Below are 71,795 nucleotides of genomic sequence, written 5' to 3'. Positions count from 1 at the left end.
CACTTACATAGCAGGCCTGACTGCTATCCTTTGAAAGGCCTGCTTACAAGATGGCCCCTGGCTGGCATCCAGGAACTTGGATTTTGGGAGGGTTCCCACCATTCCCAGAACTGATAAGAATGTGCCTAAACTGTACAAACAATATGGCTTGTGCTGACACCTGCTTTCCTTCCAGCAGTCCAGAATTTTGGTACGTGCTAGGCAGAGGGTGCCTACGTGACCAGCCGCCAATAAAAACCCTCAGTGCTGAGTCTCCTCTGAGCTTTCCAGGAAGACAGTATTTCATGTGCATTGTCACAGCTTGTTGCTGGAGGAGTTAAGTGTGTCCTCTGGTGCCAATGGAGAAAACCTTGGGCTGCACCGGGTTTCTCTGGGCTTCGTCCCATGTGCCTCTTCTCTTTGCTGACTTCATCTCATGTCCTTTTTCTCTAATAAATCACAACCATGAGTACATACAACTATATGACGGGATCTGTGAGTCTTTTTTTTTTTTTTTAAGATTTTTTTTTTTATTGGGGAAAGGGAACAGGACTTTATTTGGGAACAGTGTGTAATTTCAGGAGTTTTTCCAAGTCAAGTTGTTGTCCTTTTAATCTTAGTTGTGGAGGGTGCCGTTCAGCTTCAAGTTGTCCTTTCAGTCTTAGTTGTGGAGGGCGCAGCTCAGCTCCAGGTCCAGTTGTCGTTGCTAGTTGCAGGGGGCGCTGCCCACCATCCCTTGTGGGAGTCGAGGAATCGAACTGGCAGCCTTGTGGTTGAGAACCCACTGGCCCATGTGGAAATTGAACCGGCAGCCTTTGGCATTAGGAGCATGGAGCTCCAATAGCCTGAGCCACTGGGCCAGCCCCGGGATCTGTGAGTCTTAGTGAATCATGTAACCTGGGGTGGTCTTGGAGAACCCCGACAACCCCTTATTTGGGACTGGTATCTCACAATAGTTAAAATCACCAAAAACCTACTCTTAGTTGTAATTTATAAACATATTTCATTAAAATGGTTTCCCATTCCCATGTAAGAAGGTCAGTTAAGAAAGGAAAACTCTTTAAGCTTGGTTAAGGCCTTGCTGTTTTTGACAACTGATATTAATCTCTGAGTTATAGAAATCAGAAGTTTTTCTGATCACTGTTATATAGAATTTGGACTTAGATGGCACACCGTACCATGAAATAACTGAAGCAAATATGACTTCTGTCTTGGTCTTAAACATCAATTAAAATGATTTACAAAAACCATAATAAGCTGTATTCTAAAAGCAGGCCTTTTTCAGGACTATGTCTGAAAAAACTGGTATGTACGTATCTTTAACTCTTTTGAAACTGGAGATGTGCTTCCCAGTGAATGACTCAGAAGGGAGGAGTTTAGGGTGATCTGATGGACAGAGAGTTATGGGACGCGTCTACCTCTGTAAGTTGATGCAAATAATAATATAGAAAGAGAACTGTGTTATGCTCTTATACCTGTTAGTTATAATTCTGATCTTATGATGATTTTTACTTGGAAAGCATATTCTTAATAATTGACATGCGTTATCAGTCCTGTATGAATTGTAGTGGCAAATTCAGACTCAGTGTCACTTCCATCTGGGATTATTAGAAGTAATAGTTCCACTCCTCACTGGTAAGAGTACAATAGGAATTTGTACCTACAACTAAATAAAGCAAATTTTAGGAGGTCTGTTACCAGCCGCTTTTCTATTCAACAGAAAGGATTGTTCACCATGGAGAAGTTTATTTCTCCATGCCGGGATAAAGCAACAATGGCATCCCCAGGCTCTTCACTGGGCTCAGTGGTCACCAAACCCTTCAGACATGAACATGGCCACATGAACGTACCCTTCCTCAAGAAGAAAGGAGGACAATAATATTGGATTTAGGTGGTTCATGCTCCTCGGGAAAGGGCACTCTACAGACTGGACAACTTGAGAAACAGGAAGTACTTTTAATTAAAATGCAGAGACTCAGAAACTGATGTCAGGGGTACAGGTTAGTCATAATGGCCTGTTTGGAGGTGGGAGCTTGCTGGGCAACAAAAGTATCAGAAATCCTTGTTCCAAGGCTTCCTGTGATGTTTGGGATCAGTTCAGGAGCCCTGGGAAGAAGAAGAAGAAGAATTAAAAACAACCCAAGCTCAGAGGCTACATTTCCTTTCCCTCTAGAGTCCTAGGAGGAGAAAAAAATATAGAGAGAGGCTGAGTGTGGGCCTGGTGAAACATGGAAGAGAGTTTCCTTCAGCAATGGGGCAAAGTCACGTTCACTGCTTATACCCACCAATCTATGAAAATGGGACCAAGAGTTGGGGGCAACTGGCTCAACTTGAAAAAGAGAGACAGCCACTGAGAGTTTCTCTTTATCCTCAGGGCATTTCCTATGACATATCGTGAGCATAGAGTACTCATTAGGTGTTCCCAAACTCATGTTGCCGTGAAATGAATTGCACCACAAGAAGGAAGAAGGGAGCAGAAATACCACCTACTGGTTGAGGTCCTGGTCTGCCTGAAATGAAAGTAAAAGGGACGACGAACTCAGTAATCGAGAGAGTAAAGAGCAACAACATCTTAGAAAATTATACAAACATTTGTATCCCATCCCCATGTCACTGGGAATTAAAGCAGGGCCTAATCCGTAGATGTAAGCCTACCCCAGGCTTTAAAGCACACCCTGCAGAACAGGGTAACTATTCAGCAGTCTCAGGTGTGTTACTGGGCCAAGAGCTCAGTGTAGGCAGCTTGCTCCCTATAGGGCTGTCACTGCCTTATCAGAGTCTGATGTCAGTGGCCTCGTTTTCTCTGCCATTTTGCTTTTCTGTCTCATCATCATCACTAAAGAATGGGAGAATGAGATAGTGGAAAGGCAATATCAACCACTTTCCAGGAATTTCTTACCTTGTCAGCCTTTGAAATGGAGAATGAAGCTCAGCATGAGGGCAGTGAGCCCCAGCACCAAGCCCCCAAGTCCAGTCAGCATCTTGCTCCAGGCAGAAGCTGACTGTGCCTCTGGGAAGAACAGATCTTGGGTCAGTCTTACCTCCTGCACTGCAACCCCCTGGCCCTGTCTGACATTCAGAGCCTGAGCTAGTATACTGTGGAGAAAAAGGGAGAGGATAGAGCCAGACTTGGAACCACTATGGAGAAGGAGCAGATGTGGAAAGCACCCCAAAACTCTGGGTTTCAGACTAGTGACGTTCACAGGAGGCAAATACTAATTCTAGGTGAACCCATTTAAGAGTGTTTCTTCTAGGTGAAGTCCAAGCTTAATGAATGGAAGGGAGACTGAAGGGAGAGGCCAGGTCCCATGTCTGAGGGCTGATTGCTTTTCTGGGGTTTTCTGACAAGGAGAGATTCTTTAGGACCACTCAGGGCAGGGATAAATGTCCGCTAGAATCACCAGACCTCCACTGCCCCCATTCCAGACCACACTTAAGGGGTTGATGGGGACACATGGGGGTAATGTGACTCCAATGTGTAGTGAGCAGACCCCAGAGTATCATCGGGGAGTAACTCACTCCACTCTACAGTGACAGGACTGTCCAAGCTGGGTGCTCCACGTGGCAGGTGTAGACACCTCCCCGCTGGGGGGTCATTTCCAGCATCACCAGAATCTGGAAGGTCCAGTCTCCATTATGAATTGGGTTGGTGAACACAACCCCAGCTGTTTCCTCCTGTCCATTCAGGAACCAGCGGACTTGAATGTCACACGGATAGAAATCTGTCACGTGGCAGACAAGCAGGTTGGGGTGCTGCAGGGCTCCCTTCTTGTCACGTTCCGTTTTGGCTGGACTAGGAATGGAAAATGAATCTTGTTATGACAACTGAGACAGCTAACGTAGTGCAGTTAGCGATTTTCTTGACACATTGACTTCTAAATGTTAAAGATGGATATATCATCTATTAAGCTGTTTGGAGGCAGAAGATGAGGAACAGAGTAGGAAAAACAGAATAAAACATTCAATGTTCCAAGAATGACCTTGTCATACACAATAAAGAAAGAGTAGAGAAGAAAAGGAGACAGTCAGAGGTGGCACTCTGTAACACTTGTGCCAGGCATGTAAAGCTAGTGACTAATGTTCTTGGGACAGAAATGTTGAACCAGCTATGAAACTACCTAAATTTACATTTCCCTGTCTTCTTCAAAAGGATGCATAATTCTTCCCAATATTATCTTGAAGTCAGAGTATATTTAGTCGCCAGTATTGCTTTGATCTATCAGTCTGATGTCCTCATTAAAAAAAAAAAAATGAAGAACTGAAGTACCTTGATTCGTTCTTCATTTAACCTGTATGGCTCCTGGCCATCTCTACCAAAAATTTTGTAGCAAGATCCACAAACCCAATATTCTTAGCTCTTTAGTATTGGTTTAGCAGGGAGTCTGGCACCGTCCCATGTGATCTGGCCATTGAAGCCCTTTGGATTCCAGCCACCCAGCCTGGGGCACACTGGGGCTTGGAGATAGGAAAGAGACCCCTCCCCTCCTCTGCTGCCCAGCCAACCCCTTCCAAGGTCTTCTCTTTCCCACCCAGCCCCTCCCCTCTGCGCTTCAGCGTGAAACCTTTGTCCAGCTCGTAGTTGTGTCTGCACACCGTGTCCACCGCGCTCTTTCTCAGCTCCAGGAACTCCCTCTGGATATTCCAATTCTTGGCAGTTATGCGCCCGAGCTTGGTCACAGCCACAAACACCCTCACGACGCTGTCAAACTGGATGTACACTTCTCTGTTGTAAATCTATTGCTCCAAGAAGCGGTGCGTCCCATTGAACTCAAAGCAGTCGCTCCTCCTCTGGTACAAGTAAAACTCTGGAGAGGGAAAGGCCAGGGCAGGGCAGAGCTGGGAGAGGCCCCAATGCCCATAGGACGCTCTGCCCTCTTCCCTGTGTAAGCCCTTCACTGGGAAGTTGAGTGGCTGCATCCAGGGCCATGTATTTCCTGTCTTTTGCCTCTTTTCTCCTGGGTCGCCATCTTCCTTCCAGCACAGTGTCCAGTTACAGAGCTCAGAGGGGTCACTCTGCCCTCTGTCCAGCGGCACTGACCCAGGGCCTCGAGCATGGCCAAAATAAAGACTTTGTGTTCACCACGTTCTCAGTATTTTCTCTATCTCTATCTCTTCACCTCACCTCCACTCTCAATAAACCAACAAATCAATACCATATTTATTACTGTTGATGTAAAGGTATTTTGCTAACTACCCCTACACCTGTCACCATCCAGGATTAAATTATAAAATGTACATTTTCTTATCCTCAATCATGTGGTCTTGGATAAATCACAGAACCTCTCTGACCCAAAGTTTTCTTACCCAATAAATGGGGGATTTAACCGAATAATAAAGAGCCGCACCTTAGAGAACCTAAGGTCTAAGAGGCAGACAGCAGGTGAACACAGCATGGACGTGGTGACAGGAGGGGTCTCAGAGGGATGGAAGCAGGGGTGCAGGAGCGCAGGGAGAGCGTCTTAAATTTGCTTAGAGTTGGAGGCAGAGGGAGATAGAGGGCTTCCGGGCTTCCGAGGGAGTTGGCATTCCACCTGGGGTCTAAAGAGGAGCAGAATCTCACCAGAGAGGAGAGAGCAGTATGCCAGAAATGCCCAGAGACCAGAAGGGGCAGCAGGAGAGTGAGAAGTGTGTGGCTGAGGTGACAGGAACCAAGGATGGCAGGCAGTGGTGACTGCTCGCTGTCTGTACCGAGAACTGAGGAGTTTGCGGATGTTTCCTGCAGGGAACAGATAAGCTGGGGCGTGATTTCATCTGGTCTGCTGTTCATCAGGAAGGCCATCCTGGAGGGAGCATGGGGAATGGATTGGATGTGTTTCCAATAACAGGAAAGAAGTGATGAGGGCATAGACCAGAATTAAGAATATGAGAGAGTGTGGGGACAGAGCCCCGGAGAGTAGTTTACAGGCTCTCGGCCTCACGTGGAAGGGTGCTGGCTCGGGTGGTGAATGGCCGTGGGCTGTGGCTGATTGGCCATCGGCTGTGGCCAGTTAGCCAATTGGCCGCTGGTATAACTGCTGCGACTACGGAGGATTGCCGAGGAGCCGAGCAGAGCCGAAGAGAGCGGAAGAGGAGAGCCGAGAGAGAGGAACAGAGGAGAGAGTGGAGAAGAGTCGTCGGTCGGTCGGTTGGCGGAAAAGCGGACGGCAGGTCGGCGTCCGGTGGGCCCAGCCTCCAGTGAGACCGTGGTGGTATGGCTCCCCTACCTATGGCTCCGTGGGTGTTCCTTCTTGGCCTCACCGTATCCTGCGTTCTTATGCGGGGAGCGGGACCAGAGACCCCACAGGCCGCCCCGCACGACAAATGGCGCAGCGAGCAGGGTCTCCCGCACGACAGAGAGATTATGAAGCAAAGACTATAGGATATAGGGCGAGGAAGGACTGCCTCTTTCCTTCCATAGCACCGAGGGGCAGTAAGTGTAATGTTTAAGATCATGGACTGTGGGGAGAGAGGCCCTCGCTCCTCTTCTGTCTCAATGACTTATTGACTGTGTGACCTCAGTGAGACATAGTGTCCTCAGTACTAAAACGTGGACACTGAGGTTTCCCTGACAATGTTGTGTGGCTTAACTGAGACCAGGAAGGTGAATACAACACGGCCTACAACAAACTAAATCTTCTGTTTACAATGACTGTGATCGCATACAGGCTTTTCTTCATGAAACTGGAGTGAGAACACAGAGTGACAAGACTCTTTCCACACGACATTCTTGCCTGGCTACTACTCGTCTCTCTGCTTTCTTCACATTCAAGCTCCTTAAGAGTATTAATCATCTGCCAGGTCCACTTCTTCCCGAACTTTCCCTCCTCAAACTCACACAACTGAGAGTGTGCACTCCCCACTCCTCACTCTTCCAAAACTGCCCTGACGAAGGCACGTGTCAAGGGCATCTCATGATCTGCCCATGTGTCCCTCACATGTTGGTGTGTCCTCATGCGTGTTCCTGACACACCTGCACATTCTCACCTGGGGCTATTTCACTCACATCGTTCCTTAAATATCAACCATAATAAGAAGCTCATATGGGTAAACTTCCACCCTTGTTCTCTTTTCTGAGTTCTACATGTGTCTATCCACATGGCCACTGGACGTGACCTGCTGGATGTCCCACAGGAGCGTGGGCTTCTCCCTCACAGCTGCTTTTCCTCCCAAGTTCTTGGTGAATGGTATCACTGTTCGCCCATCCTCTAGCTAAGAATTGCCAGTCACCCGGACCTCATTCTCTTCCTCACTCACTACTTCTGATCAGATACGAAGACTGTGATTTTGCCTTGTGTCCCCCCATCCACTGTAATAGTTAACACCGATTGCCGTCATTCCTAACGTCGATTAATTCAGTGGTCACTTAACCCTTCTCCCTGGCTCAGCTCTTCCTCCTCCGGTTCATCCTCTGTCTAAGCCTGAAACACTTAAGGTCACACATTGCCTCAGTGTGACCCTAACATGGTGAGCAAGGCTTTTTATGATCCGATCCCTGCTTATCTAACCAGTGTCCTCTCCTGCCCCCAGACTCTTTTATTCAGTCATTCTTATGGGTTTATCTTTGTGATATATTTGCCTTTTTGCACTGCATATTTCACATTGCATAATATTTGCATATTATCCCAATAAAAATAAACAAACATGCAAAACATATAATATTTTCTGGTCCTAATGCCCAAACTAAAAATGCCTAATTCCAACTTATCCTTCAAGACCGAGCTGGTGTCAACTTTTCTGCGAGATTTTTTCCAGTTTTCTGCTTCTACTCCCCTCCACTTTAACTCATGTTATGTGTTGTAAATGTTCTCTGTGTATAAGTCAACATCGTGATTCTGACACTGTTTACAGACTGAACTCATAATCCTTATTCTCCCCTTGAAGTTGTTCTCTTCCAACGATCCCTGGCTGAGTGAACACCACCATCCATTTTCAGCAAGCTGGAAATGCAGTAGTTAACTTTAACCCTTTTTCCTTTTCCCACTCCAACCAGGTCCTGGGAGTTTATATCCCATGTTTCCCCTACTATACGACCTCTTAGAAAGCCTGCATAATACAATCAGTGAAGTATTGGCACAAAACATCAAGAGTGAGGCAGAACAGAATGGGAGCTCAGTGTTTATGAACATGTGAGATTGAAAACACAACCAAAGGAGCCCCTGAGCATATGGGGGGAGAAAAGTTATTTGGTAGATGGGGTTGGGAAAACTGGTTTATTATATGGAGGGGAAAAAAATCTAGATCTGTACTTAACATAAAAACTTGGACCCTAGATGGATTAAAGACCTAAATAAGAACAATAAACTATAAGGTAAATATAAGAATGTACGGGAGGCTATAATTATGAACATGGAGATGAGGAAGTATTTCTTAAGCAAATATAAAAACACAAGGCAAAAAATAATCAAATGGATTACATTAAAATTTAATACTTCTGTTAAGCAAAGGGTATCACTAATAACTTAATAGACAAGGAATAAAAAGAGACTCGCAATGTCTAAAACTGAGATAGGATTAATATCCAAAATATATAAGCAACTCTTAAATAAAAAAGCAAAATAAAGGACTGCAATAGAAAAGTGAGTAAAACTGGAATGGGAATCAATAGGATAGGAAACTTGCAAGGCTAACTATAATTCACCAGTGGAAAGAAAATTGCAAATTAAAAGAAAAGAGAGAGAGAGACTGAGATCGATTAGACTTTGAAAAATTAGAGCTGGATAACTCCAGGCCCTGGTGGACGGGGCATGGAGAAACCTTCATAGATTGCCAGTGGACTGTAGACCACCACAGATGATCAGAATAGCACTCAGGATACTTGGTTAAAATGCTGTATGGCCCAGCATTTCCATAATTTGTTATACATCAAAAATGTTCACACTTGGGGCGGCCAGATGGCTCAGTTGGTTAGAGCATGAGCTCTGAACAACAGGGTTGCCGGTTCGATTCCCACATGGGCCAGTGAGCTGCGCCCTCCACAACTAGATTGAAGACAAAGAGCTGCTGCTGAGCTTCAGAAGGGGCGGCCGGATGGATGGCTCAGTTGGTTGGAGAGCGAGCTCTCAACAACAAGGGTGTGGGTTCAATTCCCACATGGGATGGTGGGCTGAGCCCCCTGCAACTAAAGATTGAAGATGGCAACTGGACTTGGAGCTGAGCTGTATCCTCTGCAACTAGATTGAAGGACAATGACTTGGAGCTGGTGGGCCCTGGAGAAACACAGTGTTCCCCACAATAAAAAAAAAAGAAAAAAGAAATGTTCACATTGGTCCATAAAAGGACATTATTTGTGAAACTGAAGATTGGCAGTGATCAGTCGGTTTGCTCAGCCCTGGGACAGTAAATACCTAAACTATTGTCAACACGCACTATGGAAGGTTATGCAGCCATTAGTTGAAACCGTATAGCTGTACTCTTCACTACTTAGTCAGATCTTAAAACCATTATGCTGTGTGAAAAAACAAAACAGTATACTTTATAACGTTATGTAGGAACATTAAAAACACAGGCACAGGGCCGGCCCGGTGGCTCAGGTGGTTAGAGCTCCGTGCTCCTAACTCCGAAGGCTGCCGGTTCAATTCCCACATGGGCCAGTGGGCTCTCAACCACAAGGTTGCCAGTTCAATTCCTGGACTCCCGCAAGGGCATGGCACCTTGAGCTGAGCTGCCGCTGAGCTCCCGGATGGCTCAGTTGGTTGGAGAGCGTCCTCTCAACCACAAGGTTGCCGGTTCGACTCCCATAAGGGATGGTGGGCTGTGCCCCCTGCAACTAGCAACGGCAACTGGACCTGGAGCTGAGCTGCGCCCTCCACAACTAAGACTGAAAGAACAACAACGTGAAGCTGAACAGAACCCTCCACAACTAAGATTGAAAGAACAACAACTTGACTTGGAGAAAAAAAAGTCCTGGAAGTGCACACTGTCCCCCAATAAAGTCCTGTAAAAAATAAAAAATAAAATGAAAGACTAAAAAAAAAACACACAAAAAAAATCCACAGGCACATAAAAATACATATTTTGAAAGAACACATACAAACAAAGACTATGTAGGAAACCCATTGGAATGGGTGGGTGCTTTCTCTATCTGTGTGTCTTTAAATCTAATCACAATGGTCACACTGAGGACATAGACAATGTGATTTTTTTCATGTCTGTTCTTGTTCTCTACACTTGAACATTTTAAGGCAAGTTGTTCTCTTATTCATATTTCTATACATCACCTAACCTAAGCCTTAGTAAATATTTATGAATCAAACAAAGAGTAAGCAGATAATTGATTTTATTTTTTAAAAGATGTTTCCAGCTTTTCTCTTGGCAATCAAAAATTGTATATGTTTAAGGTGTGCAACTTGATGACCTGATATACGTGTACAATGTAAAACACTGTACCACAATATTTCACCACAACCAAGCCAATCAACATATCCATCACCTCATACAGTTTCCAGTTTCCTTTTTGTCTCTTTTTTTTTTTTTGTATTGAGACTACCCAAGGTCCACTTTCTTAGATTTCAAGTACACAATAAAATATTGTCATCTATAGTCACATTGCTGTATGCAGTACTCCAGAACTTATTCAGCCTGCATAACAGAAAGTTTGTACTCCTTAACCAATATCTCCCCATTTCCACCTCCCGCCAGCCCCTGGTGATTACCAGTCTACTCTCTGTTTCTGTGAGTTTGACTAGTTTAGATTTCAAAAGTATGTGAGATCATTCAGTACTTGTCTTTCTACATCTGGTTTATTTCCCTGAGCATAATGTCCTACATGTTTATTCATGTTGTCGCAAATGGCAGAATATCCTTCTTTTTAAAGGCTGAATAATATTCCATTGTGTATATAGACCACATTTTCTTTATTCATTCATCAGTCTATGGACATTTAGGTTGTGTATATATTGGCTGTGTGAATAATGATGCAGTGAGCATGGAAGTGCAGATATCTTTTCAAGATCCAGAGTTCATTTCCCTTGGCTAAGTACCCAGAAGTGAAATTGCTGTATTATAGGGTAACTCTATTTTTCATTTTTTGAGGAATCTGAATATTTTTTCCATAATAGCTGTCCCAATTTACATTCCTACCAACAGTGTACAAGGGTTCCCTTTTCTCCACATTGTCACCAACATTTGTTATCGCCCATCTGTTGATAATAGCCACTCTAACAGGCGTGAGGTGATATCTCATTGTGGCTTTGATTTTCATTTCCATGGTGATAAGTAAAGTTGAACACCTTTTCAAATACCTGTTGTATTTCTTATTTAGAAAATATCTATTCAAGGCTATTATCAACAAGGAAAGCAATAACAAGTGTTGGTGCAATTGTGAAGAAAAAGGAACCCTCATGCACTGCTTGGTATAACCATTATGTAAAACAGTGTCAAAAAATTAAGAATAGAATTACCATATGACCCAGCAATCCCTCTTTTGAGTATCTACCAAAAAATCTGAAAACATTTATCTGTAAAGATATATGTACCTCTATGTTCATTGTAGCATTATTCATGGTGGTCAAGACATGGACAATCTAAGTATCCTTCGATAGATGATTGGATAAGGAAGATGTGATATATAATGGAATAATACTCAGCTATAAGAAAACATCAAATACTGCCATTTGCAACAACATGGATGGATCTTGAGATTTTCATGCTAAGTGAAACAAGTCAAAATGGGAGAAGTCAAGAATCATACAATTTTACTCAAATGAGGGATATAAAACTGAAAGTAACAAATGAACAAGACAAACAAACAACAAAATCTCATAAACACAGACAACAATTTAATGGTTACCATTAAGGGGAGGGATAGCAGAGAGGTAGAAGAGGGTAAAAGGAGTCAGTCAAATTTTCCCAACATCACTTATTGAAGAGACTATCTTTTCCCCATTGTATGTTCTTAGCACTCTTGTTGAGTATCAGTTGACTGTGAATGTGTGGATTTATTTCTGGGTTCTCTCTCTCTCTCTTTTTTTCTTGCCTAATTGCTTTGGCTAGAACTTCCATAACTATGTTGAAAAGAAAAGGCACGAGTGAGCATCCTTGCCTTGTACCAAATCTTAGATGGAAAGCTTTCAGTTTTTCCCCTTTGATTAAGTAAGCTGTGGGCTTTTCATATATGACCTTTATTTTGCTGAAGTAAGTTCCCTCTATACCTATTTCATTGAAAATTTTAATCATGGATGGATACTGAACTTTGTCAAATGCTTTTTCTGTGTCTATTGAGATGATCACATGGTTTTTTTCTTTCATTTTGTTTTATCACATTGATTGTTTTCCCTACCATCCTTGCATCCCAAGGATAAATTCCACTTGGTCACGGTGTATGATCCTCTTAATATGCTTTTAAATTTGGTTTGCTTTTCTTTTGTTTTTGAGGATTTTGAATTTATTTTCACCATGGATAGTGGCCTGTAGTTTTCTTTTCTTGTGTTGTCTTTGTCTGGTTTTGTTATCAGGGTAATGGTGGCCAGAGAGAATTGATTAGAAATGACTGGCTGTCTGGAATCTAATTGGGAGTTGTTTGTTGAAGGAGTCTATAAATTGTAGCATCTCAATATGACTTGTAAAATGCATCATAAGTGGAAACTCCAGACTGAATTTATCACGCAACTTCTCAGACCCCAGAAATAAGGGCAGAAGGAATTGGAAGAGTGTGTCAACCTGAGGCTCACCATGTCAGCTGTCAGCTCAGGGTTGAGCTCAGGAAACCCAGGCCCCAGATGAAGCTCTTCTGCCTGCCTTTCCTGCTGCTTAGAAGCCTCCCCGACTGGATGTCCAGGAACCTTCAAAGTCCAGTAGTAGGAAGAGGAGGGTGTGAGGGTGTCTGGCCATTGTCTCCGTGACTGCAGACAAGGCCAGAGTTAATCTGGGTGATCTGGTCAGGTCCTTCTCCTTCCACAGTGCTCTGCATGCCCCAACTTGAAGCTGAACAACTTGTAGCTCAGACTGGGAGGGAGTGGAGTTGTCATTAGGAGACCCCACCCCAGCCTCAGGGAACCCATACAACTGTTAGCCTAAGAGGGTTCCAGCAGCATTTCATTTTTCTCTGATCTTCTGAGCCTGTCTTCCTGCCCTGTGCCCTGCCCCTCAGCCTCTGAGTTCCTGGCCTCATCCAGTTTGGGGTCTCTGTGACAAATGTCTTCTACCTGCCCTCCCCACTCCACTCCCCCATGTTTAATTCTATTTCCTGCTCCACTAATAGGTTTCCCCACCTGTTTTTCAATCAGAACACATTTCTGTTAGTTCTGAATAGGAGTTTAAATTTTTTCTTTTAAACAGCAATTGACTTTTGTCTGTCTGATGAAATGTTATTTGCAAAGCAGATAAATGTCACACAAGGGTCCCACAAAACAGCTTTTTTTGTGTATGTGAAAAATATTAGTTTGTGAAACTCTTGAAAGCATCTGACCTTTCTAGAGTAAAGCCTGAAAACTTGTGTAAAGTAAATCAGAACAGACTATATTAAGAATACACAATTATCATAGGCTGTAGATAATGTGGGCAGCACAGTAAGGATATCCACAGACCAGCTGTGTGACCGACAGGACAAATACAGAACCTCTCAGAGTCTCAACCCTTTTACTTATAGAAAAGAATGTTACGTATTTTTCTACTTTGAAGAACTACTGTTAAAATTAAATAAGATGATGTAAATAGAGAATCTATTTACAATCTAGAGAATAGTTTTTGTCCCTGCTCACTGGAGGTGAGAGCCCTTCCCCTTGTCAAAATGTTATGGGTTAGATTATGTGGCAACAAAGAGAAACACAAAGGACAAAGCCCTAGCTTGTTCAGAATGACTCAAAAGGAGCTGCCCTTGGGGCATGGCCTTAATGCTTGAAAAGGAGCTTTTATAAACTTACCCCTGATAGTTTCTTTGTTTGCACCTCTTCTTTCACTTGGGAAAGGGAGATAAAAGAAATGGAGTAAACAAATGTTTGAATCCCCTGGCTTCTGCTGCTGCCCAAATGGTGTGATAGGGTCTAGTCCCAGGGTTTAAATACCAGGATGGTGAATGTCATGCACAATGGATTTTTTCAAAAGGCTGTTAGAGCTACAGGTCTGTTGCACCAATGGGGCGGATGTTTCCTTTCTCCACAATTTTCTTCATGACCCAAAAATCACTAGTGTTTTCCCAACAATTCCTGCTTCGTCCAGGCCTTTTAAGCCAACTTCTCCCCTTTCCATTTCTGCTCTGTTGGAAGTTGAAGAAACCCTGAGGAGTTGGAGGAAGAAGGAAATGGAGGAAACTGCCCAACCCATTGGAAACCAGGTCCTGGACTCCACATTTTAGTCACCAATGAGTTCCTCAGCGTCAAAACTATGCAGAGAGCTCTGCACCTGCTGTTTCTCTTCCCTCAGGAGTCTCTCTCACATGACGAATAACACTCATCTCATTGCTTTTACTAATCTGAACCCACTGCCCTCTCTACCTCACCCCACTTCACCCACCTTCACCCACCTTCACGCTGCTCACTGTTCAGCCCACAGAACACCTGAGCCCTCATTTTCAGTGATTTCATACGACGTCCACCATTACCCCCCGCTCCCGAGCACAGCATCTCCTGTGCCCATCCTGCACTTGCTCTCCTCTCATCCCTGTTGGACACTGTCCCATCTCACCAGCTACTTTCATAGCCCCCTCCTGCTCTCTAAGACTCAAACTTCATTTCTTCTCTCATCTGCAGGTACAAGCTCCACAGCTGAGCTGCCTTCTCCAAATCTCTGTCCATCCGGATGCTAACTGTCAGAAAATCTTCCCCTTCCCTCTATCTGAGAAATAGGTACAATGGAATGGAGTTTGAGCAGATGAATTTGAGAGTTTCAAATGCTAATAACCCTGGAAATTTGGGAAAAGCCTTAGAGAATCTGATTCTCAGGAGGAAGTGGGTCTGGCTTTATGAGTGGAGATGGAGAGGTTGGGGAATTTTAACAAACTACTTCACTGTTCTATCATGCATGGGCTTGGTAGTAAATTGGAACAAAAAGATTCCATTTCCTATTTCTCACTCCCTCTCTGGCCCTGTGCAAATGTGCTGGATGTGGGAGTTCTGGACATGGGGACGTGGGGGGCAGTCAGCTGCAGTGGGTATCCTGCTGGCCTTAACCACAGCTTGTCACCGTCATCCTCCTCTGCTCCTCTGGCCACCACTGGTCAGGGGGTGGGGCTCTTGCCTGGTTCTGTGGCAGGGGCCTCCACCTGGATCACTGATTCTACAGCGTGATCTTGGATCCCGGGCACTGCAGACTAAACATGGTTTCCCCTTTCCGACTTTGACATTGAAATGTCATCTTGATGATGACCCCTCTGTGAGAGCCTTGTCCCTCCAAAGTCATTCCAGACCACCAGGTACCATTGTGCCCTACAGACACACACACTGATTTCCTTCTCTCTCTGGTGGCAATAGCGGTCCCTGGGCAATGTTGGACCCCCAAAGCCTTTCTGTGGAGTGGGCCCACATGGAAAGCCCCCTAAGGTCATTTTCCTGAGCTGGGCCCTCTCAGAGCAGCAGCTCTGCACTTACCTGGGGTGTCTGTGCCCTGAGCCACAGGGGAGCACAGCATTGCCAGGGACACCATCAGAGCTGCTGTCCAGAGGGCCCCAGTGACCTGCAGGCCCACCATCCTGGAGCCTGGGAAAGGCGGGGGCCGAGAGAAGTACAGTCAGAGCAGCTCTCACTCAATGGGCCTCACTCCTAAAATATTAGAGATGATGAGTCAGGACAGACTCATACATCCCTTGGGTGTGGCCAGATTCCAAAAAAGTAACCAATAGTAGGAACTGTCACTCTTTAGGCAGAGGTTTGGTGTAAAGCATAACATATTTCCAGGTGTAAGATTCACTGGAGAGAGTATAAGAAAAGCGATCCTCATTTTGAGCAACTGGGTAAGTCACACGTTTTCATTTTTAATATGTTTTCCTTGCTCTGGTACAGACATCAAGGCGACGTCCACCCTCCACAGTGAATGCCACCCCCCTTGCATTCCCCAGAGTAAGTCCTAAGCAGTATGTTACAGATCTAGGGGATAAGATTGCCCAACCAGAAGTCTGAATTAGTCCTGGGGCTGCACACACAGTCAAGCCGGGTCTGGTATTCGTCTTCTCCTCTCAGAGGTTCTGTTTGATCACAGAGGTAGGTATCAAGGGTATAGAATAGGCTCTCCGGGTTTTAATACCAGAGAAGACATGGAAGTAGGTGTACAATTTTGGGCAAATTTCTTGTCCTTTCTAGGTCACAGTTTCTCATTTTTGAAATGGGGATGACAGCACCTGACTTCATGGTCATTCTGTGAGGGTGAAGTGAGAGCATACATATAAAATGCCTCAGAAACTTAAAGATCTGAGTGTTTTTGAATAGACCAATGAACTTATCAAGGACCATCCATTTTTTGCAATTCAATATTTTTTTGGTAACTTTTAAACACCAAATAATCCCCAACAAACACATTTACAGACAGTTCCTGAAATGCAGTAAAATATGCTCCCCCCTGAACACAAACTTAAGAAAGAAAATGGCAAATGAATATAATTTTCAACAAATTTATTAAGTACTTAAATACATAAAGTTATTTGACTTAGATTTTCCATTAGGAACAAGGATGCATTCTATTAATAGTAATGTGGTTAGACACAGGTTTAGAGTGAAATTTCCTGGCTGCGAAGCCCCTTTCTTGCTGTTTCCTGGGTTTCTGACTGTGGACAAGTTATTTAACCAGCTGTGGCTTAGCTTCCTCTCATGGAGAATGGAGATTATTGTGGAGCCTATGTCTTTGGTTTATTGGGAAAACAAATTAGAATAATATTCAGTATTTGTGAATCTCTAAAACAGAGCCTTGCACATATCAGGTATCAAGAACCGTTCATTAATATAATCAAGGCTAGTTCAGAACACCAAATAAGAAATACTCAAGGATCAACTTCAATGACATATTTCTAAACAACCCCATTAAAAAGAAGGTGATTATGTCTCCATTTCAGTTTTCCACCTCTTAGTCCCAATCCCACGTAGGTTGAGGCTTTCTGGGCCATGTCAGTCCTGACAGTTGTCTCACTTCCTCTCTCAGCCATTCTAGCATATTCTTTCCCAACCACAGAGATGCCACTCCTGACGTTTTTGGGTTGGCAGAGCCCCATCAAGCTGTTTCACCTCCACCCCTCCTCCCTCCGCAGGGTACGGAACTAAGTCCAGGATTTGTCCCCCTGCTCTGCTCTGCCTCATTTACTCCTCAGTGTCTGGCTCACGACAGCCACTGCAGGTGCCACCTGAAGACAGAAGGAGCCAGACCAGAGTCATGATCCTGAGGGCCATCACCCTTGCTGCCCTGCTGAGACCCATGGCACTGGGGCCATGAGGGGTGAGTGCTCAGGTGGGCCAGAGCGGGGGTGGGGGGTGACTACAGGAGGTTTTGTAGCCCACAGGTGCTGTTTCCACCCTGTGCCTCTTCTCTCTTCTTTTTCTTCTTCCGTGAGGTCATCTTTTACTTCCTCTCCTTCTATCAACAGTAATGGCCATCGTTTATTGAACACCTACCAAGTGCAAACTCTCATTTCATTTTCACAACAGCGTTTCAGCAAGATGTTTATTATTCTCATTTTAGAAGTGAAAAGGCTGAGGCTCAAGGAGAATAATAAATGTCTCATGAGCCCCATGTCACAGCGCTGATGACTGAAGAGCCTCAGCTCTGCATCCTTCTCAGGAAGGTCTTGCTCTTCGTCTCTCTGACATTTCAGAGATGAACTTCTTGATAGGAGTCTGCAGCGTCTGTTTTCCACTTTCTCCTGGTTCACTCAGTTCTCAGCCCGCTGCGTTGTCCCTTTGCCTCCCAGCTCTGATGCCTCCATACAACCCAAGCCAGTGGTCACTTGTCTATGTATATCTTACCTGCGTTATTAGTAATATTTGCAATGTGACCATTTCCTCCTTCCTGGACCTTTTCTCTTGTTCCTTGTCTTTTATGAACACACTTCCTCCTTGTTTCTTCCTACTCTTTAAGCCTGTCCTTTTCAGCCTTTTAAAAAATGTCCATGTTTGCCAGGACCACACACTCAGACCCTGCTGTTATGACTTTATATAAGTTTCTTGGGTGACCTAATCCAAACGTATAACTTCCCCTACCATGAGGACTCCTACTCCACGTCACTCATCCAGTTTAGCCCAAGAGCTAGCCACTTATTTCAATTTCCCTCAGATCAACTCTATGTTGTCCCCTGGAAATTCAAACTCAGAATGTCCCAAACAGAACATTTTCTCTTCTCTCAAACACTTTCTTATCCTCCATTACCTTTTCAGTCACCGAAGCCACAATTCTCCATATAGCCTGGTTCTCCTGGGCTCCTTCACATCCCTGCTTCTACCACAATGATTACTGATTCCCGTGGCTTCTCATCTCTTTGCACCATCCTAACCCACCTGCTCTCCTCCTTACCCCCTGTTACTGCCCCATCTTCTCACGAGTCACTTCCCACTTGATTGCTGAGAAGTCCTACTGGTCTTGCTTTCAAACTAGCTGCCTCCAATCCATCTTCCCTGCTGTTGCCACCTCCAGGTACAATTCTGATCCTGTCACTCTCTTGATTCAGAGCCTTCCACGATTTCCCAGGGGCTGTGAAATAATGTCAGAACACCTACAGTCAGCACACAGGGCAAGTCGCAAGGGAGCCCCACACCCCACTCAGCTCCATGGCACGACGTGTACTTCTCCAAGCTCTTTCACAGCTCTCCACTCCTGAGCCCACTTCTCCTGCTAGAAATGCCATTTCCCCCTATTCTCTCTTTGCTAACTGCAGATGAACACCAGCTCTAAGGAGCCCCACTCAAATCTCATTTTGACTTTGATGCTGTCCTTTTGCTCCCAAATATGTGCAGACCTTTTCATTACTCAGCAGTGATCAACACATACTCGTATGTACAATAATTGTTTTTTCTTTGTCTTTCTCATTCTTTGGATTCCGAGCAGCTTGAGGACAAGGACCTTGTCTTCGGAGTTTTACCTTTAGAGCCTGGAGAGTGAAGCTTCACAATAAGTGTTTCTTTGAATGAAAATTAGCATTTTTGCTTCAAAATGCACAGACACTTATTTCTAAGAATTTGTGAAAAAGATAAAAATGAAATATCCTAAGTTTAACAAACCACATCCATATAGCTAAGTCTGTACTCCATTTTCTCTGTCTCTTTTTTCTTTCAGCTTTTTTTCTGTAGGCGAGTGATTCTCTAGACACTAAATTAAATGGAGGACCCCAAGCAGTCATATGTGACAATGAATCCTGTCACTAGAAGTGTCTAAGGAGAGAATTGGTTTTCCAGTGTTGGGGCTATTCGGGGGAATCTTTAATTAGTGAGTTAGACCACTGAACCCTGCAATGTCATTTCTACTTAGTTCCTCTACCTTTCTCAACCCCTAACGCTCTCATTTTTATTGTTTTACTATAATACTAATAGATTTTTTTGGGGTCAACCCTTTGTTGCTTCTTACACATCAGTTAAAACTAAGATACTATCCCATAGGTGTTTTAAATGCAACAACTTTTGTTTCCAATGGAAACTGCACTTAAAAACATAAATTCAACAAGAAAACTTGTGAATGTTGTGTGAGTATTAATACTTTTAAATTTAATATGCCTAAAATGAATGTGTTACGAACAAAATTACATAATCTAACATTTTTTATTAAGTGAAGAAAGTAACTTGAAGTCTATCAATAGCACCAAGACTCTGGAGATCTTTTCATTTCCTTCACTACTGAAAAAAATTTCCACTCTGAAAAATTTTTATTCCCTTCTCCCCTCTTCCCTGCCCCACTCTGTGATTTGAGAACTAATTATATGTCTGATCTTGTAAGGACTCTGAGATCTTGTGGGAGTGGTGTAGGGAGGACGATTCAATATTACTTCTACCAGGAGTTGTGTTATCTTGAGCCAGTTATCTAACCTTTGTGGTCAGTTCCCTAAATATGCAAAATAAGGCTCTCCATAATGGGGGTAGTGGTGAAGATTCAGTGAATAAGTTGAAAACATAGTAAATACTCAGTAAATATTATCTTATTGTGCTCAATATTGTTACTGTTGTACTGGAGTGACAGATGCTTAAGTCTTCAGGAACAAGAGAAACAACATGAATTTTCAAGAAGTCATTTCTCTCATTTTTGTCTCCCTTCTCTTCTCTTCTCTTCTCTTCTCTTCTCTTCTCTTCTCTTCTCTTCTCTTCTCTTCTCTTCTCTTCTCTTCTTTTCTTTTCTTTCATGTTGCATTTCTCATATTCTGTGGTATTCCTTCATGTTCCCGATAACCTTCCGTTTATTTACTTGCTTTCTGTATTCCGTTTACTTTTCCTACTTATCGGCCCATTCTCCAAACTCCCTTCTTCCACATCATGCAGTCCATGTGTCAACCTATGCCGAGTTTGTCCAGACACACAGACGCTCTGGGGAGTACATGTTTGAATTTGATGAGGATGAGCAGTTCTATGTGGACCTGGATAAGGTGACTGGCACCTGCTGGCGTTTATTCATGCCTTTGACTATGATGCTCGGAGGGGTATTGCTGACATTGTCATGGCGAGGAAGAACTTGGACACCTTGATCCAACGGTCCAACCACACCAGGGCCCCAAGTGGTACTGCTTTCTCTTGCTTGTTCTTCTATAGCCCAGCTGCAGGGGTGGGAGAGCCCCTCTGCTACACAGAGAATGGGAATCCAGATGCCCACTCATGATGAGTGGGCAGTATTCGGTCCACAAAGGATGGCACAAGGGCTGTCAGAGGAGGCATTTTCTTCTTATTCAAGAAACGTTGGGTTGAGGGAGTCCAGGTCAGGAGCATGAGAAGCTAGGATTCTGGCCTGGGAGCCCTAGGAGTGGGGGGAAAAGCCTGAGACAGGTGACCCCTAATCAGGAGAACATTGGGCTTGAGGTGGGGGAGCCTTTGAGATGCAGCCGAAGGCAGTAGACTCACCAGGTCCTGTGCCTCCTCAGAGCCCCCTGAGGTGACTGTGTTTTCCAAGGAGCCTGTGGAGCTGGGTCAGCCCAACACTCTCATCTGCCACGTGGACAAGTTCTTCCCACCCGTGCTCAATGTCACATGGCTGAGCAATGGGCAGACGGTAACTGAGGGGGTGGCTGAAACCATCTTCCTGCGTAGCAGAGAATTCAGATTCCACAAGTTCCACTACCTGACCTTCCTTCCCATGGCCAATGACGTCTACGACTGCCGGGTGGAACACTGGGGCCTGGACGAGCCGCTCCGCAGGCACTGGGGTATGGAACTCTCTCCCCTTACCAATACCATCCTGATATCATCTTATTTCCAGGAGCCACCTCCCTCAGCACCTGCTTTCCTTAAAACCATGGTTTGTTGTCACTTTGTCCAAATGTCACCATCCCATGCTTTCTAATTCTAATTCTATGTCCTCACACCTGAGGTCAGCTTCTGCTCTCTGCACCTTCTGACTCCATCTTTCCTCTGTGCCCTAGAGGCCCAGGAACTGATCCAGGTGCCTGAGGTGATGGAGACTGTGGTTTGTGCCCTGGGCCTGGTGGTAGGCCTGACAGGAATCATCACAGGCACCATCATCCTGAAGACCAGGTGACCTGACAGCATTTGCAGGTGCAGGGGCCCCTGTGAGTCATCTCAGATGTGGGGGTATTAGGGACACCGTGGAAAGAGGAGGTGGCATGTTATGGGAGGTGGATGTGTTACCTAGCAAGGGTCCACTGCCCTATGTGCATAGAAGCCAATACTATGGCACTGGCTTTTGAAATAAGAAAAGGCTTTTATTTGTGAGTTGATTGGCAAGGAGATAGGAGGCAAGGCTCCAATCTGTCTCTCTGATCCAGGTTTTGGGGCAGGGTTTTAATGGGTAGTAGTTAAGGGTTCACAAGTGTTACTTGTAAATGATGTATCCAAGGTTTAAACTTTGGTTCTGGGTCTTCTTAAAACAGGATAGACCAGTTTGAGCTGCTTCTGCTTTACAGATGGGAAGGAGAAATGCTTCAATGGGGGTTCTTTGGGCCCTTTATGGTTTAGAGTCACTGAGCTAGATGAAAATAATAACAAATACTATGATAAAGAACATCAGTGGAGTTCCTTACTGTGTACCAGGCACTATTTTATATGATTCTTATGTGTTCACTTACTTATATAGAGGGGACACAGACATGAGGAGAGGTGAAAAAATCTGTCCAAGATCACACAGCTTGAAATCACACAGCTGGATTTGAACCTGGGCATGGGGGGAAGGGGCTCCAGAGGCTTATTATTGTACTGGAGTGACAGACGCTTAAGTCTTCAGGAACAGGAGAAACAACATGAATTTTCAGCAAGTCATTTCTTTCATTGTTATCCAATATGTAGATTATATCATTGGCAGCCAGTATATCTCTCCCTTACAATCTTCAAAGCCTTGATTTTCTTCTGTTTTTATAGTGATGTCTAGAACCTCCCATACTAGTTAGACATTTTTTTAAAAAAAAGCAATCTAACTTTATTTTTTAAATAATTTTTTATTTTTTCAATTATAATTGACATACAATATATTAGTTTCAGGTATGTAGCATAGTGATTAGACATTTATATGTTATAACTTACAAAGTGATCACCCTAATGGATCCAGTACCCATCTGACTTCATACATAGTTATTATAATATTATTGACTATATTCTTTATGCTATACTTTACATCCCCATGACTATTTTGTAACTACCAATTAGTACTTTTTAATCTCTTCCTCTTTTTCACCCATACCTCAACACTCCTCCCATCTGGCAACCATCAAAATGTTCTCTGTATCTATGAGTTTCTGTTTTTTGTGTTTTTTTTTTAAAGATTTTACTGGGGAAGGGGAACAGGACTTTATTGGGGAACAGTGTGTACTTCCAGGACTTCTTTCCAAGTCAAGTTTTTGTCTTTTCAATCTTAGTTGTGGAGGGTGCCGTTCAGCTTCAAGTTGTTGTCCTTTCAGTCTTAGTTGTGGAGGGTGCAGCTCAGCTCCAGGTCCAGTTGCCAGTGCTAGTTGCAGGGGGCACAGCCCACCATCCCTTGCGGGAGTCAAGGAATCGAACCAGCAACCTTGTGGTTGAGAGCCCACTGGTCCATGTGGGAATTGAACTAGCAGCCTTTGGAGTTAGGAGCACGGAGCTCCAACTCCCTGAGCCACCAGGCCGGCCCAGTTTTGCTTGTTTTTTCAATTTTGTCCTTTAGATTCCACATATAAGTGAAATCATATGGCATTTGTCTTTCTCTGTCTGACTTACTCCACTCAGCAAAATATCGTTTAGGTTCACCCTTGTTGTTGCAGATGGCAAGATTTCATTCCTTTTATGGTTGAGTAATGTTCCATTTCATATATGTACCACCTCTTCTTTATCCATTCATCCATTGATGTATACCCAGGATGCCTCCATATCATGGATATTGTAAATAATGCTGCAATGAACATATGGGTACACATGTCCCTTCGAAGTAGTGTTTTGGGTTTCTTTGGATAAATACCCAGAAGTGGAATTACTGGGTCCTACTTTGTCTCTTTTATAGCTTTTGTATTAAAGTTGATTTTATCTATTTTAAGCATTGCTACCCCAGTTTTTTTGTTTCTATTTTCTTTCTTTTTTTTTAAAAGATTTTTTTTAAAATTGGGGAAGCGGAACAGGACTTTATTGGGGAATAGTGTGTACTTTCAGGACTTTTTCCAAGTCAAGTTGTTGTCCTTTCAGTCTTAGTTGTGGAGGGAGCAGCTCAGCTGCAGGTCCAGTTGCCATTGTTAGTTGAAGGGGTGCAGCCCAGCGTCCTTTGCGGGAGTCCAACTGGCAACCTTATGGTTGAGAGGACGCACTCCAACCAACTGAGCCATCCGGGAGCTCAGCGGCAGCTCAGCTCAAGGTGCTGTGTTTAATCTTAGTTGCAGGGGGCGCTGCCCACCATCCCTTGTGGGAGTCGAGGAATCAAAACGGCAACCTTGTGGTTGGGAGCCCACTGGCCCATGTGGGAATTGAACTGGCAGCCTTCGGCATTAGGAACACAGATCTCCAACAGCCTGAGCCATTGGGCCAGCTCCTGTTGATATTTTCATGAAGTATTTTCCATCCCTTTACTTTCAGTCTGTGTGTCTTTCAATCTAAAGTGAGCCTCTTGCAGGTAGCATATGTAAGGGTCTTGTTTTCTTAACCATTCAGAGACCCTATCTTTGACAGAGCATTCAATCCACTTACATTTAAAGTAATTGTTGGTAGATATATAGTTATTGCCATTTTGTTATTCATATTTTTTATCTTTCTTCCTCCTCCTCCTCCTCCTCTTTCTCCTTTTCTCTCTCTTTCACCTTCTTCTTCAATAAGTCCCTTTAACATTTCTTGTAGTACTGGTTTGGTGGTGATGAACTCCTTTAGCTTTTTCTTGTCTAGGAAGCTATTTATCTGTCCTTCAATTCTAAATGATAGCTTTGCTGAGTATAATAATCTTAGTTGTAGGTTCTTGCTTTTCATCACTTTGAATATTTCATGCCAAATCCCTTCTGGCCTGCAAAACTTCTGTTGAGAAATCAACGGACAGTCTTATGGGAACTCCTTTGTAGGTAACTAACTGCTTTGCTCTTGCTCCTTTTAAGATTCTCTCTTTGTCTTTAACATTTGGCATTTTAACTATAATGTGTCTTGGTGTGGGCCTCTTTGGGTTCATCTTGTTTGGGACTCTGCACTTCCTGAACTTGTATGTCTATTTCCTTCTTCAAGTTAGGGAAGGTTTCCATCATTAATTATTTCTTCAAATAGGTTTTCAATTCCTTGCTTTCTCTCTTCTCCTTCTGGTAGTCCTATCATTTGAATGTTGGTACACTTGATGCTATCCTTAAGAGGCCCCTTAAGCTATCTTTGTTTTTTGCATTCTTTTTTTCTTTTTGCTGTTCTGATTGGGTGTTTTCTGCTACCTTACCTTCTAAATCACTGATTCAGTCCTCTGCTTCGTCTAATCTACTGTTGATTCCCTTTAATGTATTCTTCATTTCAGTTATTGTATGCTTTATTTCTGGAGATTTGTTTTCTATCTCCATTTTTATGTTTCCTAGCTCTTCGTTAAAATTATCCCTGAGTTCATCGAGCATCTTTATAACCAGTGTTTTTTTATTTTTAATTTATTTTTTTAATGAGTGAGAGATTTTCTTTTTTAAAAATTTTATTGGGGAATATTGGGGAACAGTGTGTTTCTCCAGGGCCCATCAGCTCCAAGTTGCCCTTCAATCTACTTGTGGAGGGTGCAGCTCAGCTCCAAGTCCAGGTTGCCGTGTTTAATCTTAGTTGCAGGGGGCGCAGCCCATCATCCCATGTGGGAATTGAACTGGCAACCTTATTGTTGAAAGCTCATGCTCTAACTAACTGAGCCATCTGGTCGCCCCTCTGGAAGTTCAGTGGCAGTTCATTGTCTTCAATCTAATTTTGGAGGGCGCGGCTCACTGGCCCATGTGGGAATCAAGCTAGCAACCCTGTTGTTCAGGGCTTGCACTCTAACCAACTGAGCTATGCTTCTGCCCTGTAACCAGTGTTTTGAACTCTGCATCTGGTAGATTGCTTGTCTCCATTTTGTTTAGTTCTTTTTCTGGAGCTTTGTTATATTCTTTCATTTGGGACATGATTTTTTGTCTCACCATTTTGGCTGCCTCCCTGTGTTTATTTCTATGTATTAGGGGCTGCTGATATGTCTCCTGGCCTTATGTAGTAGGTGCCCTGTGTGGCCCAGTGGTGCAGTCTCCCTGGTCACCTAAACTGGGTCCTCCAGGTATGTTTGTTTTGTGGGTTGTGTGTGCCCTTCTGTTGTAGTTGAGCCTTGGTTGCTGTTTGCATGTCATTAGAAGAGATTGACCCATGGGTTTATCGGTTGTGAGGACAGTTGTGACTACAGTGGAGGAGCTGTTGTACAGGGGCTTACTCTATGGAGTAGGATTCACTTTAGCAAGGCTCTGGTGCCTGCCCAGCCTGCCTTTTTGGTATATCATCCTCGGAGGCAGCTGAGTGGTGGGTACTCTGTTCAGTCTGAAGCTGGCCACGGGGGACCCTACTGCATGTCAGGTCCAGCAGTGGCCTGTGTCTTGCCTGGGACCACCTGGCATGAGCCACAAAACAATCTGCAGATGGCCGCCATCCACACTGGGCTCAGAGGTGCCTTGAGAGGCCGAGTAACAAACTGAGACTGGCTGCCACTAGTGGCAGGTTTGGGGTTCCTCAGCCAGAGGTGTAGGCCACGCTGAAGTCAAATGCTGTTTGTTTTGGGTTTAATGAACCTTGAGAGAGTTTAGGAAAGTCTGCAACATGAGCCAAGACAACCCATTTGTATGGAAAAGCCACTGGAAGCAGCTTGGGTGGGCCTGCAAGTGGGTGGGGCAGGTTCTCAGGGAGTCATCAGGGCAGAGTGAACAGAGTTAGACAGTTTGATGGAGACTCAGATATGGCACCCACCTGCATTTGCGTACCAGGAGTGGGGAGGCCTCAATAAAGAAACAATTGATTCTGCCAGCACTTCTGTCTGGGAGAAAGCTGCCCCTCCAGCCTTCATCCTGAAGCCAGACAATTCAGTTCCTCCCCATGTGTCCCTGGTGCCTTTTGAGCTGTTGCCCAGTGCTGGAGCTCAGAGTGAGTCTGTTGGCAAATAAGTCTCTGCACAGGCCTTTTAAGAGGAATGCCTGGGACTCCCGCCACTCTTCATCTCACTCAGCCACAATCTCCACTGGTTTTCACAGCCAGAAGTTGTGGGGACTTCTCTTCCTGGCACTGGAACCCTGGGCTGGGGAACCTGGTGTGGTGCTGGGACTCCTCGCTTCTCTAGGGGGGGCCTCTGCAGGTGAGATATCCCTCCTGATTTTCAATGGTCACATGTGGGTATGAAACCAGCTCGTTCCTCATCTCTGCCCCTCCTACCAGTCTTGAGGTGGCTTCTTCTGTATATCATTAGTGGTAGGATTTATGATTAGCTAGACTTCAGGTGATTTTCAATGATGGTTGTTCTGTAGTTTAGTTGTAATTTTGATGTGGTCATGAGAAGACGTGAGCACAGTGTTTACCTACTCAGCCATCTTGATCAGAAATCCTAATTAGACATTTGTAATAATAAAGGGCATCCTACCTTTTGCATAATCTCAAAGGGAATGTATCTAATTGCTCTATAAATATATTTGCTATAGATTTTTGGTTTATAATCTTTACCATGTGGTGAAATTTATCAGATTCTGTTCATACATTTATTGAGTTGAATTCAGTTGACATTAATATTAATTTTCTTTTTTGGTTTACTAATTTTTTGGTCATATTGTAAGTTTCTTGACATTGAACTATCATTGCATTCCTAGGATTTTTGTGTAGGTCTCAGCCTATCAATACTGATGCTATGAGGTAGGAATGCCTGAGGCACTAACCTGGGCCCCACAGACATTCCAATAACCAGAGCCAATGTTGTGGCTGGACTGGCCCTTGTGGTTCTATTATATTGCGAGATGCATCTCAGCAACAACCATCAGGGAACTTTGAAAAAACAAAACAAAACAAAACAAAACAAAACAAAACAAAACAAAACAAAACAAAACAAGATTTATTACTGATATGTCGTGGAAGATATACAGCATCATGCCCAGGGCAGCACAGTGAGGTTTCTGGCAGGGAGGTAGAGAGAGGTCGATTTGGGGGTTTTCCTTTATTGGGGTTGAGGGTGTGGTGCCAGGGTTGCACAGGTTGACTATTTATTGGTGAATTTAAAACAGTAGAGCAAGAATTAAAGCATGGGAAGGGAAAAGCAGGGTCACTCAAGCAGTCAGTTATCTAGGTCACCCAGAGGTTTCTAAAAGGGGAGCTTCATGGGTGGAGCGGTCTGGCTTTTTCTGGTTGTGTAGCTGGCAATATGTATATTTGAGGTAAATGTCTTTGAATAGATGCCTCTGCAATCAAAAGCTTAATGTCAGGCACTTACATTACAATAAAAAAAGCTAATTGTAAGGCATTTACATTATACTGGGATAAATCTTATTTGCTCAAAATGAATTATTTTTGTAATACTCATACACTGTTGGGTTTGGTGACATGGATGAAATTATTTCATTATTTTCTTCTTTTGTACTATTCTTAGCTCTCTCTGGAAATAAAGATGCATCAGCCTCATAAAATGAATTGGAAAGCTTTTGTTTATTTCTATGTTTTAGAATAACACATAAAGGAGAGGGATGATTTGTGTGTTTTTTTTTCTTCACAGTAACAACCAGATTTGTACTCCAGTCACAGAGTACAGGCATTGGATCTTAACAATCATGTATAAATAAATAATAATAAGGTTTTGGAAGCCAAGTGTTTTAAATGAATTAAAACTGTGTTATCTGTAACCTAGTAACAACTTGAACAGATTACAGATGGGTAGCAAACCCAACAGTAAGAAGAATCTAAAAGACTATAACGGGTATGTTGTCTTTTCAGGGATTTTCATTGTTTCTGTCAGGGAAAGAACGCTTGCTGCTAGAATGGCTCCTGTGATCCCCAAATGTTTGTTCTATATACCGTGGGTGCATTACCAAAGATTAGGGGCAGATTTTTTTCTGGTCAGGGTAGGACTTACCAGGTTCCAGTTTTTGGGAAGAGCTGAAAAGAGGGCCAAAGAAATCTGGGACTTACTCTCCTTAGGGATGCCACTGACATGTCCCTTCACTACAGCCTGTTTGCTTTTTGCCTTGACAAAGTTGCAAGGATGTAGTGTTATGGGACACCTCATTGATCTAAGGGCTGTCACTGAGGAATGATTTGTTTATGAAATGTGGTTGAACTTTTCCAACTGCAATGTTATCAGGACAAGGACCATTGGGAAGGTATTCTTTGCTTCTCAGTTCAGTGTCTTTGATGTTCATTACTCTTTTAGTTTTCTATTTCTTTCTGTAGTTTTGACCTTTCTAGAAATTTATCCATCTCATCTAAAATTTCCGACTTATTGGCATAGCGTTATTCATAACAATTTTTCTTTTCATTTAAAAATGCATGTATATATAATTATTTCTCCTTTTCATTCTGAATCTCCTACATGTTCCTGAACAGTCTGTCAGAGGACTATAAGACTCTTTAAATGTTCCACTGAATCAAAATTTGATTTTGTTTATCTTCCCTACTTTTTTTCTATTTCATTGATCTTGCCATGTCTTTGTTATTTACATACTACTTTGCTTTTGCTGTTTTTCTACATTTTCAACCTCTTACTGGAAATGATTAGCTCATTTATTTTCAGGCTTCCTTTTCCTAATAAATTTGTTTAAAAGCTAGACATTTCCTTTGAGGTATTGCTTTTGATATATAAGTTTTCATTGAGTACTAAGTCTTCCATCATTTGTGCTTTCATTCCTCTTGTTATTTCCTTGCATGTTATAGGTATATGAAATTAATTAATTTATATTTTAAAATTGATTTAGAATTCAATTGCATTATGGCTAAAAACAAAGTTTATGTGATATTAATTTTAACATACTGAGGTTTCCTTTGTGGCATACTAAATGTTAAGTTTTCAAAAATATTCCATGTTTACTTGAAAATAATGTGTATGTTATATTCTCTTTGTTGGTTGTAGAGCTCTCTACGTAACTAATTATTTGAGCCTTTTGATTATGTTATTTAGATCACCTATAACTCTGTTTATTTTCTCTTTGCTTCAGCTCTTAGTTTTTGAGGATATGTTAAAATCTCCAGCTACTATTTTAGATTGCCCATTTTTAGTCTTTTCCATGTACTTCTGTCATTTGTTGTTCTTATATTTTAAGGTTTTATTTTCAGGGGCATATGTGTTCGTGACTATTATAGTTTTTTTTTCTTTTGCTTTTAATTTTCTTTTGGCAGATACTAGATTTGTTATGTCAGCTATGTTTGTTTCATATCTGCCTGAAATATATTTTTTATTATTTCAACCTTTTTATATTCTTTTATTATGTTTGAATTTGTTAGATCTTCTTGAACATACAATCTGAGGGTTTCTTCTTTTTAGTTGGTTAACCAATTTATTGCAATTATTATTATATTAAAACTTTATTATCATATTATTAAATGTTGTATTTAATGTACTTTATTCTTATTCATTTTTCTCATTTCTTCTGTTATGCCAAATTCTGCTGTTATAAAAGTTGTATGTTCTAATTATACTTATAAAATGGTTTATCTTAACTTACATGTATTTACTGTATTGATTTTAAAAAAGCCTGATGAGTTCCTATATTCTCTCTGCTTCACAGAAAAGACAAGTAAGTACTTTGCAGTACTTTTGTTTTCCCCTATTATTACCACTTACCACCTCCTCTATGTTGATATTAACTACAGTTTTAGTTTTTTTAAATTATTTATTTATTTATTTATTTATTTATTTATTTATTTATTTATTTACTGGGGTGCAGTGTGTTTCTCCAGGATGTCAAGTCATTGTTTTTGCAATCTAGTTGTGTGTGTGTGTGGAGGGGTGGGATGGGGGTGCAGCTTAGCTCCAAGTCAAGTGGTTGTTTTCAATCTGGTTGTGGAGGGCGCAGCTCACTGGCGACCTTGGTGTTATGAACACCCACTCCAACCACTGAGCCAACCGGCTGCCCACTGGCGGCTCAGCTCCAAGCTCAAGTTGTTGCTTCTCACTGGTCCTTGTTGTTAAGAGCTCGTGCTCTAACCAACTGAGCCATCCGGCCGCCCTTTTGGTTTGTTTTAAACACAGTTTTTCCTACCTTTTAAAAAATTCAGTCTCCGCTTTTTAAGATAAACTTTGTTGAATAATTTCTATTTTTTATTTCCCACATTTCTTATAGCATCCTCTTGGATGTGTTTCTCTTGTTTTTTTGGCAGAGAGGGGGGTACTTTTTCTAAAAATATTTTAAAAGTGGTTCCTTGACTAGCCAAATATCTAAGGTTGAAATGTTCAAGAATATCTACATTGCATTAAAATGACCTTTGTTGGGGTATATATTTTGGGATCGAATGTTCTTTTTCTTAACGTCTATGAAAGTAACAGCCCATTGCCTGCAGGCGTTACGCGTTGTTGATAATGATGTCTATCTCATTCTTGTTCTTTTACAGATGGATCTGTTCTTATTCTTTTATGGATGGAACTTCTCTCTCTGCAAGTGTTTAGAATTTTCTTTGTTTTTGAAGTTCTTACAGTTTCCTTATAGTATATCTAGATATGTGTGCTTTTTAAATATATGCATTTCTAAATAATTTATTTGTCACTCAATGCACCATTTCAAACTAAATTATTTCATCTTTCTTTAAACCCTCGACATCTATTCTTTTTTCCAGACATTTCATCTCTCTTTACTTTTCATCTCCTACTTTCTTAGTGTCTAATTATCAAGATATCAGACTGTCTATTTCTATTCTTCATGTCTCATAGCTTTTCTTTTATATTTCCTATTATTTATTCTCTCATACTGACATCAGGATTTTCTCAGTCTGACTGTGTATTTATTAATTATTCTCCAGTTGCAAAAGTCCCACTAGTTATCTCATCTAAATGTTCTTTGTTCCAACCATTATTAAAACTCAATATTTCTGCTTGATTTATTGGTTTCTTGTTTTTACTTCAAATAACCAATATCCTTCTTTACCTCTCTCCTTAAACCCTTTTTACTGTGAACAGAAGACATATGTAAGAAATACACAAAACAATAATGTTCAGCCAATGATTATCAAGCCAACACTTACGTAACTAGTATCTAGGTCAAGAAATAGAACATTGCCAGCATCCCAGAGGCCCTCTTTTGACCAGCAGATAATTGGTGAACTTTGCAGGAACCAGAAGCTCTTTATATCTATAATGCCTAGCATAGTTCCTGGTACATAGTATATGTCAGTATATGTCTCTGGTGTAAATGAGTAATTAATTACTTATTTAATGTGTACTCACTGAATACTTTCTAACCTCCAAAGACTTCAACTCATTTGATTCCAAATCACATATCCACGTGACTTGCTTTGGACAATGGAATGTGAGAATTGATGTGTTATTTCCAGGAGGGATCATTAAGAGCCAGTGTACAGATTCACTAGGTTCTCTTCACTCAGCTGGAGAGATTATGCGAGCAGATGCTGAGATAAAGGTCTGTCAGCCTGGCTCCCCGAGTACCTGTGATCACCAGAGCTGCCCTGCTGACGCTCACTGGACATGTGGCATAAGCAAAAACTAGACATCAGGGAACTTTTTACTTCAGCTCTGTTATATTACTCTTACTATACAACAGGCATAGAAAGAGCGGCGTTCAAAGAGACTTAGAAGAAGCAGAGCGGCAGGAGAATTACAAAAATATTTCATCACACAAGTCAAGGGAGCAGAAATTTCAGGAAGGAGGACATAGTTAATAGTGTTAGATGTTCATAAGCCGTAGCTAAGGTACATGTCACTGAGCCTGGTAGTAAACGGCTGTTGGAGCCCCGCTGAGCAGCCTCCCACGGTGTGCACCTCCTCCTCCAACTTCCATCAGCTCACTGTTGGGCTTCGCTGGCTTTGGAATTTCAGAGCATGTGGGCTGTGGAGACCTGGAGGGAGGGAAACGTCATGTCCCTCAGGTGCCCCTGACTTCTCACTGATCCTCGGGGCTAGTAACATCTGCCGGGAAGACCACCTTCTCCTGAGGGGCCAAGAGGGAAGAAAATGAAGGGAGCGGCTGTAAAGGCGTAGAGGATGCAAAGCTACATTGGGAGTCCTAACCCCACTACGTTTGTCCTGCTGCAGGTGACAAGCTTTCCGTGACAGAAGAGGACATAGGGGACACCCCAGGGTCAGGTCTACTTTAAAGCTTGAACCCCTTTGAATCTCTGCTCAACACCCCAAACCCCTCCAATTCCTGCCTGTGTGTGATCCTACTCACACGTAAACCTGCAAAGGCCTGACACATAGAAAGTACTTAATACATGTTGAAACTTGAAGTGTGGTGAAAAGTGGTCCCTACCCTGGATGGTCTCTAAGCCCCAGTCTCCTCTGGGACTTCTCCCTACCTAGCATCCTTCCTGAGACATCCCAGAGACCTATAAATACCTGTGTGTCAGAGCTAGATGTGTCTGATGCCTTCTTTGCGACTCCAGGGCCTTTCTCCGGTGTCTCTATACTTCACTTCCTATGAACATGCATCCTGGAGCTGCAATATAGGTGCAGACACTGGTTTCTGACTCTGCCAGGAGGTAGGTCTAGAGAATGTTCACTCCGCCCTGGGTACATCTCTAGCCTATAGTGTGGGGTAGAGACAACAAGGATGGTTGGTGCTCACTACGCGGCTGATTTACTCTGAACTATTCCTCACATCATCTCTGTGCCAACGCTCACCTCCTTTGACCCTCCTGTCTTATTTCACCCAGAATTCTGATTGCTTCTGGACTCTGACTTCCGGGGCTTCCCACCTCTTCTAGGCCCACTAGACCCACCATTTTGCAGGAATTTCTCATAGTAAAGGTGTTAAGTCTTTAGTGACTCAATGTTTTCTTTTACACCATAGCCCTCTCGCAGAACACAGAGACATCTAAGGTGGGGCTGGGTCCAGGAGAAGGACAAGCGCAGTGTCATCTGTACTGTATCCACTGATATCCCCGCCCCACCCCATCAAGCTTTACTTTATTCCTCCCATTTCTTCCAGGAGCATTTGCAATCAGCTTTGAAGATCCCCAGTATGTTATCTGGTTTAGTGATGTATAAATCCCAGTTGTGGATTAAGGTCATATCTCTCCCACAAGGTACTTGGGCCCAGAGCAAAGTGTGGAAATATGGATGAGAACCTGTTTCAGTTGTAGAATTTTAACATAAACTACTATACCATTCTGTCATGCATGATCTTGGTGGTGAACTGGAACTAGAAATTAAGAAGTGCAAGGAGGAACTCAGAAGTCATAATTTTAAATTTTGCATAAGAGAGGCAGCTTGAGGAGGAGGCCATTTCCTGTTTCTCACTCCCTTTCTGGCCCTGTCCTAATGTGCTGGATGTGGGAGTTCTGGACGTGGGGACGTGGGGGACAGTCAGCTGCAGTGGGTATCCTGCTGGCCTTAACCACAGCTTGTCACCATTATCCTCCTCTGCTCCTCTGGCCACCACTGGTCCGGAGGGAGGGGCTTCTGCCTGGTTCTGTGGCAGAGGCCTCCACCTGGATCACTGATTCTACAGCGTGATCTTGGATCCCGGGCACTGCAGACTAAACATGGTTTCCCCTTCACAATCTTTGATATTGAAATGTCTTTTTTGTTGCTTTTTTTTGTTTTGTTTGTTTTTTGGTTTTTTGAGGTATAATTGACATGCAACATTATATTAGTTTCAGGAGTTGTTAAGAGAGTAAGTCTTAAAAGTTCTCATTACAAGAAAAAAATTGTAACTATGTACAGTGATGGATGTTGATTAGACTTATTATGATGATCATTTCGCAATATATACAAATATCAAATCATTATGTTGTACACCTGAAATGTCATCTTGGTGACCCCTCTGTGAGAACCTTGTCCCTCCAAAGTCATTCCAGACCACCAGGTACCATTGTGCCCTACAGACACACACACTGATTTCCTTCTCTCTCTGGTGGCAATAGTGGTCCCCGGGCAATGTTGGACCCCCAAAGCCTTTCTGTGGAGTGGGCCCACATTCAAAGCCCCTAAAGTCATTTTCCTGAGCTGGGCCCTCTAAGAGCAGCAGCTCTGCACTTACCTGGGGTGTCTATGCCCTTTGCCACAGGGGAGCACAGCATTGCCAGGGACACCATCAGAGCTGCCATCCAGAGGGCCCCAGTGGCCTGCAGGCCCACCATCCTGGAGCCCAGGAAAGGCGGGGGCCGAGAGAATTACAGTCAGAGCAGCTCTCACTCAATGGGCCTCACTCCTAAAATATTAGAGATGATGAGTCAGGACAGCCTCATGGTGTGGCCAGATTCTGAAAAAGGGGCCAATTAGTAGGAATTGTCACTCTCCGGGCAGAGATTTGGTGTAAAGCCAAACTTTGATTGGATACTTCATGGCATAAGATTCATCAGAGACAGTATAAGAAAAGGGATCCTCATTTTGAACCCCTGGGTGAGTCACAAGGCTTGTGGTTTTTGTTTGTTTGTTTGTTTGTTTGTTTTGTTTTTAATGTTTTCCTCGCTCTGGAATGGGTCCCAAGAAATCTCATTCCCACTCCATGGTGATTGTCGCGCCCGCCTCCCTTGCATGGACATGTTCTGGGAATGAGCAGGTCCTAAGCTGTGTGTTAAAGGTCTAGGGGGATTAGACTTCCTACCTCAAAATTCTGAGGACCATCTTTTCTTTGCATTTCAATATTATTTTTTAAAATAATTTTTAAATACCAAATAAATTCCCCCAAACAAATTTGTGGATGGTTACTGATGTGTGGTAAATATGCGCTTGCCTAAACACAAAACCTAAGAGACATACTGACACAATGAATATGTTTCCAACAAAAATGTTAAGTACTTAAATAAAATGGGGGTAAATTAAGCCAAAGCATTTAAAATTATTTAACTTGAGGTTCTATTTGAGTGAGGATTCATTGTGGCAAGGTGATTAGACACAGGTTCAGAGTGAAATTTCCTGGCTGTGAAGTCCCTTTCTTGCTACTTCTCGGCTTCCTGACTGTGGACAAGTTATTTAACCAGTTGTGACTTAGTTTTCTCTCATGTAGAATGGAGATTATTGTGGAGCCTATGTCATTGGTTTATTTATAAATCTAATTAGGATAATACTCAGTATTTGTGAATCTCATAACACAGTCTTGCACATAGCAAGGTATCAAGAAATGTTAATTATTATAATGCAAGACTAGTTCAAAACAGAAAAACAACAATTGAATAAATATAACAAATTAATTTTAATAATTTCTCTCATTTTCTTAATAAGTACCAGTGGCTTTTACTACAGTTCTACACAAATTTACAATAAAACAAATAATTTATAAAGCAAAGAGTAAATTTTACATTCTGGGAAAATGGTAGGGAAACTAATATTTTTCTCTTATAAAACTAATAATTTTATAAAGAAGATAAAAATTTCAAGAAGAAATAAAAATAAAAATAATTACAAATGAAATAAATAAAAAAAATTTACATTCTGATTATATGTCTGGAAACATCAAATTATTATCATATTCCTCCAAAATTATCAAAGATATGAAAGAGTAAATATCATGTCACTTGATAACAATCAAATTAATTCCTGTTGATACTAAGAATTAACATGAAATTATGAAAAAAATGATCCATTCAGAAAAATCACTACAAATAAAAAATACTCAAGGTTCAACTTCAATGACATATTTCTAAATAATCCCATTAAAAGGCAGGTGATTATGATGTCTCCATTTCAGTTTTCCTCCTCTTAGCCCCAATTCCACGTAGGTTGGATCTTTCTGAGCCATGTCAGTCCTGACAGTGGTCCCACTTCCTCTCACAGCCTGTTCTTTCCCAGCCACAGAGACCCTCCTGAAGTTTTTGGGTTGGCAGAGCCCCATCAAGCTGTCTCACCTCCGCCCCTTCTCCCCCAACAGGTGTGGGGAAATAAGTCCAGGATTCGGCTCCCCGCTGCTCTGCTCTGCTTTGTTTACTCCTCGGTGTCTGGTTCACAGCGGCCACTGCAGATGCACCTGAAATAGATAAGGAAAAAACACCAAAACCGTGTCCTCGTCCTTGAGTTATGAGGATTAAATGAAGCCGTACATGCACTTGGTTACAGGAGCCGTGGTTGATGTGCCACATCCGGGGCTTCTCTTCCTGGACTCCTTCACTTAATGTCTCTATCCTTTCTGCAAGCCTCCCACTATACTTACTTCTGGGTCAGTCACACCCAGTCTGCACCTTCAGCCTCCACCTCTCTTGGAAATGGGGGAGCTGGTCCAAGATGCAGAGCGTGATTTGGGACGGGAGCTACATGAGGGGAGTACAGCCCTGGGAATGGACCCTGGCAAGGGTTGGGGAAACAAGATGCAGGTGCTGCTCCTAAGGACACAGGGAGAGAGAAGCATCCACTCAGCCCATCAGAGATCTGAGCTCTCAGCACGTGCCTTGGGAGACAACACTCTATACTTTGTGTGAAAGAAACGCTTTGACCAAACATGTCCCCTATCTTGACCTTAGGATAATTTAATATGGAACACAAAGCCCACCATCAGTTTGGATTTAAAAGCAGGCCTATGTCTGAGACCGAGTGCTGCATATATTGCTTTGAGCCTTTTAAACAATGGGGTGCATGTCCCCTTGTGTGAATTACTGACAGGAGGTCTGGGGGGGTCTGATGCATACAGACCTAGAGGTTAAGTCTGTATCTTTTATATGTCGGTGCATTAAAATCTTAGCCTTTTTCTTTTCTTTTTTTTGTCAAGGATCGTTCATTACTGTACGCAAAGAAAAACGTTTACGTTTATTACATTATGTTTCTAACTTTAAATTCTGATCTTAATTTAATTTCTAAATGGTAATGATAAAACATGCTCTTAATAAGTTATATGTTGAATCAGTGCTGTGTGAATATGGGTTGTATAACCCAGAATGATGGTCTGCTCATCCTTGAATAACTAAGAATAGTGGTCCCCAACCTACCTGGATGAAGGTAGCTTCATGTTTGCTACCAACAATCTACAGCAATTTCACAGGGGCCCCTGTCCATATCGCCACCTTACCCAGTAGCCAGGATATCCCCTCTCTTCATGTTTTTCTTCTTGCCCATGTATAAACAATAATGGATTTCTTCATTAACTCCTACTGTTTACCAAAATCCTCAGACATGAAAAGCAATGGCAGAGATGACTTGGTTCATATTCTTAAGAGAAAGCCAACACTGACATTGAATTTTTATTATTTGTGGAGTTAAAAAGAAGGGAACTTGGATGGAGTTCTTGTGAGAGAAATTTTGCATGGAATTAAAAAGAAGAACTATAGAAACTTGTTTTAGAGCAATTACTTGGCATTAACATCCTCTTGGGAAGCTGGGGTCTGTCCCACGCTCTGAGACTGAAGAAACCCAGAAAAACACTGGTTCCAAGACAAGTAAAGTCTTTTGAGTCAGATTAGGAACACGGTGGAGGTAAAATAAAAAGTTATCCTAGGTTGCTGACCCCTCTTCCTCTGAGTCCCAAGAAAGAAAAACTATGGCGAGAGACTGAGTGAGCCTGATGGAAACCAAGAGTTTTTCTGGGCTTCCTTCATCAATGGAGCAAAGTAATAATGTTCATTTCTCACACTCACCCAAGGGCTGAGATTGAAAGACAAGTTCAGGCCTAAGACTCTTCCCAGTAAGTGCCTCAGAGTCACAATGAAGTGAAAAGACTTACGTGCATCTGCAACCCCACCTCCCTAAGAAAAACAAGGCAGGAATATTACCTGTTTTTCATGGGCCTTGTGGAACTAAAATGAAAAGAGGAAAGAGAATGTATTCAGCCATTAATAATACCTTAGGCAATTAGATAAACTTCTTCAACTCATCCCATGATTCTATCACTGGGAGTTCAGGCGGGGGCTGTGTGAAGACTAAATGAACCCCCTGCATGAACCTGAGCCCCTGGCGACCTCATGCATTTGGCTGGGATAATGGACCAGCCTAGGGATTTCTCTCTTCCTATACGCCATCTTTTTCCCCTGACAATCTAATTTCAGTGGCCTCCAGAACTCTCTGGCATTGTTTTTCTGTATCAGTCCCTTACCATGGAAGATGGGTGAATAAGTCAGGGGAAAGGCAAACCTCAGTCATCTCTCAGGCTTTCTCACCTTTCTTGCTCCTCGGATGCACAAAGATGCTCTCTACAAGGAGGATGAGCCCCGCTCAAAGCCTACGGTCTAGCCAACATCTTGCTCTAGGCCGAATAGACCCCAGGGTCAGTCTCACCTCCACCTGCTGACCCCCTCAGGTACTGTGTGAGATTCTGGAGCCTGGTGTAGAACACCAGCATGAGAACCAAGAAAGATACACACCTTTCTTAATGTAGAAAGGACCCCTAAGTCCTGGGACTTCGGGTGTGGCCTCAGAAACAGCACACATGCTGATTCTGCTGATTCAGAAATGGCTAAGAGGCTGAAGGAAGAGAACAGTTCCCAGGTGTGAGGGCAATTCAGGAAGGTGCCTGAGTTTCCTATATTTTCTGATGAGTGCGGAGATCTATGAATCCTTAGCACCCCCTGGGTCAGGGATGGGTAAGTCTCCATTGCCCCCAGCTCTGAACTATTCTCAGGGGCTTGTATAATAAAAAGGTTGGGGGCAGATATGACCCCAGCATATAGACCCATAAGGCAAGATTAGTGGACCCCAGAACCAAATCATCCCTGCACTTCAAAATGTGGAGGCCGGATGGTCATCAGGGAGTAACTCACTTCACTCTACAGTGACAGGACTGTCCAAGCTGGGTGCTCCACTAGGCAGGTGTAGGCGTCTCCCTGCTGGGGGGTCATTTCCAGCATCACCAAGGATCTGGAAGGTCCAGTCTCCATTATGAATCAGGTTGGTGGACACAACCCCAGCTGTTTCCTCCTGTCCTTTCATGAACCAGGGGACTTGAATGTCACCTGGATAGAAATCTGTCATGTGACAGACAAGCATGTTGGGGAGCTGTAGGGGTCACTTCTTGTCAGGGGAGATGTTCACTTTAGGCTTAACTAGGGTGGGAAATGTAAAAAAAGGTAATGGCCTTTGAGATTATTATTTCGTAGACATTTTCATTATAGAACTGATCTCTAGATATTTAAAACATAAATGCTTTAATTACGTACTGAAAAGATGGAAGTAGAGCTTCAAATGGAACATGCATGACCTTGAATTACATACTAAGGATTGAGAAGAATGGGAAAGTGACAAAGGCAGCACTTTGTGGCACATTTAGCAGAAACTTTAACTGTAAGTCATTGGTTAATAGACACTGGACAAAAAAATGTTTAACCAGCTGTGAAACTACCTATCTATCTTCTCAATGCAAAATTAATTTAATAATTAAGTAATTAAAAAATTAAATATACAGACAATGGCATTCTCTTGTCATATCAATCTAATAACTTTATTTTATTAAAAAATATAAAGAAAATATGCAGACTGAGTCAGAGTTGTTCCAAGATTTGTGCCTGAGAAGCCACAAGCCCAAAGAACACACCAGGTGGCTGGGTGCGGGACATAGGTTTATTGAGACTTATGACTGGGGAGAGCCTCTGGTGGTGGCCTGCCAGAGGGGTAGTGTTCTGCCCGCAGGCGGAGAAGAAGCAAAGTTATACAGGTACCGCAAACAAAGCACATCCCATGACCGAAACCATCTGGCAGGTCCTGCAAGCCTGCTCTTGTGCACACAGCGTCCCAGGGAGCCGGGAGACCCTGACTACCTGCAGCATATGTGACTGTGGGCCAGGTCCTTACAGCAAATGAAGCAAGTTTGACATAACTTGTTTTAAAAATAACTTAAAAATTTTCTGGACTCCTATACAAAACCCCCAAATGTTCATATTTACACTGATATCTCCAAACCCAATATTCTGAGCCCTCATGTTTGATTAGTAGGAATTCCAGTCCTGTCTCAAGTTCCTCCTCTGCAATATGTCCTCTCAGGTCCCTGAGGGATCCCACAAATGACCAAGGGTTATCGGCACCTCTGCAGCTCTCTATTTGATGTCCCTTTTTCTCCTTGTGCATCTTCTGTGCTGCTCAGAGATTAACTTCTAAGCGCTGCCTGCTTCCTGGGACCTCCAGACACCCAGCACAGTTATTTCTTTTGGAAATCTGCCATTAGTACCCCTCTTCCCTCCAGAGGGCTGAAAATGCCCATGTGACCCTAGAGAACAGGCTATTCAGAGAAATGTCCCAAATCAGAGCTTCTAGGTCCTTCATGATTTAGTTCTTTCCTTTATACTGGCTTTGTACACAAGCACTTTAGTGTGGGGGTGGGTCGGGTAAAGGTGCGGTAACTGTACCTGCACCCGTTACTCCCTGTGAGGGTTTTGCCTTGTGCTCAGCCTTCTTCATTCAAAGTGACTTTCATTTAGGGACACTTTTTTTTTTCAATCTAAGCCTACTTCAACCACTTCTGTAATTCACAGTCAGTTCTACCCATGTTTGAATCCCAGTTGTGGATTAGGTTCAATTCCTTGCCCATAGGACACCTGAGCACCATATACCTGGATGTCAATTTTAAGGTTCCAGAACATTCCATGATTAGGTACTCTGCCTAGACTAGGAGCTGCTGGAGCTAAGTCGAGAGGCCAAATGGTTACATCCCTGAAATGTGACATGCAGCTCACAAGTCCGCCTGTTGAATGCCCACAAAACATCTCAACCACTTCTCAAATTCTGTTAGGCATCCACATTAGAATTTCCACAATTCCCTCTTCCCCCCTCACTGCTGTTTTCTTCGTCATTCTAATTTATGCTCTCATTACATATCTCTAAACAATAACAATAATGATTTCTTACCCCATCTTCCTGATTCCAGTTTCTACTCTCCCCAATCCACTTCGCATTTCTCTGAAAACACAGCACTGATCTTGTCATTTTCCTATTTAAAAAAAAATCCCCAGGGGTGAGTGATATCAGCAAGGTGGTGAAAGAGGAGGTTCTGGATTCCCCCTCCCCCTACAGACACATTAAATCAATAGTTACACATGGATCAATTCCCTTTGCGAGAAATCCAGAAATTGTTCAAAAGAGTCTTGCATACCAGGAAAGTGAGAAAATACCTACAACGAAACTGATAGGAAAAACTTGCCATAAACCCCATGACCAGCACAGCACCATACAATCAGGGGGAAACCCCCAGTTCTCAGCTTTTCTTTAAGGAGCAAAGAGTTTGGACCGCACATCTAGCACCCTAACTTTTCTGGTGCTACCTGAGGGTCTGGTTTCTAACTCACCTGTCTCGGAGAACTAGCAGGCCCAGTATTTGCTAGTTTTCAAGGGACACAGAGAACAAGAGGCAGTTTTGAATGAGGGTGTGAGTACTTCCTGGAGCTTCTCTCTCTGGCTCAGCACAGAGAGAGCAAGTGGTAAAGCCCAGCTCCTAGATTTTCCTGGGAAGGGATGAGACTGAACATCTAACACCCTAACTTCTCCAGCTGCTGACTGAGGGTCTGGCTTCTAATTTGCCTGTCCTTGGCAGGGGGCTTGGAATTCCCTAGTCTCCTGGCAATTACAAAGAACAAACGATGGTTTTCAATGGGCCTGTGGGTTCCTTCCCACCTCCCCTTGCTCCAGTGATTAAAGCCCAGCTCCCAGATTTTTTCTAGAAGGAGTCAGACTGCACATCTAGTGTCTTGACTTTTTCCTTTGCTGCCCAAGAGTCTGGCTTCTAACCCTCTTGTCTCTGGTTGCTGATGGGGCAGGTGATCACTACTAATCCTCTGGGGAGCTTGACCGGGTGTGTGGACACTCCCCATGGCTCCTCCCCCCTGGGTGGCTCCAGCAATAAAATCAAGCCTCCAGCTTCTCCTGGAAGGAGTTGGATTATACATCTAGCCTTCCAACATTTCCAGTTGCTACTGGAGGGATTGGCTTCTAATTCTCCTGTCTCTGAGAGCTGACAGGTCTGGCATTTTCTAGAGCGCAAAGCAATGGTATAAAAGAGTGTTTGAATGGGAATGCAGGCATATGCCACAGCTCCTCTCCCTGGATCAGTGCAGAGTGAGCAGCCTCTTCCTGAGGAGGGAAGGAATCGGACCACACATGTAGTGCCCAAACTTTTTCTGCTGCTTGAGGGACTGGCTTCTACTTCACCTGTCTTGGGTCACTGACAGGACTCATCACACTCTAGAATCCTGGGGGCTGCTAAGACCAAAATAAGAATAGAGGAAGTTACTGCAACACAATGAAAGTCATATATGAAAAGCGTACAGCTAGCATCAAACTTAGTGGAGAAAACATGAAAGCTTTGCTTTTAAGATCTGGTACAAGGCAAGAATGCCCACTCTCACTACTTCTATTCAGCATACTACTGGAAATCCTAGCCAGAGCAATTAGACAAGAAAAAGAAATAAAAGGCATCAAAATCAGAAAGGAAGATTCAAATTTTCTAAAAATGGAACTAAAATGGATTAAATACTTAAATGTAAGTTCTGAAACCATAAAATTCCTTGAAGAATACATAGGGGAAAAGTTCCTTGATATTGGTTTTGGCAAGTGTTTTTTATATGACAACAAAAGCACAGGCAACAAAAACAAAAAATAGAGACATTGGATTGTATCACATTAAAAAGCTTTTCACAGCAAAGGGAACAGACAACAGAGTTCAAAAAGCAATACATGAAATGGAAGAAAATATTTGCAAACCACATATCTGATAAGGGTTAATACCCAAAATATATAAGGAACTCATACAATTCAGCAGCAAAAGTACAAGTATTTTGATGAAAAAATGGACAAAGGACTTGTATAGACATTTCTCCAAAGAAGACATACAGATGACCAGTAAGTATGTGAAAAGGTGTTCAACATTATTAATCATCAGGGAAATGTAAATCAAAACCACAATGAGAAGAGAGATCACCTCACACTGGTCATAATGGTTATTATCAAAATATAAAAGATAAGAGTTGGTGAGAATGTAGAGAAAAGGGAATCTTTGTACATTATCAGTGAGAATGGAAATTAGTGCAGCCACTATGGAAAATGGTATGAAAGTTCATAAAAAATTAAAAATAGAACTACCATATGATCTAGCAATCCCACTTCTTAGAATACATCCAAAGGATATGAAATCTGAATTTTTTATTTTTTATTTTTATTGGAGAAGGGGAATAGGACTTTATTGGGGAATATGTGTATTTCCAGGACTTTTTTCCAAATCAAGTTGTTGTCCTTTCAATTTTAGTTGTGGAGGGTGCAGCTCAGCTCCAGGTCCAGTTGCCATTGCTAGTTGCAGGAGGGGGGGAGCCCACCATCCCTTGCAGGACTCGAGGAATTGAACTGGCATCCTTGTGGTTGAGAGCCCACTGGCCCATGTGGGAATCGAACCGCAGCCTTCGGAGTTAGGAGCATGGAGCTCTAACCGCCTGAGCCACTGGGCCGGCCCCGAAATCTGAATTTTTGAAGAGATATTTACACTTCCATGTTCATTGTAGCATTATTCATGATAGCCAAGACATAAACACAACGTAAATGTTCATTGATGGATAAATGGAAAAAGAAAATGTGATATACACGTACACAATAGAGTATTATTCAGCCTTAAAAAGAAGGAAATCCTGCTATTTGTGATAATATGGATGAACCTGGAGGACATTATGTTACGTGAAATAAGCCGGACACAGAAAGACAAATACTGTATGATCTCACTTATATATGGAATCTAAGATAGTCAAATTCACAGAAACAAAGAGTAGAATAGTGGTTACTAGAGGCTGGGGGAGGTGGAAATGGGGAGATACTGGCAAAGGGTACAAAGTTTCAGTTATGTAAGATGAGTAAGTTCTGCAGATCTCTGTACAGCACGGTGATTATAGTGAACAATACTTGAAATTTGTTAAGAGGGTAGATCTTAAGTGTTCTCACCACCACCACCCCCAACACACACACATAGAAAGAAAATGGTTACTATGTGAAGTGATGGATTAGCTTGATTGTGGCATTCATTTCACAATGTATACATATATCAAAATATTGAGTTGTACACCTTAAATACATATAACTCCTATTCATCCATTGTACCTCAATAAAGCTGGGAGTAAAACAAGTTCACGGTCTGCCAACACTTACCTGACTACATGGGAATCACCAGGGAGCTAATTAAAAATATAGATTTCCATGAACCAATCCTTGTGGGGCAATCCATGTAGACATTCTCTGACATTAGGTTTTGACCGCATGCTTCCTGTGGATCTTAATGTCTTGTAAGAGTCTGTCATGTGCTAATGTGTACTAACAAGAGGCACACTGGACTGAGGCTGTGTCAGAATTATGGCCCCCAGAGATACCTCCCTCCTCTGTCTCGTGCCCTGTCTAATCCAGAAGATTCAGGCACTGGAAGGGAAATGTCCCATTCCTAAGACATCTGCGGTGCCCAGTTCTGTGATTCCCTGAAATGAGTCTGTGAAGATTCAGTGATGTGGAATACCTGAGTCTTACCTGTATCAACAGGAGATCCTGCAAAACTCCACATCCAAAGTGGTGGCGAGGAGATGGGGATTTCAGAAGGTAGCCGAATTCATCATTAAGCACATGGATACAAACACTGCAGGGCGTTACCAGGGCTGACACAGGAAAACACTCAGCTGGTCAAAGCATAGTGAAGCTCTGGAGATGGTGGTGACAGGCTTGAATGACAAACCCTTTCTCCCTTGTGGTGATGAGCGGAGAGAATATTTCCCTCCAGGGTGGTTCAGCACACATCCCACTTGATAGATTTTTACTGACCAAAGAAAGAGCAGCTGCCTTGCCACAGCACCAAAATGGGGAACACCAAGGCAATTTCACTCCGGGTCCTGTGAACCTCAGCTTCTCAGGGAACTACAGGTGCTGTGGTTGGCACAGTGGCAGCCCTTACGTGTGGTCAGCCCTGAACTTGTGGTCACAGATACCGTGAACCAAGGTTACACGATGGAGAATTAGATCCGAATGGGAGCAGCAGGGCTGGTCCTCGTGGCTCTCTTGGCCATACTGGCTGAAAACTGGCACAGCCATAAGCTTCCACACAAAGCACACTTAGAAGACTTACCTGAACTGACCTCAAGTACACAGAAATGTCAGACAGAATAGACCTTTGGAATACCCCCTAATGACCACCAGGTAGACACTGCAAGTGGAAAGGAATCATTACTTGTGAGGGCCTGCAAAGCTGCTTGGAGAACACAAGGGAGAAAGAGGCACTAAGAAGCTTGGGTCCATTTCCAAGCCAACCAAACGGTATTTTCTTATATGGGTCTGATATATGTGCACCCCACCTTCCTGGACGTTGGTGATAAAACGCTCACTATAGTCTTGGTTTAACTCACTTCCTGTGATAAAAATAATGCAAAGCATTCTCACTTCTCCTTGCAGACTGTTTTTCACCCTTCCTCTATAAGAGTTCTAGCTCATAACTTCAGTTTGTCTTGACTTCATCAGCAAAACCAAATATCCTTACATCCTCCTTTATAAGACCTTAACACTTAGAATTCCATTAATTATTAGTACTAATAATACATTAATGATTAATACTGTTTGCTAAACACACCATATATTCCATGACAGGTGTGCTTCTAGTTTCCCTACACTAAAAATTGTGTATTAATACAAGCTTTCCCCATTGTTAAAAAGAACTGACTCTAGGTGGTGAACACACAATGCGATATATAGATGATGGATTATAGAATTGTACACTTGAAACCTATATAATTTTACTAACCAATGTCACTCCAATAAATTTGTTTTTTTCAATAAATCTAATAAAAATCAATTTAAAATAAATAAATAATATAATAATAAAAATATAGATTTCCAGACTTCACTACCCACCGAATCTGAATCTCTGGGCAGTGATTCTGGGGAATTTGTACTTTAAGGACGCTCCCAGGAGATTTTGGCGAGCTGAGCTAGTCTGGGACCAGTTGGCAGAGAAGATACGCCCAAGTTCCTTAGGCTGGCATCAGGGCTCTCCGCAGTCTGGCCGCTGATTACTGCTAGAGAAGATGATGCCATGTAGAAGATCTGTGACCTTACAAAGTCTTGGTGACACCGGTGACAATTTTGCCATGCCTATGTCTTGTCCTTGGGCATTCCTCTCACCTTAGCAACTGCCTAAATACATGTCACTCTTAACTCCTACCCACTTTGTCCACCATCTCACTCGTAGCAGATGACCTTGCCTTCCACTTGGCAAGAAAATAAGAAACGAAAAATGTGAGCTCCCACAGCCTGTCCCTTCTCCCACCCCTCATCCTTTCCTTTGTTTCTGTGACAGGGGCCTTGTCTCTGTGATAAGGTTCACGGCTTTGCTCAACCTCAGCTTCTTTGACACTTTTCTGCCTGGTGCTCCTAAAGCCCGCTCTTTACTTTCTGGACCCTTTACAGGCTTTTCCTTTTAGCCAACATCACATTTGTCCACGTTCCTAGGAGTCAGTGCTTTGCGCGCTCTGCTCTCTTCTCACCGGATCTCCTCTCCTGGAGGATCTCATCTAACCCAGAGCCTTCTACTCAGCTCCACGCCCTTTATTGTAACTGTCCATCCGACAGGCCAATGGCGTCGTCCCTCAAGCATCTGAAACCCAAACGCTGCCCCCTCCCAAGTGTTTCTCCTTTACAGGGCCTCCATCTCCCACAGTGCACACCTGGAAGTTATCCCCTCACCCCCACATCCAGTCAGTGGCCAGACCTGATATACTCCGGCCGATCTCATCTCATTTCATGCTCATATTCGTTCTGGTCCTCGGACTAGCTCCCTCCCCCAGCAATCCCCAGCTTCAAAGACCCCCTTCCTACTCCATGCGACAGCTTGCGGGCGGTTATGTGGGCCCGGTTGCCCCTGCTCGCTGGGCGGGGCGCCCGCGGCTGTCGGTGAGCCCCAGCCTGCAGCCCTCACCTGGGCGCTTTCAACACTAAGCCTTCGCTCAGCTCATGGTTGTGTCTGCACACCGCGGCCGCTCCAGGACCTGCTTTTCTGCCCCCGGTCCTTGGCGATGGCCAGCCCCACTGCGGTCGCCGCCGGTGCCCCCAACGTCGCTTTCCAAGCTCAGGAACTCCTCTCGGTTGTAGATGTCTGTGCGACCGGCGCTGCGTCCCGTTAGACGCCTGGCACTCGATAAGTCTCTGCAATGGTCTTTCCGGGGACCCGCACACCCTCCGAGCTCCCCAGGGGGCCAAGCAGAGAAGCAGCGACAGTCCCGCGTCCTCCCGCCCCGGCCCATCCCATCCGCTCCCCGGCTCTGTGCTGCGCCCCCGCCAGGACTCCAACCCCCGGTGCCCGGGCCTGAGGGCCTGAGAGCCCTGACCTGGCGCCCCGTGGTCTTAGTGCCGCCTAACCTGTCAGCTGGGCTTTGTGTGCGTCCAGCTTGCCCTGTGTCTCCGTCTCGCATTTATTGAGAGATATGTTATATCTAATGTATAAGGTTCTAATTATCCTCCCTCAAATTTCCTGCTTCAGGGCTGGAATTTTAAATACTATCTCTTCTAACAGTGAGTTAGGGGAACGTTGGCCGGTCACACAAACTTTCTAAGTTTCCATGTTCTCACCTCTGAAAGAAGGGGATTTAAGTAATGGGTTTCTGAAGTCCTTCCCAGCTTTGAATAATTGGAAAGGCCATTCACAGGGAAAAGAAGTTAGTAAGTAAATAAACAAACACGCACACATATACATAAATATATAAAATGTGGCTCGATGCTACGGGGCGATTCAGTGATCTTTAGAAGGTGATGTTGAAAAGCGATCAGTTCTGCTGGCAGCTGGAGGTGGTGGGACACGAAGGCTTCCGAGGGAGGTGATGTTTCACGTGGGGTCTCAGGGAGCAGTAGAATGTCACCAGCTGGGAAAGGCCTCAGGCAGAGGCACAGCAGGGACAGAAGGAGCTGGGAGTGGTGCTGTTCTGATACCCTTCCTGCCACTGGCGTCTTGGTGACACTCTTGGCTCAAATGTCACCTCCTCCATGAAACTTTCCTTTATTTTTTTCTCTTTTCCCCAGTTAGGTGCTCTCTCTTCTGTGCCAGTATTACATCTTGAATATACCTCAATTTTGTTGTGTTGCATTGCTAGAAATGTGGAAATAAATTTCTTAGAGCTTGGTATAAGAAAGGCTTCCTAGCTTGAAGTTAATGTATCTTTTCACTTTTCATGCATGAATGTAGTGAGACTTGAGTTCAAAAGGTGACCTGTGGGGGTGGATGCCATGTTCCTGGAGGCACCGATGATGTCATTTTTCATATAAGAATGAAGCAGCCTTGGGTGGCTAGATGGCTCAGTTAGTTAGAGCGTGAGCTCTGAACAATAGGGTTGCCGGTTCGATTCCCACATGGGCCAGTGAGCTGCGCCCGCCACAATTAGATTGAAGACAACGAGCTGATGCTGAGCTTCCAGAGGGGCGGCGGGATGGCTCAGTTGGTTAGAGTGTGAGCTCTCAACAAGGTTGCCGGTTCAATTCCCGCATGGGATGGTGGACTGTGTCCCCTGCAACTAAGATTGAAAACAGCGACTGGACTTGAAGCTGAGTTGTGCCCTCCACAACTAGATTGAAGGACAATGATTTGGAGCTGATGGACCCTGGAGAAGCACACTGTTCCCAATATTCCCCAATAAAATTTTTTTAAAAATTAAAGGTTTATTAAAAAAAAAAATGAGGCAGCCTTTACCACACTGCTCTTCCTAGGGGAGTGGCACCAACAGAGTTCTGGCAGGTGCTATCTACACAGAAGTGACAATGACTTAGCACATTTCTGTTTGCTTCTGTCTTTGTGCTCTGGGCCTGCTCTGTTCTTGGTCATATCAAGGAATCAAGGTGGTGTGATTGTTTTGCATACCTGTTTCATTCTCTTCAAGTTAATTATCAAGTCAAATACCTACTGTCTTCTTTTCTTACTGAATGTCTAACATAGTACTTAGTAAATATTTTTACATTAGTGATTGACTGAACCACTAAATAAAATGAACTTGGAACATAAGAGGGAAATCGAAAATGTTTATTACATGTGTTTTTTATATAGCCATCTCTGCCACCTCATTAGAAAGAATATCTCAAATGTAAACAGTAGGTCTAATGTATCACGCAAATGCTGAGATATCATTTAATTACAAGTGTGGTGGGCTGCAAATGTGTTTTTAAGTAGGGTGCTCACCTGTTTTTCACCACGTCAGAGGGAGGATGAGGAGCGCTGGGAAGGGGTGAAGCCAAACACCAGAAGTGTAAATCCCCAGATGAAGATGTGCTGCAGTTCCAGCCCTAATTATTGGAGAACCTTCCTGAGGGTAAGAAACATAGGAAGGAGGTTTTAGGAGCAAGAAGGGGGCTGTTGTAGGGGTAATCTGACTGCTACGTCTGTCACTGTAGTGATGGCCACAATACCTTCGGTTCATCTGGTTACTTCTGTTCTGCCTCACTGCGTACTAGAATCTGCGCAGCTGGAGGCAGAGGACAGAGGAGAAAGGACAGGGTAACCTAAGGGGCCACCATCAAAGCCTTTAGTCCAGTGTCATTGCTAAGGGCAGATCCCACTTCTTGGCTCAGATATCCTGAGCTGCCTCCTCTCCTGGTGCCTTGTGCCCAGTGCCTTGAGCCCACAGCCCCTTCAGTCCAGAAGTCTTTCTCATTCTGCCAACCACATGTCTCTCTTCACCCAGCTGCTCTAGTTTAGAATGTGTTTCCTGTATTTTTAATCAGTCAGTCCTTGGTTCTCCTCCACATTTATCAATCAGGGAACATTTGCCAGTTTAGAAAAATAATTTTGAAACTTTTGGGGGCAATATTTACCTTTTTAAAATGGAATTTTGCCGCAAAGTAGACAAACGTGATGCATGAGTTCTTTGGGTAATTTAAAATCTTCATTTTTTTTTTTTTTTGGTATATGAAAATTTTTATACTATTTGTGGAACCCCTGAAGCAACTCTGGGTTGTGCAGAATAGTTTGAAAACCATTGATCTAGGTGAAGTTGTCTCTTATTCAGAACAGAATATTTTAAAAAATATTTTTAAGGGGATATAATAGAGGCATGTTACAAGTATGGCTTAAGTCCTAGCTCTACTACTTATTAGCTCTGTGACCTTGAGCAGGAAGAACCTTTCTAAGTTTCCATTTCTTGACATGTAAACTAGTAATAACACTGTTTACTTTGACGAACTAACTGACAATTAGGTAAGCTGACATGGATAAAATATGTAGCATTCTGTCATCTAGCACTGCTCAGTACATGGTAGCTCCCTTCCCCCTTTCAATGTGTGACCTGTTTTCATATGTGCAAAGTGCTAAAGAAACTTACAGGAGAGATGGACCAGTGTAGCCCACGGGCCACAGGAAAATCTCAAGAGCAGTTGCCACCTGGACCAGACCTTAATTGTTGAAGTTTTTGTTGACTGTTTGCAGGTTAAATCTTCCCACCTCCCATTTTTCCTAGTGGTTTTATTTAGTTGGGAGATAAGAATGACAAAAGAGTAGGTAGACAAAGACTCAAATCCACAATCATTTTCTGCAACTGCCCAGGTGGTGGGGGGGTACTTGGGAATGTGGCCTGAAAGCTCTGGGGTAGTGAGTGTGGTGAAGGAGGAACCCCATTCAGGAAAGCTCATTTAAAAGTGTCAGAGCTAAAGGGATGTCATCTCCATAGGTCTGCTTTCTTTAAGACCATCTGCTGCCTCACCTCGTGCTCACTAGGGCTGTCGTCCCTCCCACTTAAGCCAAAGCCTGCCCTTTCAGGCCTTTTCTCTTCTGCCCTGTTTGAGGTTGGGGGTGGAGTTGGAAGAATATGAAGGGAATTGTAGAAGCTGCCCCGCCTACTCTTCCCACACCCTCCCATGACTCCAGCTCCTCTGTTAGCAAGTTCTTATTGGACATTTGTGCTGGTAACTACCTTCATCTCTCTACACACCTACACATTATTATCTCATTCTTACAAATCTCATTCCACCTCTTAATTCTCCACCCCATCACATGCTCCCTTTTCTCTGTTTACCCCATGTCTGGGGTTCCTTGACAACTGCCACCACTGTCCATTATCCCACAGAACAGCTTTTCTTATGGAATCCTGGCACTGCCTCCCCTTCCCTCCTGCTGGACATTATTCAGTATCATCCAAGCACTGCTATAGCTTCCTCTTTTCCCAGCTGCATCTCTCTCCAATTCCCAGGATTCTGAAGACACAGGCTCCACAACTGAGCTGCCCTGCTGGTTAATTCCCAGCACCTATGTGTGACTAACAACTGCAAGTTCTCCCTCCTATTCTAGCAAACGGTCCCAAAAGAATAGGGCCTTGGGCTGTGAAGGGCTGCACTCAGGAGATTTAAGAGCTGTCACTCCTGGAAATTGAGGAAGCAAAATGAAGACAGTATATCTTAGGTGTATTCTAGAAGGGGGTGTGGAGGAGTCTAAAAGAGGAAAGATCCGTGAAACAGAAGGTAGAAGTTATTGGAAAAATAAGAATACCTAGTTTATAGCCCTTCTTCTCATGGTATTGGGCATAAAAATTTGAACTAGGAAGTTAAGAAACCTTCTGAATAATAAACATGCGATCCTAGAAGCCCTCATATTAAATTATTCATACGGAGGCAGCAAAAAGAAGAGGTCTTTCCCTTAGTTACTCCTTCCTTGGCTTTCTTATAACCCACCCTCAATCCCTTCTATGTACCTACACATTCTCATCTCATTCTTCTTACAAATCTCAATCCACCCTAGGACTCTAACAAGATGCAGTGAAAACAGTGCTAAGGGGGGAAATTATAGCTGTAAATGCTTATATTAAAAAAGAAGACCTCAAATCAATTACCTACTTTACAACTTTAGGAACTAGCAAAAGGAGAATTAAACCCAAAACTAGTCGATGAAAGGAAACGATAAAGATTAGAGCAGCGATAAATAAAAAAGAGGATCGAGAAACAATAGTGAAAATAAATGAAACAAAACATTGGTTCTTTGAAAAGATTAACAAAATTGAGAAACAATTACATAGCTTGACTAAGAACAAAAGGAGTAGATTCAAATTAATAAAGTCAGAAACAGGGAGGGGACACTATTTCTGATGCCACAGAAGTAGAAAGGATGAAAAGAGAGTACTGTGAACAATCGCAAACCAAAGAATCGGGTAACCTAGATGGAATGGAAAATTCCTAGAAACACAAAGCCTATCAAGACTGAATAAAAAAGAAATAGAAAATCTGAGTGAACCTGTAACTAGTAAGAAGATTAAATCAGTCATCATAAACCTTCTGACAAGGAAAAGACCTGGAGTTGATGGCTTCACCAGTGAATTCTGCTAAACATTAAAGAACAAATACCAACCCCTCCTCAGATTCTTCCAAAGAATTGAAAAGGAGAGAACATATCCTAACTCATTCTATGAAGCTAGCATTGCCCTGACACCAAAGTCAGACAAAGAAAAGACTCTACAAGAAAGGAAAAAATACAGACCGATATCCTTATAAACATTGATGCAAAATTCAACAAAATACTAGCAAACTGAATCTAGTAGCATGTTAAAATCATTATACGCCAAGTGGGGTCAACATATGAAAATGGATCAATGTTATATACCACATTAAGAGAATGAAGGAAAAAACCCAAATGATCATCTCAATAGATACAGAAAAAGCATTTGACAAAATCCAACACTCTTTAATGATAAAAGCACTTAACAAATTAGGAGTAGAAGGAAACTGCCTCAACATAATAAAAACCATATATGAAAAACACACAGCTGACATCATACTTAATGGTGAAAGACAGAAAGCTTTTCCTATAATTTCAGGAAGAAGACAAAAATGCCTGTATTTGCCACTTCTATTCAAAATAGTATTAGAAATTCTAGCCAGAGCAATTAGGCAAGAAAAAGAAATAACATGCATTCAAACTGGAAAGGAAGAAGTAAAATGATCTCTGCTCACAGATAACATAGTCTTATAAGTAGAAAATCATAAAGATTACACACACACACACACACACACACACACAAAACTTGTTAGAATGAATAAATGAATTCAGCAAAGTAGCAAGATACACATTTAATACACAGAATCAGTTGTGTTTCTATACACTAACAGTAAACAATACAAAAAAATTAAAAACCCAGTTTCATATATAATAGCATAAAACAAATTCTTAGGAATTAACCAAGGAGGTGAATGCTGTGTGCACTGAAAACTACAAAACATTGTGAGAGAAATTAAAGAAGACATAAATAAATACAGACATTCCATGTTCATGGTTTGGAAGACAATATTATTAAAATGTCAATACTACCCAAAGCAATCTACAAATTCAGTGCAATCCCTATCAAAATCCTAATGATGTTTTCTTTAGAAATAAAAATATCCATCCTAAAATTCATATGGAATCTCAAAGGACCTCAAATTGCTAAAACAATCTTGAAAAAGAAAAAAGGCTTTCTCATTTGAACATTTACTACAAAGCTACAGTAATTGAAACAGCGTGGTACTGGCATAAGGACAGATACACAGACCAATGGAGTAAAGCAGAGTGCCCCAAAATAAGCTCTTGACTATGTAGTCAAATAATTTTCAACAAGAATGTCAAGACTATTCAATGGGGGAAAGGACAATTTCTCAATAAATTATGCTGAGAAAACTAGATATCCAGATTCAAAAGAATGAAGTTGGGTCCTTACCTAACACAAAAATTAACTCAAAAATTTAAATGTAAGAATAAAAACTATAGAATTCTTAGGAGAAAACAGGAAAAAAACTTCAAGATAATGGATTTGAAATGATTTTTTTGGATATAACATCAATACACAGGTAAACAAAAGAAGAAACGGATGAATCAGACTTCATCAAAATTAAAAACTTTTGTATATCAAAGAATACTATCAACAGAGTAAAAAGTCAACTCACCAAATAAGAGAAAATATTTTAAAATCATATATCTGAGAAAGGATTAAAATTCAGAATATACGAGTTTTGAGAATTAAATTTACAAACTTCTTGCAACAATGTTGCTAATCTTTTTTTGATATCAGAGACATTATTCATTTGTACCAACTGGACAAACAGTAGCCAAGTTTACTAATTGGAAGTGCTGAAACGGCTGTGTGAAAAAGTGAGACGACATGAACTTTTCGCCAACAATTCATGGCTCTTGCATCACGACACTGCACCAGCTCACATAGCACTGTCTGTGAGGGAGTTTTTAGCCAGTAAACAAATAACTGTATTGGAACACCCTCCCTACTCACCTGAACTGGCCCTCAATGACGTCTTTCTTTACCTGAAGATAAAAGAAATATTGAAAGAAAGACATATTGATGACATTAAGGACATCAAGGATAATATGATGATGCTCTGATGGCCATTCCAGAAAAAGAGTTCCAACATTGCTTTGAAGGGTGGACTAGGTGCTGGCTTCAGTGCATAGTTTCCCAAGGGGAGTACTTCGAAGGTGACCATAGCGATACTCAGCAATGAGGTGTGTCGCTTAATTGCCTGACCTCATATAGTGAACTACAACTCAACAACAATAACAACAACAAAAACAATTCAATTGAAAAATGGGCTAAGAACTTGAATAATCATTTCTCCAAAGTAGTTATACAAATATTCAATAAGGACATGAAAAGATGCTCAGCATCACTAATCACTAGGGCAAGGCTTGTCCAAACCACAATGAGTTACCACTTCACGCCCATTTGGATGACTCTTACCAAAAAGCAGAAAACAAGTGCTGGCGTAGATGTTCAGAAACAGGAACCTGGCCTTTCCCAAAGAGATGAGTTTTTTTAAAAATAATATTTCCTTTAAACAGGAAGAGGTACATCTGTACTTTTAAATGGCAAATTTAGGGGTTTTCCTACCACCATTTGGAATTTTTGCTCCAGAGTGTAATGAGACCAGTTATGTATTTTTTAAAAGTTACTTTTTTTCACATATGAGTATTAATGTGTAAATTTCAAACTATCTACAGATACAAAGGATGAATGATTTTAGCTTAACATTTTTCAGTTTCTTCCCAGAAGATAGAGGTCTGAAGCCTTGACCTGCAGTGTCACTTGGTGAGGTGACACCAAAAGGGTAGTAACTGTGGTTTCATGCTGTCCTAGGCCTCTGGACCTTTCCTCTCTTTATATTCACGATACTGACACAGATGGACACTCACAGGCCACAATAATAACTCCCTCCCTGTAAAGAGCACCACCACCTCAAAAAAACAACAACAAACAGGCACACATGTGTCCTAAAAGAAGGAGTATTAGAAAATATAGAGCCAGCCACTTAAAATGAGCATGAAAATGCACTTTAAAAAATAAAAGAACTTCCGGAAAAATGGCGGAGTGAGGTGAGCTTCTGTAAAGCTCCCCTGGAATTTACAAAGAATAGAACAACAAAACTCCACAAAGGACTCCCTGCACAGCAGACAGGCAAGACGAAGAGGCCCACTACCGACTGAAATCACCTACAGGTGGGAGATTCGCGCGAGTGGAGGGAGGAGGAAAGGGAGAAGTGCGCGGAGACGGAGCCACGTGGGCACAGGACGCAGACCTAGCTCAGTGCCCCGAGCTCGCTGCTTCCCGGAACCACTGCAGCTGTGGGAGATCGGACTGCTAGGGCTCCGCCAGGGCTCCACAGGGCTGGGGGGACAGCGTATAGCACGGCTGAGCCCAACGCTCACGGCGGAGACCTCGGAGAAAAGACTGACGGAAGAAGGCTGAAAACGGTGGTTTAAGCCCGCACTGCCGAGCAGAGAACGGAGCCTTAGGCACTGAGACTAGCCGCCCCCTCCCTCCCCTCCCAGAGCTTGCCCCGCCCCCACCTGCCCGGTGCTAGAAGCGAAACAGTAGCAGTGTCAGATCAAAACAACGGAAAATTTGCTGTTTTGAGAACTGTGGGCCGCAGACACAAATTCACAGCCCAACTAGTTCCGGCAAAGGGGAGGGAGCCGTGGAAGCAGGGCCGGCTGTGGTGGTGGTCGCCGCCATTGCTCTGGGCCACCTCTCACAACTTACCCCGCCCCTGACCCCACCTATCTGGGCGGATCCCTGCAGGAGTAAACAGAACTGCTGAAACATACGGGCTCTGAATCAGGAGCTGGAAGAGCTTTGGAACATCAAAAGCTCTCTGCATACCCACCAGACACTGCGCCCTGTGACCTAGACAGACTATTAACAGAGGAGAAGCCCGTCTCCCAGGGAATCCCCCATTGTGTGAGAAGCAGGAATAGTGCAGAGAAAACAGCACTACCGTGTGGGAGAAGAAAATAAGTTGCAGTTGGAGAAATAATAAAACATTCTACCAACAAGTACTGGCAAACAAAGAAAGACCTCTTCCTATCAACCTGTTGCAGAAGTCACTCCTGTAGATGTCTAGGAAGAGAAATAGTAAACCAGTAATCGCCATGAATAACCAAGGCAACAAGATAGCTCAGAAAGAAAGTGAAAAATCTCCAGAGAAGGCACTTAAAGATACAGAAATATGTGACTTAAATGACAGAGAATTCAAGATTGCAGTTCTGAAAAACTCAACGAGATACAAGAAAACACAGATAGGCAGTTAAATGAACTCAGAAACTCAATCAAAGAACAGCATGAGCATTTTACGAAAGAGATTGAAATTTTAAAAAAGAACCAAAGAGAATTTCTGGAGATTAAGAACTCAATAGAAGAAATTAAGAATGAAATAACCAGCTTAGGTAGTAGAGTTGACCAGATGGAGGAAAGAATCAGTGACATCGAAGATAGAAACCTGGAAATGACACAGATAGAAGAAGAAAGAGACTTGAGACTTAAAAGAAATGAAAGAACTCTACAAGAACTTTCTGACTCCATCAGAAAGAGCAATATAAGAATAATGGGCATACCAGAAGGAGAAGAAAGAGAGAAGGGAACAGAGAATATATTCAAACAAATTGTCGATGAGAACTTCCCAAATTTGTGGACAGAACTGGACCCTCGAATCCAAGAAGCAAATAGAACACCTAGTTACCTCAATCCCAACAGGCCTTCTCCAAGGCACATTGTATTGAAGCTGTCTAAAATCAACGACAAAGAAAGAATCCTCAAGGCAGCCAGGGAAAAGAAGACGGTAACTTACAAAGGAAAGCCCATTAGATTATCATCAGATTTTTCAGCAGAAACTCTACAAGCCAGGAGGAGTGGAACCAAATATTCAAACTATTGAAAGAGAGAAATCATGAGCCAAGAATAATATATCCAGCAAAGATATCCTTTAGATATGAAGGAGGAATAAAGACCTTTCCAGACATACAGAAGCTGAGGGAATTTTCTAATACACGACCTGCACTACAAGAAATACTAAAGGAGGCTATTCGACCACCATCAACAGGGACAATTTGTGGCAACCACAACTCAAAAAGGGGGAGAGTAAAGGCCTGAACGGAATATGGGAATGGAGAAAGTAAGCGTGCTGAAGAAAATGGAATACTCTAAATATCAAACTTACATTTAGATAAACTTAAGGGTAACCACTCAAAATAAATCCAGAATTGAAATATATACTGAAATAAAAGAAGAAACAGAGGGAAAAATCATAGAATACCACCACACAGAAATAGTAGACAACAACAAAAAGGCAAAGAAACAATGGAGACACAGCCTTACCAGAAAACTAAAGATAGAATGACAGGAAATCCTCACATATCAATAATCACCCTAAATGTAAATGGACTGAACTCACCAATAAAAAGGAACAGAGTTGCAGATTGGATCACAAAACTAAACCCAACCATATGCTGTCTCCAAGAGACACATCTCAGCTACAAGGACAAGCATAGACTCAAAGTAAAAGGGTGGAAATTGACACTCCAAGCAAATGGTACCCAGAGAAAATCAGGTGTAGCCATAATGATATCAGATGAAACAGACTTCAAGGTGAAAAAGATAACAAGAGACAAAGATGGACATTTCACAATGGTGAAGGGGACTGTACAACAAGAAGACATAACAGTCATCAATATTTATGCCCCCAATCAGGGAGCACCGAAATACACCAAGCAACTACTAACAGAACTAAAGGGAGAAATTGACCAAAACACAATTATACTAGGGGACTTAAATACATCATTGACAGCTATGGATAGATCATCCAAACAGAAAATAAATAACGAAATAGTAGCCCTAAATGACACATTAGATGAAATGGACATAATTGACATTTATAGAGCACTTCATCCTAAAACATCAGACTATACATTCTTTTCTAGTGTACATGGAACATTCTCAAGGATAGACCATATATTGGGACATAAAATCAGTCTCAACAAATTTAAGAAGATTGAAATCATACCATGCATATTCTCTGATCACAAGGCTTTGAAATTGGATATCAACTATAAAAAGAAAGCGGGAAAAAACACAAATACATGGAGATTAAACAACATACTTTTAAAGAAGGACTGGGTCAAAGAAGAAATTAGAGGAGAGATCAAAAGATACATAGAAACAAATGACAATGAAAATACATCCTACCAAAATTTTTGGGATGCAGCGAAAGCAGTTTTAAGAGGAAATTTATCTCATTACAGGCCTATCTCAAGAAACAAGAAAACTCCCAAATAAATAACCTCATGTTACACCTTAAAGAACTAGAAAAAGAAGAACAAGTAAAACCCAAGGTCAGCAGAAGAAAGGAAATAATAAAAATTAGAGCAGAACTAAATGAAATAGAGAACAAAAAGACAATAGAAAAAATTAATGTGACAAAGAGCTGGTTCTTTGAAAAGATTAACAAAATTGACAAACCCTTGGCTAGACTTACTAAGATAAAAAGAGAGAAGACACTGATTAACAAAATCAGAAACGTAAAAGGGGAAGTTACCACGGACACCACAGAAATACAAAGGATCATCCAAGAATACTATGAAGGACTATATGCCACCAAATTCAACAACCTAGAAGAAATGGACAAGTTCTTAGAAACATATAGCCTTCCAAGGCTGAACCATGAAGAACTGGAAAATCTAAACAGACCGATCACCAGTAACAAAATTGAATCAGTCATCCAAAACCTTCCCAAAAGCAAAAGTCCGGGACCAGATGGCTTCACTAGTGAATTCTACCAAACCTTCAAAGAGGATCTAATACCAATTCTGCACAAACTCTTCCAAAAAATTGAAGAAGAGACAGTACTCCCCAACTCATTTTATGAGGCCAACATTACCCTGATACCAAAACCTGGTAAGGACAGCACAAAAAAAGAAAACTACAGACCAATATCTCTGATGAATACCGATGCAAAAATCCTAAATAAAATTCTAGCAAATCGAATACAACAATGCATTAAAAAGATTATTCATCACGACCAAGTGGGGTTCATCCCAGGGCACAAGGATGGTTCAACATCATAAATCCATCAATGTGATACATCACATAAACAAAATAAAGGACAAAAATCATATGATTATATCAATTGATGCAGAAAAAGCATTTGACAAGATACAACATCCATTTTTGATTAAAACACTTAATAAAATGGGTATAGAAGGAAAATACCTTAACATAATAAAGGCCATATATGACAAGCCCTCTGCTAATCTCATAATTAATGGAGAAAAACTGAAGCCCTTTGCTCTACGTTCAGGAACACGACAGGGATGTCCCCTATCACCTCTGCTTTTCAACATAGTGTTGGAAGTCCTTGCCAGAGCAATCAGGCAAGAGAAAGAAATAAAAGGCATCCAAATTGGGAATGAAGAAGTTAAATTATCACTTTTTGCAGATGACATGATGCTATATATAGAAAACCCTAAAGACTTCACCAAAAAGCTATTAGAAACAATCAACGAATACAGTAAAGTTGCTGGCTACAAAATCAACGCACAAAAGTCCATTGCCTTCCTATATACTAACAATGAAATCTCAGATAAAGAAATACAAAAAACAATTCCTTTTGCAATTGCAGCAAAAGAATAAAATGCCTAGGAATAAACTTAACCAAGGATGTGAAAGACCTATATGCTGAAAACTATAAGACATTTTTGAAAGAAATTGAAGAAGACACAAAGAAATGGAAAGACATTCCGTGCTCATGGATTGGAAGAATCAACATAGTTAAAATGGCCATATTACCCAAAGCAATATACAGATTCAATGCAATCCCCATCAAAATCCCAATGGCATATTTTAAAGAAATAGAACAAAAAATCATCAGATTTGTTTGGAACCACAAAAGACCCCGAATAGCCAAAGCAATCTTAAGGAAAAGAACAATAATGGAGGTATCACACTTCCTGACTTTGGCTTGTACTACAGGGCTACAATAATCAAAACAGCATGGTATTGGCAGAAAAACAGACACATAGACCAATGGAATAGAATTGAGAACCCAGAAATAAAACCACATAAATATGGACAGATAATTTTTGACAAAGAAGCTAAAAACATACAATGGAGCAAAGACAGCCTCTTCAATAAATGGTGCTGGGAGAATTGGATAGCCACGTGCAAAAGAATGAAACTGGACTGCTATTTGTCACCATGTACCAAAGTTAATTCAAAATGGATCAAAGACTTAAGCATAAGACCTGACACAATAAACTGCATAGAAGAAAACATAGGTACTAAACTTATGGACCTTGGGTTCAAAGAGCATTTTATGAACTTGACTCCAAAGGCAATGGAAGTAAAAGCTAAAATAAACGAATGGGACTATATGAAACTTAAAAGCTTCTGCACAGCAAAAGAAACCATTGACAAAATAAAGAGGCCACCAACTGAATGGGAGAAGATTTTTGCAAACAGTGCCTCCGATAAGGGGCTAGTATCCAGAATATACAAGGAACTCATGCAACTCAACAACAAAAAAACAAACAACCCAATTGAAAAATGGGCAGAGGACTTGAAGAGACATTTCTCCAAAGAGGACATACAAATGGCAAATAGACATATGAAAAATGCTCAACATCACTAATCATCAGAGAAATGCAAATCAAAACCACAATGAGATATCACCTCACCCCAGTCAGAATGGCTATCATCAACAAGACAAATAGTAACAAATGTTGGAGAGGCTGTGGAGAAAAAGGAACCCTCATACACTGTTGGTGGGAATGCAGACTGGTGCAGCCGTTATGGAAGGCAGTGTGGAGGTTCCTCAAAAAATTACGAATAGAATTGCCATATGACCCAGCAATCCCTCTCCTGGGTATCTACCCAAAAAATCTGAAAACATTTAGAGATAAAGACACGTGTGCTCCAATGTTCATTGCAGCTTTGTTTACGGTGGCCAAGACATGGAAACAACCAAAATGTCCTTCGATAGATGAATGGATAAAGAAGTTGTGGTATATATACACAATGGAATACTATTCAGCAGTAAGAAAAGATGATATAGGAACATTTGTGACAACATGGATGGATCTTGAGAGAGTAATGCTGAGCGAAATAAGTCAGACAGAAAAAGCAGAGAACCATGTGATTTCACTGATATGTAGTATATAAACCAAAACAACAAAAGAACAAGACAAACAAATGAGAAACAGAAACTCATAGACACAGACAATGGTTTGGTGGTTGCCAGAGGGTAAGGGGGGTGTGGGGTGGGAGATGAGGGTAAGGGGGATTGAATATATGGTGATGGAAGGAGAACTGACTCTGGGTGATGAACACACAATGGGATTTATAGATGATGTAATACAGAATTGTACACCTGAAATCTATGTAATTTTACTAACAATTGTCACCCCAATAAATTTAATTTAAAAAAAAATCAATAAAAGAAGCTATTATAATATGAAAAAACATAGGGAATATAGGGAAATCTATACAGAATTTTGAGGTGTAAAAAATATGATAGTCAAAATAAAACAACATTAATGGGAATAAATAGTGGGATAGATACAATTGAAAAACAGTACGTTGGGAGGCTACACTGAAGAACTCTGCTATACTAAAAGATGGAAAGATAAAGAAATTGGTATAAAGTCAGACAAAGACAAATACCATATGATTTCACTGACATGTGGAATCTAAAAAACAAAATAAATGAATAAACAAAACAGAAACAAACTCATAGATACAGAGAACAAACTGATGGTTGCCAGATGGGAGGAGAGTTGGGGGACTGGGTGAAAAAGGTGAAGGGATTAATAAGTACAAATTGGCAGGTACAAAATAGTCATGGGGATGTAAAGTGCAGCATAAAGCATATAGTCAATAATATGATAATAACTCTGGATGGTGTCAAGTGGGTACTAGACTAGTCAGGGGGATTATTTCATAAATGTTATAGAAGTCTAACCACTATGCTGTATACCTGAAATTGATATAATATTGAATGTCAACTGTAATTGAAAAATAAAACAGTTGAATATAGAGAAGAAAATTCAAAAGACATGGAGAGAAGTGCCCAAATATGTATAATATAAATTTCATAGAGGAAAAAATAGGAGAAAGAGTTATAGAAATACAAAAGATGAATTTCCAGAATTAAAAGATAGAGAGGACCCATAATGCCCTCATCAAGAGAAGGAAAAACTCATTTTAGATACAATAAAATAAAATTTAAAAATACCAAAACAATGAGAAAATTCTAAAAGATTCCAGAAAGCAAGACTGACATCAGATTTCCTAACTGCAACACTGGATGCAAAAAGACATTCGGATGGTATTATTTAAAATGTTGAAGAGAGAAAACTTCAAACTTAGAATTTAATACACAGCTAAACTTTATTCAAAAGTCATGGTATAATAATCTTTTTCTCAAGTACACAAATCTTCAGAAGGTTGGTCATACAAATGGCCACATTTAAAATAATTTTGGAGAAAGTATTCCAGTAAGAGAAAAAATTTCAGGAAGTGCCAAAAGATATTGGAAATAAGTTGATCAAGCACTGGTAAAGAAAGAGAAATATATAAATGGATTTGAAAGCATACTAAGGTTCTTATCTGGTTAGAGAAAAGATAGGAAAGGTATAGAAACACTTTTTAAAAAATGATGAAGACTGGGGACAGCTGGTTTGCTCAGTGGTTAGAGCACAGTGCTCATAACACCAAGATTCCCACATGGGCCAGTGAGCTGCGCCCTCCACAACTAGATTGAAAACAATGACATGATTTGGAGCAAATGGGTCCCGGAAAAAACACACTGTTCCCTAATATTCCCCAATGAAAAAAAAAAAATTTTTTTAAATGATGAAGACTGAAAAAGGAAACTTAAAAAACAGAAGTATTGAAATAAATAAGGCATTAGAAACGAGTCCAAATACATCAATAATCAAAATAAATATAGTTTGGATGGGGCAAAGATGGTGCCACGTGGTCACCAAACTATCACATTTCCCTGAATACACAACTAAACTACATTTTCTCAACTTGGGCAGGGACATGGTTTGATTCTTGCCAATGGAATGGGAGCAGAGAGGCATGCAGTTTCTGGTCCAAAGCCATAAGAACAGGTGTGCCGTCCCTAGGCTCTCTCTTCTGTCTGCAAAGCTGGAAGCAAAGTTCTTTTCAGTAGTGGAGATGCAAGATGAAGCTAGGCTGGGTTCATGAGTCACCTTCTGGAGAAGAACTACAGAGGGTGTACAGCCTGCCTTGAACTGCACGTGGGTGAAAAATAAACCTGTGGTTTGTCAAACCATGAGGTTTCAGTGTTTATCTGTTGCAGAAGCAAGTTCGCTCCCTTTGACTAATACGTGGATTGAACACAGGGATTGTCCGATTGAATCAAAAGCAAAATCTATCTTTACGATATTTACAACAGTTACATGTAAAGCACCGGTGCATAGAAGTGCATATATCAAACAAATACTAACAAAAAGAAAGCTGTGTAGCTGTATTAATATCAGACAGAACAGACTTTAGGACAGCAAGACTATCAGGACACATGGGAAAAGGCTCAACTCACTGAGACTATACTAATATCGAAAAGCAAGAACCTACTAACATAGCGGGCAACAAGTGATTTAAAAAATAGAAACAAATAGAAAAATCTACAGTCATAAGTGGAGATTTAAATATACTACTCTTAGTTATTTACAGGTCAGTCCAAATATAAGGAAAGATATGATAGATTAGAATGACAAAATCTACACACTTGATGCAAGAAATATTTCTAAAATTCTCCATCCAACATTTAGAGCACATGTGAAGTATTTACAAATGTTGGCCACATTCCAAACTATAAAGCAAGTCTCAATAAATTTCTAAGCTGCATCATACTGATAGGATTCTTGGATTATAATACAACCAAATTAGAAGTTCATAACAAAAAAAAAACCCCATACATTTAAAAAAGTCTCCAAGTATTTTGAAATAAAAACACTCAATACCCAACTGTTACTAAGCAAGCAACATTCTCTATTGTGAGCTTTCCGTGATTTACCGATCTATTATGTCATTGTCGTGTGGCTCTAGCTCCCACCCCAAAGGAGAAAGGTGGTGAGGGACCCAACCAGAGCAGGACCATTTGTTCTGGTGCAAATATCTATTGAGCACCCGCTATGTGTTGTGTTGGGGATGGAAACAGAAAGTACTAAAGTTAGAGTTCCTATAAATGGTGCCACCCAAGTCTGTTGCTGGTTGTAATTTGGTTAAAGTCAGAAGCCATGATCACGACCTGCTTCACTCAGTGTAGGGATCCCTTATTCATCGAGGACAGAGCATCAGAGAAGTTTGCTTGTTTGTTTGCTTGTTTTGCCAGGAATGAGTCCAAGATTCACCCAGGGAGAATGCTAAACACACAGGTCCCCGGGCCCTACCCTTGGAAAGGCTGATTTAACTCAGGTCAGGATGGGACCCAGGAATCTATATTTTTAACAAACTCTGCAGGTGATTTGCTTGTGCAGCCAGGTTTGGAACCACGTCTCGGATGATTTCTTAGATTCCTTCCAAGTTGAAAATCATTTATTTCATGATCTTTGACAAATGGTCTTCAGATATTTGGGTAAACTTCTTTCTACATGGATGGACAGTTAACCTGATATGTACTTTTTATATTGGACAAAATTCTGCCAGTGCCTCCCACTGGCTGAGCCCAACCAGAAGCGTAAGACAAGGGTGGTAATTTGGGTCAGGCTCCAAGCAGCGTGAAGGGTGCCCAGGGAACCTGGGGGACAAGCGGAGCTTACACGGTACCCTCTGCCCTCCTCTGAACAGCCCACTGAAGCTCCTTACAGCTCTTCTTTAGATTAAACATCTGTAACAATTAACACATTTTTTTCTCACACAATGAAATAAAGTAATATTTTCTAAAGCGATTTAAAGGTTTAAAGGATTTTTATTCTACTGAATATCCGCTGTTTCCATTTTCAAGTTTCCTGCTAAAGTTTCTATTTTTAACCCCAAACTTGTCTGCAGAAACTTACAGGGAGAGTGATTCTCTACACCACAGATCAAGACTGAGAGGATTCGTTCGAGCTCAGCTGTGTGGTGTTCTGGTGACCTTTTCTCCTCCTTCAGAGGGTGCCTTCTTGGAGGATGGATAACAGTTGATCTAAGCCCCTCCTATTCCCCAGAAAAGAAACTTTCTTTGACTCTCCTGTGGAGGGAGCCTCCCTGGTGTACATGGGCCTAGTGAATCCTCCCATCTTCTCACCCAGGCTCCTTACTTTGCCCAGCAACAGCTATATTACCTCAGAGGATTTCTCTGATTGGCTGAATACAGCAGGGGTCTCCCCCCATCCTAGTATCTGTTTTCTTCCTCTTTACCTCTTCCTGTTCCTTTACCCCCAACACCGACCTACCAAGACTACCAGAGGGCAATGGTCCTCAGTGAGGGGCTGGTCCTGGGACTCCACACCTTGATGACCCTTCTGAGCCCCCAGGAAGCTGGGGCCATCAAGGGTGAGTGCTGTGGTGACTGGGTGAGGAGGGATTTGGGGTGTCAGCTTACGTGAGAGATGGTACAGAGCATGAACTGCTCCTCTCCCTCTGGTTTATATAAGGGCAACTTCCTTTACCAAGAGATCCCCAACCCTCTCACCTCGCATGTCTGTTCTGGACCTAGAATACAGGTACACCCTAGCCCAGCCATGCCAGTGTCTTGCTCAGGCTTTTTCAGGTTCAGGTACCTCCCCAATTCCCTCCCCCTTTCTGAGACTCAACCCTCCATCCTACTGCCTCCCAGCATCCTGATTTCTCTGCCATTTCCTGGCTTGGAGTGCACCCACTCAAGTCCAGTTCTCTTGCGGTATTTATCACCGTGTCACTAGTTACCAACTCACCTGTTGTTATCCTGCCCCAGACGTGAGCTCCTTGTGTGGGGTTCATCTGTATTTCCTGGGGGCCTGGCGTCGGGCTGGGCTCACAGTAGTCCTCCAACCACGATTGAACAAACAATTTCCTAGAATATGAAAGGAATGTTACCAATGAAAACCTAACCCCTAATTTCCAGAAAACTGAGCTGCAGTTATGGGAAGAGGCATATTGAATCATAATGCTCTGAGATAGAAGAGCTGGGACATGAACCCTCAATTATGTCCTTTCCAGTGCTCTTGGCAATACCTGGGGCCACCCCTCGGGCCGCCTTCTTCTATCCCTTTGGTCTCCCTTTGGTCTCTGTGTCATAAGTCTTTTTTTTTTTTTTTTTTTTAATTTTAATTTTTTATTGGGGAATATTGGGGAACAGTGTGTTTCTCCAGGGCCCATCAGCTCCAAGTCATTGTCCTTCAATCTAGTTGTGGAGGGCGCAGCTCAGCTCCAAGTCCAGTCACCGTTTTCAATCTTAGTTGCTGGGGGCACAGCCCACCATCCCATGTGGGAATTGAACCGGCAGCCTTGTTGTTGAGAGCTCGCGCTCCAACCAACTGAGCCATCTGGCTGCCCCTCTGTGTCACACATCTTACTCCTACCAGCCATCACCTGTTTTCCCTCACATCCGTCCACTCTGCATCTCTGTGCCCCAAGCTCCATCTTATACTCCTATCCTTATTTTTCTCCTCACCCTGCACCCCCCGCCCCCCGGCCCATCTCACACACAGGGCCTGAAAGCACACTTAGAGCAGATGACCATAGCCAAGATCTAGCCTTGGGAATCCCGGACATGATTTTAGGCAGCCTCTCCTCGTCCCAGACCGATGTGCCAGGCCGCACCTGTATATTTGTTGGCTGGCGTGTTCGCCATATGCCTGTTTCCCTCTGCCCTCTCCCTTCTGCCCCCAGCAGCCCTTCCACTCTCCAAGGACCAGCTCAGGTCAGAACTGGACTCTGCCGCCCTCAGAACCCAAGATGTGGCACAGATTCAGACTCAACAGCACGTGTCGTGGGCAAGACTGACATATTTTCTTCTCTCTCCCTGGTCCTGAACTCACCCGACACAGCTGACCACATGGGCTCCTACGGACCAGCTTTCTACCAGTCCTATGATGCTTCGGGTCAGTTCACCTACGAGTTTGACGGGGAACAGCTGTTCTCTGTGGAGCTGAAGAAGAGGGAGGCTGCGTGGCGTCTGCCTGAGTTTGGCGACTTCACCCACTTTGACCCGCAGGGTGGGCTGGCCAGCATTGCGGTGATTAAAGCTCATCTGGACGTCCTGGTGGAACGCTCCAACCGCACCAGAGCTGTCAACAGTAGGTTCCTGGCCCTTCCTCTGACCCCCCAGCCCTCAGTCAGGCAGGGGAGGCCCAGAGAAGCCTCTGCCCCACCTCCCAGGCCTCTGTCGGCTCTGGTACGCCGCTCTCAGAACCTGCGACTGGGGTCCTCAGCCCTTTCTTTGCCAGGAGGCTCTAGATCTTTCCAGACCCGTTCAACCCCCGTTCCTTCCTAAGGAAGGAACCCCCCACCTGGATTCCCCTTCAGGGTCCTGTCAGTTATAGGAGCCCCGGGTGCCCCCACTGCCCTCCTCAGTCTCTTCTCCCTCTGTCCCCCACTCCTGCCCGAGGTCACCTGCCCGCAGATGGCTAAGCAGGGGGAAAGCTCCCTCAGTCTCAGTCCTCTAAGGCTCAGCTGTAGGGATGATCCTTTGGGACTCAGGGCCTCATGTCTCCTAGTGCCTCCAAGGGTGACCGTACTCCCCAAGTCTCGCGTGGAGCTGGGCCAGCCCAACGTCCTCATCTGCATGGTGGACAACATCTTCCCCCCAGTGATCAACATCACGTGGCTGCGCAATGGGCAAACAGTCACAGAGGGGGTGGCGCAGACCAGCTTCTACTCCCAGCCCGACCATCTGTTCCGCAAGTTCCACTACCTGACCTTCGTGCCCTCTGCAGAGGACGTCTACGACTGCCGGGTGGAACACTGGGGCCTGGACGAGCCGCTCCTCAGGCACTGGGGTACGGGGCCCCCTCCCAGCCACTCCTCAGGCCATGTTCCCTTTACTCTAGAATCCCCTTTCTGCACCCCCTGACCTTCCTTTCTCTCCCAGAGCCCCAGGTACCTACCCTGCTGCCTGACACCACAGAGACCCTGGTGTGTGCCGCGGGCCTGGCCATCGGCGTGGTGGGCTCCCTCGTGGGCGTCATCCTCATCATCACAGGCACATGCCGGTCCAGCACCCCCAGGTGCAGAGGCCCCGGGGGCTGGGGAGGAAAGTGATGACTCTGCACAGGATGAGGGTGGAAAATCTGAAATTCTGTGGGGAGGAATGGGGCAGAGAAGGCAACATAGACAAGTGGTGGGCAGGGAATAGAAGGGCAGAGGTGAGGTGAGGGGGTGAGGTTTGGAGGAGGTGGCAGTCAGAGATAGGATCCCAACAACCTTGGTCATATGGTTTTTGCTCTTTTAGGTACTGACCCTTCTGAGAGACATGGATTGTGGGAGACATCCTATGGATTCCTTGAAAGTTTCCGGCAGCTCTTGCATGCTCAGTGCCATGGTCTACTAGTTACGTCCCCACTGTGCTGACTCTGAATGGGATCAACCTCTGTCTTATAGCTCTCCTCCTTTTTGGCCCCGGTACTCATGGCAGGACTTGTAGGGCACTTGTACTAGCAATCCTTCTCACCCCCAACACACACACACACACACACACACACACACACACACACTTTCTTGCTCTACCCAAAGCTCTGGCTAGCAGCAGTAAATTCATTAGTAGTGTTTGCACTTGTACCAGTTCTTGGCCAATTTGCTCAGGGTATAAGAGATGCTGGGACTTGGAAGAGGGGATTCTGGGTGATGACCACTGAGCATGACCACCCGGTGCTGGGGATTGGCAGTTATCCTTAGGCTGATCCAGCTATGTCGTCCTCCATTTGACTCATCAACTCCACTGTGTGTTACTTATGAATCGGCTACTTCACAAGGATTTCAAGAAATCTGCCTTCTGAATTCAGATTTTTCCTGAAAGGGATGCAGAGTATCTTGTTCATTATAAGTCCCTGCAAACAAAAACCATTCTGAAGGCACTGGGAGTGGAAAGGTTCATGAAGATTCTACTTTTGTCCAGATTCACTCTGTAATGAAGAGGCCATTGGTGTCTAGCCATAATCTATGATGTCATCTTCTTTTTTCTACATTCCCCATGCATGGCAAGAGTGGTCTGAGGCTTCATAAGATGGCTACTTCCTCAGCCTGGGGTCAATTATATCAGTAAGTAGGGTAGCAGAGTAGATTAGCAAGATATCTGGTAAGAGAGGAGATCTAAGAGAGATCCACTTGAATGCTCTCTAAATACGTGGCATGGAAGATTTTGGTTTACTGTGAACAAAATTGAAAATACACACAGAGAAATAGAAACCACACAAACTAGTTTATGTCAAGTACCAAATCCGTGGTATAGATTAGTGGTTTTCAAACCAGAATGAACATAAACGAATCACTTGCCGTTTAAAAAGTACAGGCTTCACCTGGATCTATCAAATTAGAATCTCAGGATTGGGAGGAGTGGGGCCAGTGAGTCTGTGATTTTTGATAAGTTCCAGATCATGCTGATGTAGCTCTTCTGGGCCCAGACTGTGGTCTGGTAACTGGGACCCAATGACAGTCATTGGAAGAGGGGATCCCTGGGGTCTTCGGTGGTCCAGGAGGCCTTCTGGAGAAGCTGGGTCTTTTAGGGCATAGAAGTCCAGCAAGATACAAATAAGTAGGAGCAAGATGGGGATTTGAATTGTGAGTATTTGGTCCTGGAAAAGAAAGATACCAAGAGATTACGGGGTCTCTGTGGACTTCCCAAGAGAGAATACGTTGGGAGAAATCAAGACTGATGAAAACAGGGAGGATCCTCCTACTCGGGGTTTTGTTTTCAGTAACAGAAACCCTCTTAGGATGATCACAGCCAAAAGGAGAGAGGGTATTTACAACAAGGACAGAGGAGTGGTGCCCAGAAACCCAGGGCAGATTTTAGCCAGGCCTCACAGGGAACAGAACTCAGAACAGAAAATCCAGCAGCACCTAGAGCAGTCCCTCTTGCTCTTTCTCGGGGCCATATGGTCTGTGTTGTCCAGATCTCTCTGCGTGCTACATATGTTAGCCACATTGCTCTCTGTGTGTGGACTGTCCTTTTCAGCTAACATGCCCACCCTGCAGCTCCTGAGTTTGTGTATTACCTCAGCTCTAGACACCCACTGAGACTACGTCTCCCACTCACAACTTAAAATCTTGGAAAAATAAATGACTGGTCAAACTTGGACAGGTGTCCATCCCGGTCCAATGTACCGTGACCAGGGGGACGAGTTCCCACAGTACAAACATGGCTGCTGAGCACCCACCTCTGAAGCGAGGGGTCGGGTTGTTCGCAGAGAGAGAGAACAGGTTGATTCTCAGAAGACTCCACAAGATATGTCTGTCTGTAACGTGCCCTGATCTCTGCTGACTTTCTGCTTAAAAGTTAACTTAATGTATCCCTGAAGAGGCATTTCTCTGATCTCTGGCCTATGTTTAATAAAGTCATTAAATTGTCTTCTTTTGACCAGAAATGTGCTTTTTTCACGATGTATATATTACCCAGAAGTCAGTGGAACTTCTAGGAACAATTCCCAATATTTTAGATTTATGTTTCTGCCCTCATACTCACATTTTTTTTCCACTTCCAGTCTCAGTAAATAGTCTCTCGTTAAAAAGTTGTCCTCTTGCATTCTTGATCTGGCTCCCATTAATCTCTTTTAGAATAGACACTTCGTAGTTACTTCCTCTTCTGTATTTCAAACTCTTCCTCTTTGCAGGGTTTCCCCCACGACCACCACAAATAATGAACATGTCATCTCTCCCGTATAATGAGACATCAAATCTGTTTTATAGCCCAACTTCCCCACCCAGAACACTCTGAGTGCTCTGCCTGGGCTGCCTCCAGACCTCCTCTTCCTAGCCACACTCTCTTTTAATTTTTAGCAAAGTTATGCTATACATGTAGTTTAAAGAGTCAAATATGCTTGTATTTCAATAAGATTTGCTAAATGAACAATTCCAGTCTCCAGCCCCCTCTACTACCACGTCTTCACCCCCTGACGTGAT

At 42.8% G+C, this 71,795-nt stretch overlaps 3 protein-coding genes, 1 long non-coding RNA gene and 1 pseudogene across 6 annotated transcripts; 3 read left to right on the top strand and 2 right to left on the bottom strand.

Annotated features, from left to right (window-relative positions):
- Positions 1 to 2,882: 2,882 nt before the first annotated feature.
- LOC109450912 (HLA class II histocompatibility antigen, DP beta 1 chain) lies at positions 2,883 to 4,896 on the bottom strand (annotated as a pseudogene).
- Positions 4,897 to 17,303: 12,407 nt separating this feature from the next.
- On the top strand, positions 17,304 to 21,537 carry LOC109450913 (HLA class II histocompatibility antigen, DP alpha 1 chain). The gene is given in 5 exon segments (XM_019738665.2): positions 17,304 to 17,310; positions 20,331 to 20,462; positions 20,465 to 20,566; positions 20,924 to 21,205; positions 21,422 to 21,537. Coding segments are annotated over 5 exon segments (639 nt in total).
- Positions 21,538 to 32,116: 10,579 nt separating this feature from the next.
- Positions 32,117 to 65,960, bottom strand: LOC141571619 (uncharacterized). 2 transcript variants are annotated; one of them, XR_012496527.1, is made up of 8 exons: positions 65,774 to 65,960; positions 49,637 to 49,760; positions 47,393 to 48,977; positions 41,320 to 41,401; positions 36,408 to 39,446; positions 34,601 to 34,771; positions 32,956 to 33,142; positions 32,117 to 32,548 (listed from the first exon to the last, which is right to left on the bottom strand). It is a non-coding gene; the product is annotated as an uncharacterized LOC141571619 (long non-coding RNA). The 2 variants fall into 2 exon arrangements; XR_012496526.1 differs by having other exon boundaries at positions 36,408 to 41,401.
- On the top strand, positions 43,960 to 47,398 carry FCAR (Fc alpha receptor). Its single transcript, XM_019738697.2, is given in 3 exon segments — positions 43,960 to 45,170; positions 45,172 to 45,389; positions 45,392 to 47,398. Coding segments are annotated over 3 exon segments (795 nt in total). The 5' UTR covers positions 43,960 to 44,793; the 3' UTR covers positions 45,592 to 47,398.
- Positions 65,961 to 66,093: 133 nt separating the features above from the next.
- Positions 66,094 to 71,244, top strand: LOC109450931 (HLA class II histocompatibility antigen, DO alpha chain). 2 transcript variants are annotated; one of them, XM_074332761.1, is made up of 5 exons: positions 66,094 to 66,251; positions 67,727 to 67,975; positions 68,489 to 68,677; positions 68,770 to 68,905; positions 69,130 to 71,244. In XM_074332761.1, the coding sequence occupies exons 1-5, from the start codon at positions 66,170 to 66,172 to the stop codon at positions 69,134 to 69,136; spliced, it is 663 nt and encodes a 220-aa protein (XP_074188862.1). In that variant the 5' UTR covers positions 66,094 to 66,169; the 3' UTR covers positions 69,137 to 71,244. The 2 variants fall into 2 exon arrangements, with proteins under 2 accessions (XP_074188862.1, XP_019594259.2); XM_019738700.2 differs by having other exon boundaries at positions 68,396 to 68,677.
- Positions 71,245 to 71,795: the final 551 nt, after the last annotated feature.

This window comes from Rhinolophus sinicus, linkage group LG05 (assembly GCF_036562045.2).
Source record: "Rhinolophus sinicus isolate RSC01 linkage group LG05, ASM3656204v1, whole genome shotgun sequence".
NCBI classification, from domain to species: Eukaryota; Metazoa; Chordata; class Mammalia; order Chiroptera; family Rhinolophidae; genus Rhinolophus; species Rhinolophus sinicus.
Note: the sequence above shows the minus strand (reverse complement) of the source record. Positions and strands in the feature narration are given on the sequence as shown.

What these genes read in the sequence shown, in the direction of transcription:
- LOC109450931 (XM_019738700.2), top strand. Translation starts at nt 66,170, where the DNA reads ATGGTCCTCAGTGAGGGGCTGGTCCTGGGACTCCACACCTTGATGACC. An exon ending in CCGCACCAGAGCTGTCAACA is followed by an intron (nt 67,976 to 68,395) that starts GTAGGTTCCTGG and finishes CATGTCTCCTAG; the next exon opens with TGCCTCCAAGGGTGACCGTA. An exon ending in GCCGCTCCTCAGGCACTGGG is followed by an intron (nt 68,678 to 68,769) that starts GTACGGGGCCCC and finishes TTTCTCTCCCAG; the next exon opens with AGCCCCAGGTACCTACCCTG.